Raw genomic sequence first — 63,858 nt, forward strand, 5'->3', positions numbered from 1 at the left:
GGGTTTTATGGCGACAATCAAACACTAACCGTGGCTTACGTTTCTTGCAAAATGCAACTGTCAACGTATTTTTCACAAAAAAAAATTCGCTAACCTCAGATATACAACATTTTTTGAGTAGTGTTTTGATTTCACTGGTCACGAACGATGCATTGTCTAATGCGGATTTGTTATTATTTAAAAAGACAGATTTAGGAATCTCTCGAAAAGGTAATTAGTCAACAGCATATTACAACATCTAAAATATACTCGTTTGCATCCGCTTCTTTCCAATGTGTATAGCAAAAATGTAACCTACCAACCGGTGAATCAACTGAATTTACTTTTTTCAATTCTCTGAAATTTTCTACAACAGAATTCAACAAAGATCTACTTGTCTTATTTTCCTTTTGTAATGGTGCACCCACGTCAGGCACCACAACCTTACATTCCGCTCGCCAATGTCCCGAACGCCCGCACTGGAAGAAGAGGCCCGGACGCCTCGCCTGTGTACCACCGCCACCGACCACGGCACAGGTATCGTAGAAGTTGTCCTGCTTCTTACGTCGACGTTGTCCGATGAAGGAACTCCGTGATACGGCGCGAAACGCCGACAACGTGACATCCGCTCTTGACGTAACTTCCGGTCCGCTTTCATCTGGGCCTTGAAGATTTTCTTCTCGTCATCCGAGTCTTTTGCAGGAGGGTGAGCCTCATACTCTTGGACAACTTTCCATCCACTATCAGAGGAATCTGCAAGCTTAATCATTTTTGTCTGTGAGATAAAATGTCCATACCCTCTGAAATATTCCTGTGCGCCTCGGCCACGAGTTCCGCGGAGTGATTACTCAATGAGTCCTGGAGATAGCCGTCAGCTTCTTTCAATTTGCCAAGAATTTTCGCGTTGACCTTATGCTGTTCTTCATTTCCCTTCCGCCAGAAAGAAAAAGACTCGTGCTGGGCTAGATTCTCTTGTATCGAAGAAAGCTGAGCTTGAGAAACGTGTTGCCTGTCCGAAATACGCTTTTCAAAAGCATCCAATTAATTTGTAATAATGTTTTCTAAATAAGATAAAATGTTATTTTCTTCCATGGCTGCACGACCTTCAAAACTAGAAATTTAGGTTACGAAGTGAACTGAGTGAATTCGACTGGTAGAATGACTCTACACGCTAATATACCATTAGACAACAGCTACCTCCAGCCGGCCAATCATAGGCCTGCAAAAGTGTTTGATAAATCTCACACACAACTGTTTTTTCTGTCGGATATTTCAACTTGTAAATCTCGTGCAAATCGTGCCACCTACTTACATGACGTTACAAGGACGTTCTTAATACTACAGAAATGTTTGTTTCCTGTGCTTTCCTGACATTTTTCTCATACAAATGTATGGTATTCGACTGAGAAACAAGCAATACACTTTCTGTTGTCTAAGTCGGATAGATCACGAGTAGCTGTTTGATATGGAATTATCAACTCGCTACGCTCCCTGATAAATTCCATATCTAACGGCTACTCGTGATCTATCAGGCTACTATATCCTATACATATAGCACGAAATCCTCGTGCAAGACTGACCACTATTGTATTAAAATACTATCATTTCGCCAAGACACATACTAACGAAACGCGTGAAATGAATATTATATGTCTTTGCAATAACGTCATCACAGAATATGTGTCAATACGTGCTTAATAAATAAATATGGCTATAAATCTGTCAAGGTCAAATCAGGGGCATTAATGTTTGCGAAAGCTCTTGTTAATCGCCATTTGTTTATTACATGGAATATTTTAAACATTTTAGATCATTGGCCAAAATGTACGACATTCTTGCATTTAACCTTGAATTGTGACTAGTTGTATTCATTACGTCTCCTAAAAGATATGATTGTATACGTGTCTGCCCCTGCCAAAGTTGTACGTTCGAGCACCAATATGGTACATTTTACTGGCCCCTAAAAATGGACACAGTACTAACTTCTTATCAAGGACATGTGGACTCAAGGGTGTTTTATTTCAGCTTATAAAATGAACTTAAAAGTTATGACCCCTAGGCCAAAAACGCCACCTGGACAGGAATAGTTAAGTTTCATAATTGAGATTCAACAACATGAGCATGTGCATTTTAAAAAAAACAACACCATTCAGCCAGTTTAAGTTATGTCAGCCTAAAGATTTTTCAGTGCATTTTTAACATGACTTTTGTAAGAACAAGTGAAATGTCAAACAAATCTGCGATGCACAATTTCCCATGTTAACCAACATTCCTATTAAAATTCATAAGTATAGTTACAACACTCTTAGAGCCACATGTGACACAATATTTTTACTTTTGAGCGACAAAGTGAAATGTCAGACTCATTGCAGGAACACAATTGCCCATACTGACCAACATTCCTATGTTTCATGTGTGGAGGTACAATACCTTTGGAGCTACATGCATCACAATAATTTGTGATGTAACCTTCCGAAATGTGACGTTCGCAACTCCTATAAATATGTAGATCTCTCTCTGGTGGTACAGTTAGCACAAGTTAACAACAAAGAGTGTTTATATAATGTACAATGATTTATTTTATGATTTTCTTTATGGAAATAAAATTGTCTATTACAGCAAAATACAGGTACATATGCTTCATGGAACATCCAACTAAAGTTTGTAACTGATTGGAACATACAAATTAAACTAGTTTAATATAGAAATGGTTTTGAGGTAATCCATCCATCATTGATGTAAAAAATAATCTACTGGTAAAGTTTTATTTTAAAGTGATAAAATGTTAAGTTTGAAATTTGTTTTTAAGTTTACACTAAGAGTTTTTTTATATAGATCTGTCATTTAAGGAACAACTAAATAAAACTGCTATCTAATCATAGTTAAATGTTGTTTAATTACCTTTCAATAATATATAAAATCATAATAAAAAAGTCATTATGGTGTTATTCAAAAAATGTAATCCACGCAAAAATAATATATGGTTCATCAATATAAATTAAAAATAAAAATAATCTAAAATGCACTAACATATATTTGCATCCTAATGATGGATGGTTTACCTTTAAGATAATCACATGTATCAGACTAACTTGAAAAACTTGTTGCATAATAGTTCTGGTTACAGTACATTTCACACCTAAAAAGTTACTCTATATATGCATAATATTTTATATAAAAAACAATGAAACATAATGAAAAAAACATGAAAAAAACATGACTAACAATTACAATGTCAAAGATGTAAAATGAATGAACTGATAAATCAATGAATTCTTTTCTAACATTATAAGAAGCTTGCCGTAAGAACTATTGCATTCCAACATAAACTAAAAACTATGAAACATACAAACACAGGAATGTTATGTAGGTCATGGATGGCACATCAATAGACTGCATTTAATAATAATATATAAAAAAACAAGGCTTTGCCTTTCATTGGAAGCGTTGTATGATCCTCAAAAACCTAGGTTACAAAATTGGAAAAAGAAAAAAAATTGGAATTTTTACTCTTCAATTATTATTATTTTTAATAACGAGTTGGTTATGTCAGAAGCACGATCATCAACACTTGAGTTCAATGTTGGCAGGATTTGTGCCATGTGATTTTGAATCATTAATAGAAAAACATAAAAAAACATGACCACCAATTACAATAAATGAATAAAATGATATATTATACCTCACGTGACCTGCCCATGTTGATTTCTCATATACCCATCATGGGCAATTTCGTACTGTCACACACTGACAGTACCGTTTTGACCGGTTGACATGATACTGTCACATAGCATGCGCGTCTAAAAATAGGCATTTTTTGGTTTCCCAAGTCTGAGCGCTTATTAAAATGTGTTGTAAATCTGGTTACAACCGGTGTTTGCATTATTTCTGAACGACATTTGCAACAAAATGACAGCTAATGTAAACAAACAATAATTTCAGAATAAATTGATTAAACTTGTGTAATGGTAAAAAATAGTTATATATGAATATGTAACTGTGTTCAGTATAATAAAATAAATATTGCATGGCTTCCAGTGTGACAGTACAAATTGTCAACATTTGGGTAAATACTGTTACCATCGGCTTCGCCTCGGATAACAGTATTTCCCCCATGTTGACAATATTTATATAATATCAACGCACACTTTCAAACACGCTTGCAATCATTACTATCCAATTCAAACATAAATAACAATGAAACTTACAAACACGAAAATTTAGGTCATTAATATTCAATAGTCAATACATAATTGATAATAATAACAATGCTATCATTCGAAATGATGTTCCCCACTGCCATGGTACAGATTTGGAAAAGAAAGCACAAATGGAAAATATTACTTTGACTTTATTTTTTAATCTTCTTCTGTTCGATCGCATAAATCGCAGACACGAGATGAGATTGCAGATCTGGAAACTTGCTTTTTATGAATTTCATAAAATCTACATTATTGGCAATATCGCGCTTGTTTAATTCGTCAATGAACATTTTATTGCCTTCCTTCCAATAGATTGCTATTTTCTCCAGTAAATGACTAAAGACGTTTTTGCAGAAGCTAAAAAAACCAGACGCATCATCAGAATACGGTTCCCTATTCCCTGACCTCTGAAAAGCATTAACCAGGTCCTTACCAACAATATCCTTCCAGTTTGATGTTAGTGCTGAGTATGATGCTAAATATTTATTTATTTCTGCACCATGGACATGTTGTTGGAAGTCCATCAGTATGCATCGCATTTGGTAGTTATCAATTTCCTTTGCTTTAGCCGGGTCCAGGTCATAGCCCATGGAACAAAATGCACAGTTCTGCCGAAGGCCAACTGAAAAAGATTATTTATTTTTTGTGCAATACCTTAGAAACTAGCATAACTTGTCATTCAGCTGCTTCAAAATGAATCATTCACTTAAAACACTTTCACACCTTGTTGGAAGATTTTCTATTCCAGGTGTAGCACAAACAAGAAGGCCATGATGGCCCTGTAAAGCTCACCTAAGCAAAGGGCCACAACTCTGTAATAAAGCATTAATAACAAGAGGCCCATGAGGGTCTATGCTCTACTGGCTGGATTTGTGTGGTCAACATCACTTACTAATTGTGCGAGGTCATCATTGTAATATTATGTTTTGAAAGAAGACATAAAAAAAACTTGCATATAATTATTCAATATATAAGGTGACTTTAATGTGGCCTTCCAACCAGCCTGCACGAACAATGTCATTCTAATAACTTGTGTCTCCTTTGTGAAAACCTGGTTAAGAATATAAAAATGTGCCTCTCAAAAGCAATATAAAGAAAATTTAAAAAACAAAATGCAATCAAGGGCCATAACTTGTATTTAGGGTTAAAAGGAAGTTATTTCAGCTTATTGTCATATGGTTGTCATTATTTGTGTGAATTATTAGGTCAATTGAATGAAGGGTATAGAAGTTATTGATATATATCCAAACCTGCCCTATAACTTCAGTTCCATATTCATTCAGCAGCCATTATTTGTATAAATGATGATATGGAAATAACTAACCTCATTATGTGATTGCCCTGAACAACTGTGTGAAAAAAATAAGGTTGGCCAAAGTCAAGGTCATCCGAGGACAACATTGATGCTCATTTTCAAAACTGTTCACATGGTCCAATTTTCATTGCTGTAGCTTTAAAAATAAAAAAAGAGGTCAAAAGAAGGGGTGGGGGCCAGCTTTGGCGCTAGCTGCCAAATGTCAACTGTTTTGCTAGATGGTCATCATATGATGCTCCAAAACAAAAATCAAAGGTATGAGCCTGGTGGATTGAAACAAATAGATTTTGAAAAGATTTCTTAAATAAGTCTATAGGAAACTTCTGACCCCCGGGGCAGTGCCAGTTTTGAACCCAGGGGCATAATTTGAACAACCATGGTAGCAGACCACTAAATTATGCCTTATTCAAATAGCAAGGGTCTTCATAGCTGTTTCAGACAAAAAGATTTTCAAACTTTTCCAAATTTAAGTATACCAAACCTGTGAAACCAGGGGTCTGGCCAGTAATGACCCCAGGGGCATAATTTGAACAAACATTCACAATCAATTGTGTTAAGAGAGCTGCACACACACACACACTAAGATTTTCAAACATTTCTCAATTTGAGTATACCAAACCTGTGAACCTGGGGGCGTGGCCAGTTATGACCCAAGGGGCATAATTTGAACAAACATTCACAAGCAATTGTGTTTAGATGGTTGCGTGAATGACAGACACTTCTGGTCTTTGGCCAATAAAGCTAAATATGGCCTTTGGCCAATAGAGCTAAATATCAAACAACACCTTTAAACTGTAATTTTGATATCTCTAGGAAACTTGTGGCCCCCGGGGCTGGGCCAGTTTTGACCCCAGGGGCATAATTTGAACAACCATGGTAGCGGACCACTTAATTATACCTTATTCAAAATAGCAATGGTCTGCATAGCTGTTTCAGACATTTCCCAATTTAAGTATACCAAACCTGTGAATCCAGGGGCATGGCCAGTTATGACACCAGGGGCATAATTTGAACAAACATTCACAAACAATTGTGTTTAGATGGATGCATGATCACACAAAAAGATTTGAAAACATTTCCCAATTTAAGTATACAAAACCTGTGAACCTGGGGGCGTGGCCAGGAATGACCCCAGGGGCATAATTAAATTAATTTGTACAAACATTCACAAGCAATTATGTTTAGATGGATGCGTGAACGACAGACACTTCTATCTTTGGCCAATAGAGCTAAAAATGGCCTTTGGCCTTTCAACAAGAATAAGGCAGAGTAATTCACAAAATCAACTGCAGACCCAAAAAGCAAGTTGTCTCTTTAATCCTAGACTTGTCTTTACTTGTAAACTTGGCTAAAAATAGACTTCGCTCATGTAGATTTGGCTAAAAATAGACTTAGCTTAATTTTTTTTTAAACTTTCAAGGCCCATAATCTGGGCATGCATGGGCGGATCTGGCTGGTTTTCGAAAGGAACCAAGCTCTGAAGAATATTTAAATACTGTACAAGTTTCATCAAGATACAATCAAAAAGACTGTATCGTGTCCAAAAGCAATTGTTTACAGACGCACTGACGCACAGATGCACATACGACATACACATTACCATCCCATAAGCTCTACTGACCTTTGGCCAGTAGAGCTAAAAATGTTGCAATTTAATCATATCTTTACTAATGACGATGCCTTGTTTTATATTTGTAAAGGGTCATGCAATGAAGCTACCTGTAAAGTTTCATTGAATTTGGCCTGGTAGTTTCAAAGATTTTTTTTTAAAGCAAAACTGTCTGTCATTTTGTTGTTGTTGTTGTTGATAAATCTCAATGCCTTGTTGTATTTTTGTAGAGGGTCATGCAATGAGGCTTCCTGTAAAGTGAATTTGACCCGATAGTTTCAGAGAAGAAGTTTTTAAAGCAAAACAGGAAGTTGGCAAGATTGTTGTTGTTGTTGTTAATCAGGACACCTTGTTGTAGTTTTGTAAGAGGTTACCCAATGAAGCTTCCTGTAAAGTTTCATTGAATTTGAACTGGTAGATTTAGAGGAGATGTTTTTAAAAGCAAAACAGAAGATGCCATTTTGTTGTTGTTGATGATTAATCGTGACCCCTTGTTGTATTCTTGTAGAGAGACACACAAGGAAGCTTCCTGTGAAGTTTCATTGAATTCGACCAGGTAGTACATATTATGTACACATCAACTGTAACCAGGTAAATTGACCGTGGTGGTTTTGTCATAGCGCCAAATTTAGCAGAGATTTGGCCTTATATAGATTCTCTGGGGTGCGGGGGCATTTGGCCTGGGTTTAACTATCAGTTTGTCCCCAACAGGGCGGGGATTTTACCCGGGGTTTGCTGGACAGAAAGTCAAAGTCCCGGCTATTCCCCTGACCGGGGGGCGAGGTTACAATTGACTGGTGCATTATTTCCATTCTTTTTAATAACAAGAGGCCCAAAAGGGCCTATGCTCTACTGGCATGGCTTTTGTGGTCATATCAATCCAGAGCATGTATGTATGGGTAAAAGGCAACAGACATATGGTGTATGTTTTGTGTTTGGCTTACCTGAAAACGTAGCACGTTCAACATCTGAGCCCAGAAAGTATTGTAAGGAGATTAGTTCCATGAACTATTTTAATATGTGCCAAGTAAAAGTCATCTGACAAAAAAAAAAATGCTTTCAAAACTGTACTCATAGTAAAAATTTCTGTAGTTTTAAAAGTTAAAAAAAGTTGGTCAAAAGGTCAAAGTCAAGGGCATCCTAGGACAACATTGATCAATTTGAACAAACATTCACAATCAATTGTGCTGAGATGGATGCACGAACACACAAAAAGATTTTCAAACCTTTCCAGATTTATGTTTACCAAACCTGTGAACCCTGGGTGTGGCCAGTAATGACACCAGGTGCATAACTTAAACATTCACAACCAATTTTGTTAAGATGAATGCACAAACTACAGAACTTAAAGCTAAAAAATGGCCTTTTGGGCTTTCAACAAGAACAAGGCAGAGTAATTCACAAAATCAGCTGCAGAAGCAAAAAGCAAATTGTCTCTCAAAATCCTAGACTTGCAAATTGTCTCCCTTAACTCTAGACTTGAATTTACATGTACATGTAAACTTGGCTAAAAATAGAATTCGCTCATGCAGACCTGGCTAAAAATAGAGAGCATTTCTTTAAAACTTTCATGGCCCATAATCTAGGCATTCCTGGGCGGATCTGGCTGGTTTTCGAAAGGAACCCAGCTCTAATGGATATCTAAATACTGTACAAGTTTCATCGAGATACAATCAAAACTGAAGACTGCATCGTGTTCACAAGCAATTGTTTACAGACGCACGAACGCACGACTGCACGGATGCACATACTACGTACACATTACCATCGCATAAGCTCTTCTGGCCTTTGGCCAGTAGAGCTAAAAATTTAATCTTAAATAATTATAATCTTTTATTAAATTATTAATTTTAATGCTAAATTGAATTGATGTAATCTATTTGATGCTATACGCATCAATGATTTTGGGGGAATTTCCATTATTAGCCTCGTGCTATTTACGTCACAGTGGAAACTACACTTGTGATTGGCATTACAAATAAACATCCTTGTTTTTTGCAAGTTCTAAGTTTAACATGGGCCATCATAACTCCATAAAAAATAAAGCCATTATAATTGTGATCCCAACTTATATAAACTTTAGTTTTTGACATACCGGGCCATTTAGATCTCTCGAGTTAATTGTGAAATTTAGCTGTTAATAAGAGATGGCAACGAGTACCTGAATACTCACTCTTCGGAGTACACGATAAATAAATCGCTACTCTAGTACTCATTTTTTTTTTTTAAATTATGAATTTCACCAGATACACGATTTACATACTAAGTATCAGATCTGGCGCGTTTCGAAGAAGAAAATTTACGATCCCTCTTATTTTTACGCTGAACACTCTACAGCCTATCTGTTAATTAGCAGACCCTTGCAATCGGTCCAATCACATGTATTAGTAGGTCGCAGAAGACACAAACTATGTGTTAATAATGTGCTTGCAAGTATCTTGATTGAGTGTTAAAATCGGTCCATATTTTCGCATGGCAATATGCTATGTCTCCGTTGATCATTACATGATATATCCGTTTGCTGATTACCAAACTGTTCATTTTAAATTGTAATAAAGAAGCATTGCTGGTTAAAAACGGTTTTAAAGATAAATGCAATTGTCATTGTAAATCCGCAAAAGCATTAAAATTCCAAATTAATTAGCCTAGTCATATAGCAGATATCAACAGGGACACACTTGATAAACTAAAGAGTCTGAGAGCTGAGTGCGCCGCTTACGTCATTTTAATTCTCAGTAATGAAATATTCGTAGTCTATATCAACTTTATAGTCCTGATTATAAATCTTGATATATTTTACTAATTAAGATAGTCAGTTGAATATTGACCCACTGTAGAAGCCTTAAGCAAATAAGTCATTATACTGTTTCACTTTTTGTCGTCTGAACGCTTCACACCGGCCGCAGTTATTAATTACGATTTGTTAAAAATGCCGCAGAACTCAATGAGAATCTCATTTGAATTAAGCTTGTATCAATGAACATCTAAATCAGCTATGATGGCTCTAGAGCCCTCTTATGAATTGCCACCCATCGCGAAAAATATAAACAGAGTACACAGTGTTGTAGCCGCAATGATTCCTGAATGGGCATATTCTTTGCAATGATTATCACAATTGATTGGTTGATATCTTAATTCAGGAATTATGTATATTAATGAGGTAAACAACAATATTTCCCTATGGAAAACGGTCAGTTTAAATATTATTTCATAGAGTAAACAACAAAACAAATTTATAAATAATTTATCTTCATTGCATTTCTGAATTTTGTTCATTATTGAGTGTAGTCTCGCTCATCTAGACCTTTGAATATGATCCTATTTTTACTTTCCATTTTTATTTTAGTAAATATTTATGTATAAACTGAAATGAAAAGGCATCTTAAAAGCATAAAACAACACATGTTTGTCTTTCCCCAAAACCAATATAAGTTATCCGAGTAATTGAGTACCCAGGTACTCAATCGAAAGATTGTCAGAGTACTTGAGTAGCAATTTTACAACTCGTTGCCATCCCTACTATTAATACAAATCAGTCAAAAAAATATGAAAACTAGAGCTGTCACAGGAGTGACGAATACCCCCAAATGCCGCCTGGACACAGGAATGGCAAACCATTCCTTTGAAAAGAGGCCATAACTCCAAGGTTACTGCACACTGCATCTTCTTTTATCATGCATGTATTGTTTTATTTAAATCTGTTGAGTAATTTAGAAGTTACACTGCTGACAAGAAAAACTAGCTGATGCTCTAGCTGATCTCTTCTGGAATAAGACATCTAGAGCATTCACGAGCTTTTCTTCCAACACGATCATCATCAAATTTTACAAGTACATACTTGGGCTTCAATTTTTTTCAAATCTGTCAAGCCTTTCATGAGTTATCGTCCGGAAACCGTTTTTCTATTTTTAGTAACAGTGACCTTGACCTTGGCCCCACCAGCCCCAATATCGAACTTGACCTGTATCTTCTGATGTTACCCCTGTGTACCAAAAAATTTTCAAATCTGTCAAGCCTTTCATGAGTTATCGTCCGGAAACCGTTTTTCTATTTTTAGTAACAGTGACCTTGACCTTGGCCCAACCAGCCCCAATATCGAACTTGACCTGTATCTTCTGATGTTACACCTGTGTACCAAATTTTTTTCAAATCTGTCAAGCCTTTCATGAGTTATTGTCCGGAAACCGTTTTTCTATTTTTAGTAACAGTGACCTTGACCTTGGCCCCACCAGCCCCAATATCGAACTTGACCTGTATCTTCTGATGTTACACCTGTGTACCAAAAAATTTTCAAATCTGTCAAGCCTTTCATGAGTTATCGTCCGGAAACCGTTTTTCTATTTTTAGTAACAGTGACCTTGACCTTGGCCCAACCAGCCCCAATATCGAACTTGACCTGTATCTTCTGATGTTACACCTGTGTACCAAAAATTGTTCAAATCTGTCTAGCCTTTCATGAGTTATCGTCCGGAAACCATGAAACCGACAGACCGACAGACCGACAAGCTCACTCCTATATACCCCCTCAAACTTTGTTTGTGGGGGTATAATTAAGTATGAAACTTAATCTGGTAAAGATTGAATAAGAAATGCAATTTAGAGAGTGGACAAAGTAAATCATTTCTAATTCAAGGGCTATAGCTTTAGAGTAAATTATAGGATCAAGCTGGCTATCCATTTACATTCTTACCCAGTTTGGTGAAGACTGGATACCAAAAATATATGTCAAAGAGCAGAATGAAAGTGTGACGACGATGGACAACATGATCACTATTATTTTGTACAAAATATTACCTACCATTTATAGTATCTGCACGGTCTGAACCTAAACGTTCTCCACGAGAGTGTACTAAATTTGCGTCACCACGCGCTGAAGCTCCATTCCAATTCGCACCAGAAGTGGACAGATAATCAGTGGCGCCCTAAAAACAAGTGCAGTGTAACAATAATTCCATATACACTTACTTTTAGATATTGGCTTTCTTGTGGTGTATAGAATTTCGTTTGAGAACTTCAAACAGTAAAAATATGAAATTAACATTTTTCCGTTTTGAATAATTTAGCACTTTAAATTTGCATTCTTTTATGGATTCTTTCAAATTGCATGTTTTCACAGTTTTGGTCTATATTAAGTCTGTCACATTTATGGCATAAATTTGTACTCTGAATAATGTATACTTTGTATATATGCATGCATGCTTCTGTTATTTTGTTTTCCAAAGGTAAAAGGTCAGCACATGCAGAGTTGGAACAGAAGATCATCCACATATCCACTAAACGACACATTTATAGAGAAACCAGCAACACACTTTCAACAACAACAAAATATATTTTACTAACAGTTTTACAATTATTTTTTTTAAATATAAATAAATGTGAATATTTTAACAAACTAAAGAATAATGTCCATAAAAAGTTGAATTAGTTCACAAAATATCTTCACTGAGCCTGGTGTTTCTGAATATCCATTAAACTAGAGCCATCACAGGAGTCAAAAGCGCCCAGAATTGTAGCATGTTTGATAAGGGGTGCAATTTCAAGCCATTATTCAGTAATAAAGTACATAACCATGAATCTATCTGTCGATCGTCATAAACATGACTTAAAAAAAGATATTCATGTTACCAGTACATCAATTCATGTTGAGGTGACACATATTTAAATGATGTATAAGAGTGTATCATTACTGTGAGCAAGTTTAGAAAGTTTGAACATAATAACTAGAAGGGTTTTTAAAGGGGCTATACACTGTATGATGAAATAGGGATAAAAAAAATAAAATTGTCGACATAAACTTGGTATCGAAGTGTTCAATGCATTAAAACTAACTGAAGTACCACAGTTTACAATTAATTTATTTTTCGCAGTTATTTCGTATTTTTCCATTAAACAAGAGGGCCCTGAAGGCCCTGTATCGCTCACCTGATCCAATTCAAGTTTTTCTATGATTTGACCTAGTGGCCTGGTTTTTGACCTCTGATTATCCAGTTTCAAACTCTACCTAAACATCATCAAGAATAACATTCTGATCAAGATCCATGATCATATGGTCATAAATGTGTCTTTTGGTGTGTTAACTTGCTTTTCCTATGATTTAACCTAATTACCTAGTTTTAGACCACACATAACCCGGATTCAAACTTGACGTATAGATTATTAATTTAAACATTCTGACCAACTTTCATGAAGATACCGTTATAAATGTGACCTCTAGGGTGTTAACAACCTTTCCTTAAATTTGACCTGGTGACCTTGTTTTTGAGCGCACATGACCCAGATTCGAATTTATCCTAGAGCTAATAAATATAAACATTCTGACTAAGTTTCATGAACATACATTCATAAATGTGACCTCTACAGTGCTAACAAGCTTTTCCTATGATTAGACCTAGTGACCTAGTTTCTAACCGCACATGACCCAGATTTAAACTTGACATAAAGTTATTATTAATATAAACATTCTGACCAATTTTCATGAAGATACAGTCATAAATGTGACCTCTAGAGTGTTAACAAGCTTTTCCTTAGATTTGACCTGGTTACCTAGTTTTTGACCGCACATGACCCAGATTCGAACTTGGCCTAGAGATAATCAATAAATACATTCTGACTAAGTTTCATGAACATACAGTCATAAATGTGACCTCTAGAGTGCTAACAAACTTTCCCTATGATTTGACCTAGTGACCTAGTTTCTAACCGCACATGACCCAGATTCGAACTTGACCTAAAGATTATTAATATTAACATTCTGACCTGGTTACCTAGTTTTTGACCGCACATGACCCAGATTCATACTTGGCCTAGAGATAATCAATAAATACATTCTGACTAAGTTTCATGAAGATACAGTCATAAATGAGATCCCTTAAAGTGTTAACAAGCTTTTCCTTTAATTTGACCTGGTGACCTAGTTTTTAAACCCAGATGACCCAATATCGAACTTGTCCAAGATTTTATCAAATTGTTGGCGACGGACGACGGACATAGGGCACTTTGTGCTCAGGTGAGCTAAAATTGTGGATGGACAGACATAAGGACAGAGTGATTACTATAGGACAGACAATTTTATGCAGGGCTCTAGTTTTTACTCTTTTAATATACTGTGTTAGAGCTGGTTTTGTAAGGATCTCATTTGTTTTCAAGAAATACATTGTTTTTGTACATATTCACAGAAATGGTGTTAAAAACATTGGGAAATTGGACACTTTCTTGCTGGGGAAAACAGCTTTCAAAGGCAGTCAATTTCAAGAAAAAAATAACTGCATTAAACCTTACTGAAACACTTTTTCATGCTTATAATTACCTTGGTGTGAACATTTGTGTTGGGCAAATGTTTCTGCTCTGAGTTCTTGGACTCTAAAACAGAAAAAAACTTAGTCTTAGATACAGAGTTTCTGAAAAAGAAACACACAAAACACAACAAATCATCTGGCCATATAAATATAATTTATTACATGTTTTTGTAAATGTTTTTGTAATTAAATCAACATTCATGGACTTTTGGTTATATGATGTTAAATTTGCAAGAAAAAAAGAAAATTGTCGAAAACTGTCATAAACTTGCTATTAATGTTTACAATTCATTGAAACTTACTAACTGTACTACTTAGTTTACAATTTATTTAAGTTGAGCAATTATTTCGTATTTTTCCATTAAAAAAGATTACATGGTGTATCTACCTAGTGGAATTAATTCCTTATGCGTGATTGGCTGGTTCATGTTAACACGTGATATTACAGTTAGGTATATAGCTTAAATATGTCACTCGAACGGAGTAAGCCTTCGTAGCTCAGTGGATAGGACGCTGGACTACAATTTTGGCGACACGGGTTCGAACCCGTTTTTTTTTACATTTTGGTACCTTTATTACAATTATGATATGAAAGTGTAACACATTTTATTACAGAAAAAAACTTTTTTTGGTGCCAATCTGGTGTACAGTCCCTATAAACCAAATGTATACTGTCCTCACTCTTCCCCAAAAAACACTATATTGAGTTATTTTTTAAGTACATTTTGTGCTTTAGTAACAATAATCTTTAATGTGGTTAAATCAGCTATGATAAAGTTTTGAGAAATGACTTGAGTTTTTTTTTGGTGATATTGGGGCCAAGTGTTGCACAAAAAAGCTAAAATTAATTTCCTTTATAATCATTCCATTTTCTTTATATAATTACAAACAGTGAAATACTTGAAATAATGAATGAATATCATTAATCAAATTAATATGTAGAATTGTGTATTATGTAAAAAGCAAATGTCGAGTTTTTTTAAATCCCTCTCAGGGGACTCCTTAACATATCATATGGTCAAACATTGAACAAATTATTTTCATGTGAACAAAATGTTTATAATGACAAAATAATGACAAAACATCCGCCATAATTTAAAGAAGGCTCTGTCAGCCTTAAAATTGGCATTTGTATCAAGTATTCAATAAGGAACATATACTGTATAAAATCAATGATCTATAAAATCTTGACTAGTCATGACCAACTGGCATACCAAGTATGAATTAAGTTCCTGGGTATAAGTGTTCTTTAGTTATTGAGCAGAAACCATTTTTCAGCTTAAGAGCACATCTAACATCATTTTTCAAATGAAGATCATGGCAACCCTGACCTTCTGATCTTAAAATAAATACTAGTCATCTACCAGTCAATGCGAATGTCCGTCGGACAGTTGGTCATGTCCCGTAATTTTCGGTGATGACCAGCTGAAATTTCTGTTTTTCCAGTGAAAAAACATGCAGTAAAAAAAAATCAAAATCGGACATTTATTGTCAGGAAATTTTATAAGTCCTGATGAAATAAGCCACTTTTATTTCAGTGAGATTTGCATTTTACCTATTTTTTTTCATTTGGACACATGTTTACGTTTGCGATAAAGCTATGTTTTGTTCACATTCGGTTACAACTTGCTCAGCATGAAAGCGAGAGCGCCGCTGTATTTCATTAGGTAACGGACATTTTCTTAGCCAATCGTTAGTTTTATTACATATGCGTTCCGCTCTGTTTGTCCTTGTCAAAAACACCGAGGTCACGTCAATCGAAGTAAAAGGTTGTATTTTTCGAGCTATTATTAGTCATTTTATAGTGTGTTTGTTTTAATTTGTATTAATATCAAATGATGCCTAAATATAACATACACATTTCTCAGAATGTGGAAATAGCACCATATTTGTTAGTTTATGACATTTTATTGAAATCTGCTAAAACAGGGTGCACAGGGGACATTGCTTTAAACCATGCAGATGCTTCGAATCTCTGTATGTGAGAGGCTGAAAACTGTTTTTGCATCTGTTGTAACTTTCTTTTCTGGGAAATACAGCAGAATAACATTTTATTGAAGAAATTATAGAAATCTGACAACTAACAACCTAAAAGGTGCACAGAGGACATTTTGGGGTAAAAAGTCATGCATCTGAGTTACGGACAAAATAATGTATGAAATAATAAAACTATGTTATTTATATAAAGCTGGCAGGTTAAAGTTATTAAAATAACATAGTAATTTAATATAAATAGTGCTTAAATGGAGTGGTAGTGTTCTCAATGTGAATCGAATATTCTATCTTCTTTTTTAAATGAATGGGGGTCCGTCATATGACATTAAAATTTGGTTAAGATAATACATATTTTATATTTGAAGTATGTTTTTTAAAATGAGAAAGGGTTAAGTTACATAAAAAACAATAAAAAAATACTATATCATTCATTTAAAAAAAATAAAACACATTTGAATAAAGGTCTTCATGTAAAATGTCACACTTTTTGGTATGCACAGGGGACAAATTTAGCAACATATTCTTACATAACTTTTTTGCTGATTGAGCCATTCATTTGAAACTCAACAATTTTCTTAACAAGATTGATTGGCCCATAATGTGCCTGCTAACACTTTCCAAAAGTGAAAGGAATAAAAGTTAGGAGAGATAAAAGAAAAAGCCTCATTATTTTGAAAACCACCCATATAGCAGGACTTGCTTAAGATTATTCAGTAACAAAATGAAATAAACAATCAAAGTGGCAAACATTTCATCAGGAAAAGGTTCTAAATATTTAATGTATTTATCAACACAAATTGTCTCACCAGCTAATGATGGCCATTCGTCGTCGGTAGTCAGATTTTCTGCAGCCCTATGGTGACCTGCAATACAAGTTTTTTGTAGGCCTAAATTGTATTGTATAAAATAATGATGAATACATAGATTTACAACATAAACGACATTGTAATCATGATTTCTAAAAGATCTAAGGGAATGCGTGCTTGAAATGTACCCTTATCACTTTAACAACAATAAACTAGTTATTTCCTACATAAATTCATCAACTGAAAAATAAGGCCTAGAGGAAACAAAACGTACCTGTAACAGCTTTACTGTACAACTTATTTTGTTCATAATTGTTTGAAGGTCTTGATCCTGAGTTAGGACCTGCATTGTGATAATGGCGATCGCCAGCGGGAACCTTGCCTGCAAAACATGTCCCAATCATAAACAACATTGTTATCATGATTTCTAACATATCTAAGGGAGTTTGTGCTATCAATGTACAGTTTAAGGGGTGAGAGTGGTATATTGGCATAGGTGGCTGCCTCTCACCCAAGAGGTGGATTTGATTTCAACTTGGTATATCATCTCATAATCCTTTAAAGGTACTCTTCATGGTTTGTAAAATGTACTTTTGTTTTTAATTACAAAGTGTGGCAAATCATAAGGACCATTAATACTAAAATACCAAAGGCTGGAACCCTTTAGCAAAGATGAGCCTGATTCTATAAGCTATCAGCTTGCCTCACAATGGTGCTAAAAGTAATAAACATACACTTGATACACTGCAATACGATTAAAACCAGGTTTTTAATTTGAGCCATCAGAGGGTCCAGGTTTTTAATTTGAGCCATCAGAGGGTTTGGAAAAAATAAACAAGTGATGGTTAGGCATTCAGATGGTCAAGAGTAAGTCCATCTGCTCTATATATGCTAGGGTTTTGTTGGCAAATGGCAACAATGTCAAGCCTGCTGCTGAATAGAAATGATGAAACTTTGAAAGGATGTTGAATTATGAATCAATGTTGTTTTTTTATAAATGTGGAATAATTCTGTTTTACTGAGATTTTTCAGTTGGCAACCTACTCATGGTGAATATAAAACAAACGCTTCCATGGGTGAAAGTTTGAATTTTTCAAAATACTGAAAATAGGGTGTTTACATAGGGAAATGTCATTTTTACAATACATTATATATCATAAATATTTTCCAAAATACTGAATTCAGTATCAATACTGAAAACTTTCACCCATGCGCTTCTCATAATAAACATTTGTGCCAAGTAATGTTAAAATCTCCAAATGCATGCTACAGTCTGTACTAGGCAAAATACTAGAACATTTTTTCAGCATGAGACACACTGCCATGTCATATCGAACATTTGTGCCGACCCGCTCAGGACTTGATCAATTTCTTAATTGTATATAGCAGGACTTGCTTAAGATTTGGAGATCAAGCATTAAGGTAAACATAAGGGTTTGTCCACTCAAAAGTATAATGTCAATTACTGGATTAAGATATGTTTAAATCATCAACTTCAAAAATAAGTATGTTGACAATGCCAGTTACAACTAGACAGTTTTCATTCATACAATTATACAATTACGTCTCCCTTTTAACAGGAGTATGTTTAAAGAAATGTTATGTTGAAGTAAACGATGAAACAAGGACAATACATCTGCTGGGCACAGTCACGAACAAAACCCCAAATCAACTTCACATTAGCAATTTAAGTTTGTATGATTCTGGCTCATGTGTTTATTGACACAAGATTAATTGCCGTATATGCACTTTTTAACTCAGACAAGAGACATAACTCTACTTTTACTGGAGGCAGCCTCACCCTATACACCCAGTGCACAACTTTACATGTTGGTAAACATTTCTGCAAAGTTTCATGACTGTGGTTCATACCTTAAGAGATATGTGCTGCACAAGATGTCATGCTCTATATGCCATAATTTCAAATAATCAAGAGCAAGCAGACTGCTGTTTTTGGGCAAAACACACATAACTCAACATGAACAACTGTATAATTTTATGCCGCCTAACATTCCTATTCCAAGTTTCACTCCTGTGGCTAATACACCTTTGGAGATATGCTTGACACAATACTTTTTAATGTACAGCCGGACCAACAGGCAGACAACCATGTCACCATTCAGTAGAAAGAGAAACATAATAATACCAGACTCTTTACATCGGTCTTTCCAGTTATTAGGTACGTTTCGCCTTGACTTTCCTCTACATGCTTAAATTCATCATATATCGTGTTTATATTAGGAACATGAATATTTGGTTTATGTTTTATCAAATGTTCAGTGTTCACACGTTTAGAATTTGTTGCATCGCAGCATTTATCGAATGCCCTTTCAAATTTCGTATGGGTGCTAATAATTATTTAATATCCTATGCATACAGCATTGTTTGTATTGTCTGATATGCGGGCATTTATAATGTTTTGAAGGTGTAGTTAGGAAGTGGTGAATAAAACTAATTTACATTAAGATAAACATTCTTCGCGTCTCAAGACAGAGATAACACCCACTCAAAAAAAACCTGTTCACCTAATATAGGGCAAACATACCTATAAGGACAGTTACAATATATTTAATCATATAAAGTTTATGATACCTTTAGGTTCCTTATATTTTTGAACTGTACTACTGTTAGTACTTTGGACGCTGTTTCGGCTTTTTGAGTCTGAAAAAATAATCATAATCACCGTAAAATAGGGACAATTTCTAGCAATTATTTAAACAGTGTGTGTATATACCACGTGATTAATTACGTCATATATGCTACGTTGGAAAGCAACATTTTGCTTAAAATGAAGTATTAAATCAAAGATAACTTTTCTTTTACACCACCATTTTAAATGAAACAAAGGGCAGAATATGCCGCTTTACGAGCCCCGCATTTGTTTTACTACCGAATTTGATAAAGTCATTAGTTTCATCAAGAAACTAAACTCTCAGTCAAAATCTGGTAAAAGACCGAAGGCAGGGCTCCGTAAGCTGCGTAGACTGCGCTATGTTTCAATTAAAATGGTAAAGAAATAGTAAAGATATCTTTGTTTAAAGTCTTTTTTCAAAGCAAAATATTGCTTTCCGACGTAGCATATACGACCCAATTTATCACATGGTATACACACACTGTTAAAGTAGAATTTGGAAATGCACAATGTAGTTAAGTGGAGACTAATTTCACTTTTAGTGACATAAGCATAATTTAACAAAGCTAATTTATGTATAATCACACATACTTTTAGATACAATTTAAATCCATTGTAAGCTCCATAACATCAGTACTTAAATTGAAATCTCGAAAATTATGATTTTGATAAAAAAAACTAATTATGACATACCATAATTATGACCTTCTCCAGTCTTCAAAACAGAAATGGGATCTCTCGGGGTCTCAGATCTATTGTTTGCCCCCACTTGTTTACAAGTCTCCACTTGTTTTGGTCCTTGGGACATGTCAGTAGCCTCACATTTTTGAGCAGGAATGCCAAAGTCTGTTGGACTACCCTCTCCACCCAAAGGGGTAACTGCAGCACTGAACATGAGGCCCACTTCTTTATCTGTATGCGGTGAAGCACTCGCACCCGCATCCTTGCCCTTAAAAACAAACAAGCCTCATCAGAATAAGCAAAAATTAAGTCGGCAACTGGTTTTAGATGTTTATCAACAAAATATAACAGGGGTACAATTTTTACATTTTAATCAGGGAGGCTTTATTTGACTGGGTAGATTTTTGTGGATTTGGATTTTATAAAGCACTGCACTAACTTAGAGCTATCAGAATCTTCAAATCGAACTGTCAGATGAATACCGCTGTTCAGGGGCATTAATAATAAGTTTTATTATTTACTTATTGGTTAAAATCGTTATTGAGACTTCGCTCATTTAATGTTTATAAATACCTTAGAAATTTTTCTGAGAGTTTTATTCTGATCTTGTAACCTTTCTTTGTCTGAAATTGAAATAAAAATGAATTTAACTTAAGATAAACAGTTTCTGAAACAGAAGTTTAAAAAGCACATAAAAAATAAGAGCCATTTTAAGACGCTGTAAGATGTTGCAAGGATTTTTCAATTAAACAAACATTTGGCTGTACTTTCTTAAAAATATTCTTGGAGTATATATATATATATAAATATACACACATATATTTACATTTCAAGTTAAAATTTGTAATTATTTTCAATTTATGGCCAGACTCAAGTTTTGACATGTTAACAGTACCAACAATATTTACGCCTAAGACTATGACAACTTCTTGGAATAACAGACAAAGAGACAAGCCAATAACAATACCATCTTTAGTCTTCTCTAGCTCCTTTGTAATCTTCTCTATCTCCTTTGAATGTTCCTTTTTAATCTCCTCTAGCTCATTTGAGTGTTCCTTTTTAATCTTCTTTAGCTCCTTTGAGTGTTCCTTTTTAATCTTCTTTAGCTCATTTGAGTGTTCCTTTTTAATCTCCTCTAGCTCCTTTGAGTGTTTCTTTTTAATCTCTTTAATCTTCTCCATCTCCTTTGGGTGTTCCTTTTTAATCTTCTCTAGCTCCTTTGAGTGTTGCTCTTCAATCTCCTCTAGCTTCTTTGAGTGTTCCTTTTTAATCTTCTCCAGCTCCTTCGGGTGATCATTTTTAATATCCTCTAGCTCCTTTGAGTGTTCCTTTTCCCTCTTCTCAAGCTCCTCTTTTAGCTTTTCAATTTCCTTTTCTCTCTTCCCAAGCTTCTCTTGTGTCTCGTCAAGCTCTTTCCTGAAGAAAAGGAAAATCTAGTCAAGTCAACACATTTTTTTCACTCAAATTAATGCACAACGTGAAAAAAATAAGGTAATTGATAAAGACAATAAAATTCAGGGGCTCAAATTGAGTACTCAAAAAACATAAGATACATTCAAGTGTATCAAATATTTAAAGACCAGATAGTCTTGTTTAACAGAAGTAAGAATAAATATTGCACATGGATCATTGGATTCAAACAGTGTCATTGTTTACGAATTATAAAATGGGTAAAGATCAATGGGAGAGTCACAATTTTTAAGTAATATATGCAAAAAATGTCTTAAACAAGAGATGTTCGTCAACCATTATATTCCCCCCCCCCCGTTGTCAGGATTATATGGGCAATCGAATAAAATATGGACCGAAATGATAGCTGATTTGTCACTGACATTGGATGCCGTTGAGGCATTTTTAAGATTATGACCATTCAAAGTGTGAGGAAAGAGTGTGTTATGACCTTGACATTTGACTCTATGACCTCAAAATCAAAAGGAGTCATCAGCTGGTCACAGAAATCTAAATGTCAAGTTTTAGGGCCATGGGTACAAGCATTTACAAGTTATCAAGAGACAAGCGTTCAAGGTCACAGTGACCTTTGACCCGATGACCCCTAATATCATAAAGGGTCAAGTTTGAGGGTCATGGGTGGAACCATTGTCGAGTTGTTACTCAAAACATTATCGCATTCAAGGTCATTGCGAACTTGACCTTTAACATTATGACTCCAAAATCAATAAGGGTCATCTTCAACCTTCATGTCAGGTTTGATGACCATTGGTCCAGAAATTGTCGAGTTTGCTTTCAAGGTCACTGTGACCATTACCTTTTACCCCTAAAATCAATAGGGGTCATCTACTGGTCAGGCCCAACCTATAAGTCAAGTTTGAGGGCAATGGGTGAAGGCATTGTCGAGTTATCACTCGGACAACCTTTTACCAGACAAGGTCTCTGGGACCTTGACCTTGGCCGGATAACCCCCCAAAACAGTAGGGGTCATCTAATGGTCAGGTCCAATGTCCAAGTCAAGTTTGAGTGCCATGGGTTCAGGCATTATCGAGTTATCACACGGACAACCTTTTACCATTCAAGGTCACTGTGACCTTGACCTTTGGGCCGATGACCCTCCAAAACAATAGGTGTCATCTATTGGTCAGGCCCAACCTCCAAGTCAGGTATAAGGGCCATGGGTGCAGGCATTGTCGAGTTATCACTCGGAAAACCTTTTCAAATTCAAGGTCACTATGACTTATACTTTTGGCCCGATGACCCCCAAAATCAATAGGGGTCATCTACTGGTCAGGCCTAACCTCCAAGTCAGGTTTGAGGGCCATGGGTGCAGGCATTGTTGAGTTATCTCTCAGACAACCTTTTATCATTCAAGGTCACTGTGACCTTGACCTTTGACCCGATGAGCCCTAAAATCAATTGGGGTCATCTACTGGTCAGGCCCAACCTCCTAGTCAAGCTTGAGGGCCATGGGTGCAGGCATTGTCGAGTTATCACATGGACAACCTTTTACCAGTCAATGTCACTGTGACCTTGACCTTTGACCTGATGACCCCCAAAACAATAGGTGTCATCTATTGGTCAGGCCCAACCTCCAAGTCAAGTATGAGGGCAATGGGTGCAGGCATTGTCGATTTATCACTCTGACCTTTTATAATTCAAGTTTACTGTGACCTTGACCTTTGGCATGATGCCCCAAAAAACATAGGGGTCATCTGCTGGCAGGCCCAATGCATCTCAAGTTTGATGACCATAGGTCTAGGCATGGTTGAGTTATCACTTGGAAAAGCTTTAAAATTATTTTACCATTAAAGGTCACTGTGACCTTGACTTTTGACCCGATGAACCCTAAAATCAATAGGTGTCATCCACTGGTCAGGCCTAACTTCAATCTCTAGTTTGATGACCATAGGTCTAGGCATGGTTGAGTTATCTCTTGGAAAAGCTTTAAAATTATTTTACCATTAAAGGTCACTGTGACCTTGACCTTTGACCCGATGAGCCCTAAAATCAATAGGGGTCATCTACTGGTCAGGCCCAACCTGCATGTCAAGTTTGATGACAATACGTCAAGGAATTGTTGAGTTATCATTCGGACAAGCTTTGGTATACCGACCGACCTACCGACATGTGCAAAGCTATATACCCCTCTTCTCTGAAGGGGGGGCATAATAAATAAGAATAGTAATGTTTTAACGAAATTGTTTAAGTATAGCGGATACCATTTTACACAGATTCAAAAATTCGTTTTTATTAGTTGTGTTTACCAGCTGTTCAAGTTTATATATGTTTAGGTGTCAGTTAAAATATGATTTTATATACTGCTGACGTTCGTTATCAAAATAAGCAAAGGAAAATCTACTTTGCAGCCATAACATCATATTTTTGGAAAGAAACTAAAAAGGCAGTCAGAATTACAAGCTCTGTAACCATGCGGTGTTCCTTTTTAACCACGAGTGATGGTCAACTACATACTTTCATAAAGGTTCAGCACAGTGTATGTACTTTCAAAATCTTACAGAAGTGGCACTTAATGACACCAAGGCTTTTATCATCTAGGACAAGAACATGTTTTATCAATTTCAGGACTTTTCTTATGCATATTGCTCATCTTTTTTTGGTCCATGACATAGAAATATCACAAAGGCACACTTTAATCGAATATATCCTTACGGACAAATAGCATTAGATTCATTTGAGGACCCCTAGACATTTAAAATGAAACAAAAATATCTTTATGATATAAGTGTTTTGAAACCTACCACAGTATAGTACAATAACAATAAGGGATGGCAAGGAGTAATGAAATATTGGTACTCGAGTTCTCAGAAAACTTCAATTGGTTTTTGGCAAAGACAAGTTCATGTTTGTTTAATTATATTGGACATTTTCATCTTCTAATAAGACTGTTATTGTGTTGTTTACTTTAACTGAAAAAAAAGATATTAAATTAATGCTTAATGGCGATGTTTTGGTAATTGGATGACACGGTTAAATAATCGGATTAGGAGATTACCAAATTTTATGAATGGCTAATTGCAATGTTTTGACTAATGGGACAGTGGCCAAAATACTTGCTATTCGACATATTTACAATATGCTAAAATTTTCGGCGATGTGAATGTCGCTTTGATGATACAAATGGGCGAAGTCTGGGATTTTAGGCGACCACTTCGCCCAAGTCGCCCCCTTGCGAGAGCCCTGTTAATTCTTTTAACGTGTCCTTTATATTTTATTTTATATATGAATATGTGACACTACAATATAGCAAGAAAGGAAACAATATATATGTAAAATATTATCACATCATAAAGGTAGCATATGAGCTACACTAAAGGATGAACCAAAATCAAAATAAGATTGAAAGAAATTTAAAAGCATGCATTAAACTTCAAAATACAAGTTAAATGTATCCAAATAATAATAGATAGCACATACGAAGAACTAGCACTATGTTATATTGAACAATATTCTGCTTATATAAAAGTGCCACCATTATATGCTCACTCGAGCCAAACAGCGTAATTCTACACGACTTGATGCTCGTGGACTTTGCGAGCTGCATAATTGACACTACAATCTACTGCGATACATAATTATGTTCCCTACAAAATATTATTTCCAAGGGACAATTTGCAAATCTGTAATATTGTTGTTGACATCATTAATATTCATAACTCCAAATTAAAGATATCCACCAATCAATTGTGATGCATTGTAATTGATTGCAAAAATACACCCATTATTAAATCAATGTTGTTCCTAGTTCACAGGTCAACGTGCATTGTTTGGTGAAAACTTATTTAAATTGGAAAACAATGTAATTGTGTAGGAGATGAACCACTATCAAATCTAATTGATATCAGGGCCCTTTGTTGACAGTTTGTATACTCTCACAACAACTGTCATTTATTTTCTAGAGTCAATTGTGTACATAGAGGGGATTAGAGGGATCGTACAATGTCTTGTTGGCAATGCGCCAGTACTATTATATACTGTTAATCGTGAATTTTAAACATTTTTTCGAGCACTCGAGTAGTGAATTAGTATTCGGGTACTCGGACGATTGATCAAGTACTCAGGTACTCGTTGCCATCCCTATATGTCTAATAATAATAACATAGGCAGGGCGCTCGCTATTTGATAGTACCACATCAGAGCCTCACTACCTGAATTTTAAAAAGTTCTGTTGGTTACAACTAGAAGTAGTTCGTAAATAGAAAAGAGCTGGAAATTTTAAGACCCGTAACAAGAAAGTCCATATGGTTTAACTGAGAGGCAGCACAATTCAAGCCATGGAGATCCGCATGGCCCTATCTGCATATTATACGCTGTTTGAATCAGAATTTGCAACATAATTCATGATAGCTAACAGCTTAAGCAATGAACCCTAGCTGTCTTGTGTGCTGTAAACAAAATGGCAGCCAAAATGTTGTATACAGATCTATAAATTCAGGGCTCCACATTAACGGTATTCTGACTGTCCAGGACTACTAAATATTTGGTCAAGAAAAGTTAATTCCAAAACTAGAAGCCTGACGGGACAAGTTGATTTCAAATAAAAAAGATCTCTGTAATCATCTGTAAACGCTTTAAATTAAGAACAATAATCGCAAAAAAAAACACCATTTGGAATAGGGACTCTTCCTGATTTGGGAAAATGTGTCATTTTGACTAAAATTGGGAATTCCTATTTTGCCTAAAATTTGAACAAGAATGCTTAAACAAATAGACACAGAAAAAAATAAAACAATTAGTGAATACACCAATTCTTCCATACAAGCCATGGGTTGGAGATGCAAACTTGTATGATTATTTTTCCCCAACAAAAATTGAGAATTTACCTTTCTCTTTTGGGAAAAGATGATAAGTTTAACATTCGGAATAGGGCCAGAATTGGTCTGAAAACATAAACACTGTCTTACCTGAGAGTATTTTTTTCTGTCTCCTGGTCTGTTTTTCTCTTTCTGCAGCTCATGATGGACCCACTGAAAAAGTACATAACAAAAAGTTAAGAATGTTGTTAGAATTATTACTAGATCTTTGTGTAATTTTCTTTTTTCAATACACCAGTAACTGTTGCAAGAGGGAACTAGATTGGGATGTGCGATATTATCGATAAGTTGATATATCAGGTTAATAAACCTCACTTATGCTTACAATGGTAAAATCCCTTTACCCGAAAAGGAGATATTTTAACTGTCAGTAACATTTGCAACATTTTTGACACGTGACCAAACGAAAATTCACTGACAGGTCATGTGACCGCAGTGAAATTTTGAATGTCATATATAAAGGGCAAATAACTGCTTTAATATTTTAGTTAAATCATAACATGATTGCCTCCCATATACACATATAGTAATGACGTCACTATTCATTGTGTACACAAAAACATAAGACGACAAGAAATTAACGATGGAATTTTGTTCTAGATATAATTATTTTATTATGTTATATTTTGTTTACCTTGCTAATCTGTTTTTATTAAATGAATTAAAAACATTTAAAATTTGTTTATGTACATGTATTTAATTTTGTTCGGTATGATAAAATAAATATCATATGGCAGCTTGTACAACATTGACAATATCAATGTCACACATGCTGCCATATGATATTTACATAATATACAGGTTGAGTTTGTAAATCCAAACAGTTTTGACAGTTTTTTTAATAATATCATTGCGAGTTTTGGTTCTAGTAACGTCAAACTTGAAATACATCGGCAGAATATCAATATTTATTATGTTCTATTCATATGCTACTGTAAAGGCATTTTAAGAACTTGCCAACCAAATTCAGCGGTGTGTGAACAGAAATTCCACTGGTATATAATAAAAGTGTGTGACGATTGTACTTGTTGCTTGTCAAAGCTAGAGAAAAAGTTGGAGGCAAGTAATTATCATTTAAATCATTATCATCTGTAACCCGACATGAGTTAAGATGTCCAAGAGAGAAATCAAGATAAAAATAGGCATTCATTTTCTTCATTTGTATTAATTCAAACGATATAGCGTGATGTATTTGCTTCGATAACTGGACTTGCTGGATACTATTCCGAGTCCCTAATTTGGTTCAAAATGTCACAGGCTCAGAAAAGTATGCAGCCAGTCCGGTGATTGAAACAAATACACCATTTTCATGTAAGCAATGGTCTGAGCTAACCAGCCCAGGGGTCTACCTTGGCTTGTGGTAGGGGTGGATTGGATGGTCAGTAGAAATAAAGGGGTGTCCACCTTGGTCGACGATGGGAGTGGATGGTCACCTTGGTTGGCAGTGGAAGTTGTGGGAACTCCTCTGTAAAATAAATTTTATTGGTGATGAATTTCATTTCTTTTTGAGTGTGTTAAGTTGTCATGATCTAAAAGGACTAATAATTTGCATACGTAAACAAAGGAAAATAGCATTTGAATTTGAAAACAGTCGGTGTCACCATGCTGCCCGATCAACTGCTTTAAATATGCCATACTGCCCTTTAATCCTCCTATGCGCCTTGTCTGTGTCATATTAGAGCTTATTGTGTATTTGTGTAATGTGCATACAACCCGTGTATTCATAATCGGTCATCTTCTACTAGTAAAAGAAAATTAGTGAAACATTGCCAGGAGGCGGAGCTATTTAATGTCAGCCAATCAGATTATACATTGAGAACTCATTCATTAAAGCTGCACTTACACAGATATACAATTTTTTTAATACTTTTTTTTTTATTTTTTTGTCTTGGAAAGAGATTTTATTGTGTAAATATCTGCAAACAAATGATATAAGATTGCTGACAAAAAATAAGATTGTAGATTTTCATATTTCCATTCGTAAATTAATGTTTATATGGCTCAAACCGTTACTAACGGTTAACACGGTGCGTATCAATATCGGTAACCTCTTTGCGAAATCTTCTAAAACGGTACCCTCTTTGCACATGCACCGGTCATTCTCTGCTGAAATCAAATCGACAATGGATAACAAGCCAGTAAATGTTCATTTAACTGATGAAAGGAGTTATGTCATGTGCAAAAGAAGTATACCACGGAACACTAGAATGTTATAGCTATGTCTTTTTTAGTTATGTGGCCATTTTTCAATTACTGCAATTATAAGCTACACAATATCGATATGTCTTGCCTCGCCCACCGCCTCTGCATGTTCTGCGGGCTTAAATGAACCACTGGTTTGATAATGTACACCCCATACATATTACATGTATTAATTAATATATCATATTCATACGAATGGCAATTAATAGTCTAAAATATGTGGTAAATTCATAAAAACACCCTACTTTCAGTTTTGCAGTGGCACGGGATACCTCTTTGCTATTGATTTTTTATATCACAGGTACCCTCTCTCTCATTTTTTAAAGCCCGGGTACCCTCGTAGCACTGTATCGAGTTAATTAATATGTTTTTACTTTTTTATCGTATAAAAAATCAATAGCAAAGAGGTATCCCGTACATACCCTTATATGCAGCAGTCCATTGTGAATATACACCTAATTGTGACCTTGACCTGAGAGGTAGCGACATGGGTCTTCCACGCGACACGTCGTCTTGGTATGTGGAACACATGTGGAAAGTTATTTTAAAATCTGTCCGTACAAGGGAGAGTTACAGCCCGGACACAACATGTCCTTATATGCAGCACTCCATTGTGAATAAACACCTAAGTGTGACCTTGACATTAGAGGTAGGGACACGGGTCTTACACGCGAAACGTCGTCTTGGTATGTGGAACACATGCGGCAAGTTTTTCTAAAATTTGTCCATACAAGGGAAAGTTACAGCCCGGACACGACAACCTCTATGTCCTTCTATGCAGCTGTCCATTGTGAATAAAGACTAAGTGTGACCTTGACCTTAGGGACACGGGTCTTGCACGTGACACGTTGTTTTGGAGTGTGGAAAACATGTGGCAAGTTATTTGAAAATCTGTCCATACAAGGGAAAGTTAAAGCCCGGACAAGACAACCTATACTCTATGTCCTCATATGCAGCACACCATTATGAATAAACACTACGTGTGACCTTGACCTTAGAGGTAGGAGCACGAGTCTTGCACGCAACACGTCGTCTTGGTATATGGAACGCATGTTGCAAGTTATTTTAAACTAGAAATGTGTCCATAGGACACGGATGCCCCCACTTCGATTTTTTGTCACAGAAAATAAGCCATAATGATTATTCAGGATAATCTCAAGTCTTTTTTTGCAAATAAAGGGCCGTAACTCCTAAATGACAAAAGCGATTTCCATGGCTATCGAACTTGATCAAGATATTATGGTCACAATCATGTATGTAAAGTTTGGTGAGGATTGGACACATACTTTTCAAGAATTAGATTGGAAACATATATTTTTGAAGTATTTTTGGCAAAAAAGGGCCGTAACTCCTAAATGACTAAAGCGATTTCCATGACTATCGAACTTGATCAAGATATTATGGTCACAAACATGTGTTTAAAGTTTGGTGAGGATTGGACAAACAGTTTTCAAGAATTAGATCGGAAACAATCTTCGGGACGTACGTACGTACAGACAGACAGACAGACAGACGTACGTACGGACAAGGGCAACCCTATATGCCGCCACTTTGTGGGGGCATAAATATGTCCATACAAGGGAAAGATACAGCCCGGACACGACAACCTATACTCTATGTCCTTATATTCAGCATTCCATTGTATATAAACACTAAGTGTGACCTTGACCTTAGAGGTAGGGACACGGGTCTTGCACGCGACACGTTGTCTTGGTATCTGGAACATATGTGGCAAGTTATTTTAAAATATGTCCATACAAGGGAAAGTTACAGCCCGGACACGACAACCTATGCTCTATGTCCTTATGTGCAGCATTCCATTTTGAATAAACACTAATTGTGAGCTTAACCTTAGAGGTAGGAGCACGGGTCTTGTACGCGACATGTCGTCTTGCTATGTGGAACACACGTAGCAAGTTATTTTAAAATCCGTCCATACAAGGGAAAGTTACAGCCCGGACACGACAACCTATGCTCTATGTCCTTATATTCAGCATTCCATTGTGAATAAACACCTAAGTGTGAGCTTGACCTTAGAGGTAGGAGCACGGGTCTTGCACGCGACACGTCATCTTGCTATGTCGAACACATGTGGTAAGTAATTTTAAAATCTTTCCATACAAGGGAAAGTTACAGCCCGGACACGAGTTATTGAGCCGGACACACGGACGGACGGACGGTGCGATTTAGATATGCCCACCTTCGGGGGCATAGAAAAGACATAGCTATAACATTCTAGTGTTCCGTGGTATACTTTTTTGCACATGACAAACCTCCTTTCATCAGTTGAATGAACATTTACTGGCTTGTTGTCCATCGCCGATTTGTTTTCAGCAGAGAATGACCGGTGCATGTGCAAAGAGGGTACCGTTTCAGAAGATTTCGCAAAGAGGTTACCGATATGGATACGCACCGTGGTTAAAGAAAAAATACATAAAACAATTTTTGAACTTAGATATAAAAATCTGCGTTATTTTTTTGTCAGCAGTCTTATATAACTGGTTTCCATGAAATTTCGTAACAAATGCAAAGGGATGGTAAAAAATGTCAAGCACTATTAAACCTTTTAATTTATTGTTAATTGTACTGTACAAACCAGAATCGCAATTTTAAGGCCAAAAAAAAGAAGTTCTTGTTTCTTTTACCCCGATTTTTGTACACCTGAGTTCCGGGAGAACGTCACTGGATACGAAAAATAAACCATGAAATCCGACAAGGATATTTAAACAGGGCTTCCAATGAACCCTACCTCTTGTGAGATATCGTCAATGACCTGAAGTTCGCAAGTAAGTGTCACCTTTGACCCAAGATAATTTCAGTGCAAGAGCCGTTAGTCCTAAAACTGAAGATGTGGGGCCGCAAACCGTGTGCTGAATGTTTGTTTATTCAATTAAAGTCTCTTTAAAGTAAACACTTGTCAATAGCAATTAACGTCCAAAGTGACAAGTGAACAACTCTGATTGTCTCTCTAATTAACAGCAGTCAAACCCAATGTCATGAATAACTCCGCCATAAATGTAAATCGATACTTTGGCAATTTTAGCTTACTACGAACAAGAATGTTAAAAATTAGGTTCATCAAACCCGTAAAATTTGGAAAATCATTAATAAAAGCAACGATAATAAAAAGGGAATAAAATCAGACTCATTGACTATAGAGGACTTATTTAATAATTTTAAAGACAATTTTGATTTAGACGAAATTGATGCCGAAGAAAATTTCGACCTAAATAATTATTCTAACAATTCTAATAATCATATCTTAGATGCCGAAATCTCTGAAATTGAAATAAAAAAGCCATATTGTCTCAAAATAATAATAAAGCCCTGGGTATCGATAAACTTCCAGCTTAAATTTTTAAATGCTCGGTTGATATAATACTCCCTTTCTTAAAAGCCATGTACAATCGTATATTTCATACTCATGAATACCCCCAGTCATGGGGAAAGGGAATCATTACCCCCATATTTAAAAAGGTGATGTAAACGATGCTAAAAATTATAGGGGAATCACACTGACAAACATCCTAGCAAAAATATATTCTCAAATACTTTTAAATAGATTAATGTTATGGTCTAAGGAGCACGACGAATTAACAGAAAATCAGTTTGGATTGCAAAGAGGGAAATCAATATCAGATTTTATTAATCAACTATTACGTATTTGACGCGATACAGAGACTATTGCCATATCAATTCAAGACAATTGAAAACAATATATGCCAGAACTCGCTCTATATCGACCAAACTCGGCCAATATCGACAAAACTCGCCTAATATGAGTTTACTCCGCTTTGATTGCCTACAAAACTCGCCTAATATAGTATTTGAGAAATGAGCCTTTTTCATTGGCTGTCGGAACTCGCCTAATATGAGAATACGCTGGAAATTAATTTTAAAGGTAGCCATTTCGTTTTCCGTTTCCGACTGTTTTGAAAATTTTGTGTTTGTATAAACCTATATATTTGTCATAATTGAACCTACTGAACAATTGAAGCACTTCAGTACGGTTTGATAAAACAGTTGTATTTACCCGTTGGTGGATTTTACGACTATTATGATTTTGTACGCCGACAAAATGGACGACGAAGGTGTAACATTTGACGTGTTGGCAAACGATTTAGAAAATTAAGACGAAAAGACATGCTTCCTTACAATTTACAGTGCTTTATTCATAAGTATGTGCAATGTCACTATAAGGATGCATGTCAAAATCAGCAAAGTCAAGTCTAGAAAAGCAGACACCATGAATTAATAAGGGATACATTCGGCTTCAATGTGAACTAAAGGTAAGTTAAGTTATAAGAATGTTTTTAATAAAAATGGTAATAGTTAATTAATAAAATACTTATTAATTAGGTGATTTCATATTGGCCAAGTTATTTGTCCTCGGTCAGCTGTATTTGGCCTCGACCTTTCGGGCTCAGGCAAATACAGCTAACCTCGGACAAATAACTAGGCCAATATGAAATCACCTAATTAATAACATTAAAGTATATTTATCTTACACTCGGTTATATCGAAAACGCTCAGTGAAAAAGAAAAACTTTATTGTGTTTTTAAAAATAATCAGCAATTTTTTGACCGCATTGATCACTCTCTTCTTTGGCAAAAACTGCTAAATTAAGACATCAGTACTCATTTTGTTTTAGCGCTGAAAGCAATGTATAACTCTGTGAAATCGTGCGTTAAGTTCAAGTCCGAGTTTTCTCCCTTTTTCAAATATTCATCTGGCGTCAAACAGGGCGATCCTAGTTCTCCATTATTAGTAATGTTTTTTTATAAACGATCTTATAGAAAATATAAACTCTGACCTGCCTGGTATATTTCCTTGGAAGATATCAAACTGTTTCGTTTATTTTATGCTGACGACATGGTACTATTCGCAGAACCGAATGAAAGTTTAAAAGTAATGTTGTAAAATGTTGAAACATACTGTCACACATGGGGATTGAAGATAAAGTAGGCAAAACGAAAGCAATGATATTTGGAAACGGAAGATCAACGCACGTAGATTTATCAATTTATAATGCACCAATTGAAGTTGTTCAATCATTTAATTATCTGGGTATACATCTATTGAAAAATGGAAATTTCCTAAGATCTCAAAAACTAATCGCACAACTTGTCTCTTTCTCGTTACATAAACTGTTCCAAATTTTTTACACAACTGAATTACCTATATCACAAAAAATTAAATTATTTGATATATCAGTGGGATCGATATGAATTTTTTGCTCTGAGATATGGGGATTACATCCAGCCACGGATTGCGAATTAATACACACTAGATTTCTACGAAGCATGTTAAGTGTAAAAAAGTTTACTAATCTAATTGCCCTTTATGGAGAATTGGGCAGAGCCCCATTATATGTATATCGAAAATTTAACATGATAAAATACTGGACAAAAGTGTTATCTTTAAAAGAATCTTCGATAGAAAAAAAGGTGTACAATACACTTAAAAACGATGACATCAACAATAAAACTTATACAAAATAAAAATTGGGTCTCTCAAGTTAAGCTCACTCACGAACATGGTTTTAGTTACGTATGGCTAGAGGAAGAAATTGTCAACTATCGTATTGAGTGGATCCAGACCAGCCAAAACATGATATGGACCGCTGACGTCATAAAACTGGATTTTTATTAAAATACATTGATATACGGACCGATGAACTTTATATACACAAAGGAAGGACATACTTATGTAAGGTATAATATATTATAATAGAGGAATCCCAGGATCCGAAAAAGAAATTTGATAATTATTACCAACAAGAGGCCCAAAAGGGCCTATGCTCTACTGGCATGGCTTTTGTGGTCATATCAATCCAGAGCATGTATGTATGGGTAAAAGGCAACAGACATATAGTTTATGTTTTGTGTTTGGGTTACCTGAAAACGTAGCACGTTCAACATCTGAGCCCAGAAAGTATTGTAAGCAGATTAGTTGCATGAACTATTTTAATATGTGCCAAGTAAAAGTCATCTGACAAAAAAAATGCTTTCAAAACTGTACTCATAGTAAAATTTTCTGTAGTTTTAAAAGTTAAAAAAAGTTGGTCAAAAGGTCAAAGTCAAGGGCATCCTAGGACAACATTGATCAATTTGAACAAACATTCACAATCAATTGTGCTGAGATGGATGCACGAACACACAAAAAGATTTTCAAACCTTTCCAGATTTATGTTTACCAAACCTGTGAACCCTGGGTGTGGCCAGTAATGACACCAGGTGCATAACTTAAACATTCACAACCAATTTTGTTAAGATGAATGCGCAAACTACAGAACTTAAAGCTAAAAAATGGCCTTTGGGCTTTCAACAAGAACAAGGCAGAGTAATTCACAAAATCAACTGCAGAAGCAAAAAGCAAATTGTCTCTCAAAATCCTAGACTTGCAAATTGTCTCCCTTAACTCTAGACTTGAATTAACATATACATGTAAACTTGGCTAAAAATAGAATTCGCTCATGCAGACCTGGCTAAAAATAGAAAGCATTTCTTTAAAACTTTCATGGCCCATAATCTAGGCATTCATGGGCGGATCTTGCTGGTTTTCGAAAGGAACCAAGCTCTAATGGATATCTAGATACTGTACAAGTTTCATCGAGATATAATCAAAACTGAAGACTGTATCGTGTTCACAACCAATTGTTTACACAATAGCATTTTTTTATACTATCAAGGGCCATAATCAAGGCATGCATGGGCGGATCTGGCTGGTTTTCGAAAGGAACCGAGCTCTAATGGATATCTAGATACTGTACAAGTTTCATCGAGATACAATCAAAACTGAAGACTGTATCGTGTTCACAAGCAATTGTTTACAGACGCACGGACGCACGGATGCACATACTACGTACACATTACCATCGCATAAGCTCTTCTGGCCTTTGGCCAGTAGAGCTAAAAATGGTACTCCGAAGTAATCAACACCTCAAAATTAACCAGTTATGCTCTATACAAACATACATTCGAAAAAGAAATTTATCTTGACTTAATAACTGAAAAACATTTAAAATATACTTTAGCGAAATTTCGAACATCATCACACCAATTGGCAATTGAAACTGGAAGATATAAAAAAAACCTCAAAGAGAAAGATTTTGTAAATCCTGCAACACGAACTTAATCGAATCGGAATATCACTTTCTTCTAGTGTGCCCAAATTACAAAGAACTAAGGAATAAATTGTTTAAAAAATATTTTTGCCACAAATTTAACATTCGAATGAGCTCAAAATCAAAGAAAATTATTTATAATATTTCAAAATTCCTATTCTTTGCAAATAAAATTAGAATATCATAAAAAAATATTTTCAATAACTAAACCTAGAAACACTTTTGTATAACATCGTTAACATTGTATGCTCTTGAAAATGTCTTGATACTGTTCTATTCTACCCATTTGATTGTATCATTTTGTTCATGCTATAAACATTGTATTGTTTTATACAATAAACTATGGAACTGAACTGAACTGTTTCTATATCAAGAATCGAAATGTTATTTTATTACATTTCACATATTAGCTAAAAATAAAACATAAATGTTGGAAGTTTGTAAATGCGTAAAAAACAACAATTTTCGTCTAGCTCTTCAGCGCATGCAGATGGTCCAAAAAGGGCAGGAAACAGGTGCTTTTACATTTACTTCCTGTCAATTTTAATGAAAGTGAAAGGAGAACTATTTGAGGTAAATCTTGGTCTATCTACAGTGAAGTTCTATTACAAAACATGTTGATAGCTCTGTCATTTTTATAAAGGAACAATAAAAGGATATTGGCAATAGGAACGCTGAATGTTTTTGTTTACTTCCGGAAGAATCCTAAGGTGAAAATGAAACTGAAAGTAAAAGCGTGAAAAATGTCATCGCATATTGGATTTTAACAATGATGCATCTGATTACATAAACAAGAGCACCGCGAAACGGAGCATTATACGCCCGAAGAAGATTCGGCTTGAGGTCTTTAATAAACATTTAGGTTATGCTAGTATACTGCTTACTAGGTGTGAAGTGTTTACAACAAAGGCTTAAACTTCCAATATTGAAACTTTAATGATACTTAAGTTAGCAGTGCTAATAAAAACCTTTGTTCAACAGTATTTTTTTACGTTTTCTAAAAATTCCTTTATTAGTAGTAACACAAAGTTGTTGCCTGGACACGGAATTGCTAACGGAATTGCTAACGCCCCCCAGAGAAATTAGCCTTTGAGGTACGGACCTGGAAAGCATGCTTGACAAATCCTTTTAATGTAGAGATGATTTGTATAAAGTTATTTGAAAATTGCTAGTAACCCAGTTATGGCCTGGACATGGAATTGCTAACGTCCACCCCCCATGGTGATTCTAGTGTTTGAGGTATGGAACTGGAAATTGCGCGCGACACATCCTTTTAATGTAATGATGCTTTGTATAAAGTTATTTGAAAATGACTTTATTAGTGACCAAGTTGTGGCCCGGACACGGATTTGCTAACGCACCCCCATGGTGATTCTAGTCTTTGAGGTATGGACCTGGAAATTGCGCGCGACACATCCTTTTAATGTAGTGATGATTTGTATAAAGTTATTTGAAAATCGCTTTATTAGTTACCAAGTTATGGCCCGGACACGGAATTGCTAACGCCCCCCAGTGAAATTAGCCTTTGAGGTGCCGACCTGGAAAGCATGCTTGACAAATCCTTTTAATGTAGAGATGATTTGTATAAAGTTATTTGAAAATTGCTTTAATAGTAACCCAGTTATGGCCTGGACATGGAATTGCTAACGTCCCCCCATGGTGATTCTAGTGTTTGAGGTATGGACCTGGAAATTGCGCGCGACACATCCTTTTAATGTAGTGATGATTTGTATAAAGTTATTTGAAAATCGCTTTATTAGTTACCAAGTTATGGCCCGGACACGGAATTGCTAACGCCCCCCAGTGAAATTAGCCTTTGAGGTGCCGACCTGGAAAGCATGCTTGACAAATCCTTTTAATGTAGAGATGATTTGTATAAAGTTATTTGAAAATTGCTTTAATAGTAACCCAGTTATGGCCTGGACATGGAATTGCTAACGTCCCCCCATGGTGATTCTAGTGTTTGAGGTATGGACCTGGAAATTGCGCGCGACACATCCTTTTAATGTAATGATGCTTTGTATAAAGTTATTTGAAAATGACTTTATTAGTGACCAAGTTGACTGGCCCGGACACGGATTTGCTAACGCACCCCCATGGTGATTCTAGTCTTTGAGGTATGGACCTGGAAATTGCGCGCGACACATCCTTTTAATGTAGTGATGATTTGTATAAAGTTATCTGAAAATCGCTTTATTAGTTACCAAGTTATGGCCCGGACACGGAATTGCTAACGGACGGACAGACGGACATAGAGACGGACAGACGATGGAGGCCATAACATAATACGACCCTTCGGGCGTATAAAAATAATACATGCATCCTTTTTAACTGAACACTTACAGGTACAACTTCGATAACATTAAAATATAATATCGCCAGTCTTCGTAACAGATCGCTACCAGGTTTTTTTTTGGCAATATTTATAGCCGGTATTTGGTCATGTTCCCAATCGCAAAAAGTATCTTTTTTCCCAATTTCCAAATAAAATTTCCGAATCTAGAGTTCAAAAACTTCAAAAGAAAATAAGAAAAAAAAGACAATGAAAATATAAACAAAACAGTTACTTCCCCTACATGCAAGCGTCTATTCACAGAGACATTTTTTATCCAATCAGCATGTTACAAATTAAAAGTTAAAACATTGTGTTAAAAACAAGTATCGTTGTCAACAAAAGGATTAATGATTCAAAGTTGACATTAAATTATTCGGTGCATAAGGGGATTAAAATAGCTAATAGACAATGCTGTTCTTTGTCATGCCTCACCTACATGTTTACATACATGACATTGACCTTTATTGCCACAATCGAAAAATGACAGAACTGAGAAGTGAAACTGAAAGTAGACAACTGGGTGAAACGACCAAGTTTTTTTTAATATAATGATGGTGTATTTACTTTTTAATGAATGCCGAAGAAATCATGTTGATGAAATTTTACAAAATTCATTCATTTGTTTTTTAACAATTGCAAACAAGTCTATGTGCAAATTGGAATAAATTAAAAATATTGATATATTCATTCCATTATCTCTATGTCGTATGAGTCTGAAAGTCATCTTTTTAATAGACTGCAGATTTTGCAAGTCCATTAAATTGTCTTTGATTTTTTTAATAACTTGTTAATCAAACAATTGACTATTTAAAAGAGTTTAAACAATGGATTAAACAATGTAAGGTGTTAACGGGGTCAGTGCATATTATTTTGAAAATACCAATGTTATTATATTATAGTATTATATAAATCAGATCCTTTGTAATTATTTATGAAGAATTTCCCAATTTTGCCAAAATTGACGCGAAATTTCTAATATCACAGGTAAAGGTCATATTCCCAAAATACCAAAACAACCTGCTTTTATCAATATATATAACAACAGATAAGTCTTATTATTATAGTCTAACATCTAATTTAAGACTAAAGTTCTGCCCAAAATTGGTTGGAATAAACTTAACTGCAAAAATACATTTGCATTTACATAATTATTCAGGACGTCTGATGTATTTATAATGAAACTATACCAAGAAGTGGGAAATTCTCCAAGCCACGAACCCGGTGATGAACGTTCAGAGATACTTTTTTATCATTATGACATTATCATTCATGTATCCCTGTAACAAAACTAACCAAAATATTCTAGGCCGAAAAAGGTCTTGTTTCTGGTCACGGGCCTTAAAATCATAAGGGACGGTACGTAGGGATTTTTTTAAATTTACCTTTCAATCGGTACATTGAATGTATTGTATTATCTGAGTTGTGTCGGTAAGTGTTGAGGAATTCTGCATGTATTATTTGTTCTGTAACCCAACGTATCCTTGTCAAAATCCACGCGTTCTTGCGTTCTGCTTTCAGTTTAACTTTCACCTTTGGATTCTTCCGGAAGTAAATAAAAACGTTCCTAATTGCCAATATCCCTACACTGTGCTTTTATAAAAATGGCATAGCAATCAAAATGTTCTGTAATAGAACTTAACTGTAGATACACAATGATTTACGTAAAACAGTTATCTTTTCACTTTCATTTACCTGTTTCCCGCGCTTTTTCGACCAATTGCATGCTACAAAAAAATGTTAAATGTTTATCTGTTAAGGCATTAAAAACTTCCAATAATTATCTTTTATGTCAAGCTAATAAATCAAATAGAATTGAATTACATAACATTTCATTTTTTGATATTGAAGTATTGTTGTTCGTAATAAGCTAATACTGACAAAGCTGTACGTTATTATCTACATAATGGTCGAAGATACTCACGACATTTGAGTTTGACTGCTGTTAATGGACGCGGTTGATTGTTAATCACTTGTCACTTTGGCATTAATTGCTCTTGACATGTTTTATATATATACTTAAATTGAATAAACAACCATTCAGCGCATGGTTTACGGCCCATGTCTTTGATCTTCAGATTCCAGACTACCGACTTCTGCACTGAATTTTTCCAGGGTCAAAGTTGGTCCAGGGCTTTTTCTTTAGTACCCAAGGGTCCGACTAATCACTCTCGGACCATTCCCAAAGCAAAATATAAGATATTGTTCCCAATCTTCAGGAAAAAATCCCACTCAAAAATAAAAAAGATAAAAAAAAAAATCTTTTTTTTTAGAAATTCTTTTTACCTACTGGTTCATTTTCAACATCTTAATAAATTCTGTGATGTAAACATTTATTTTGGTAGTTGAACACGGAAATCATTGATGTTCATCACATTCAGAGATACGAAATATGAAATATGATCTGTCATGATTTATTGCAATAGATATTTACACCCCAACGATTGATAGAGCCATTTTGGGTCTTTTAAAGGGAAAATAAACTTAAATAATTTCCTAATACACAGGAGACTAGACAGATTTTTCTTTTAACTGTAAAGTTTCCCAATTTCGGCATTTTCACGACGCAAGATTTCCCAAAATGTCTAGGGACTTTTTCCCAAAATGGGCAGAAAAAGCCCTGCGCTCATAAACGATTTCTCACGGGAGCTCGGGCTTGTTTAAATATATTTGTCCAATAGCACTATTTTCGTCTGCAGTACCGTATGTCTCATATGCAGCATTCCATATTATTCAAACTCTACGTGTGACCTTGACCTTACATGAAAGGACACAGGGCTTGCACTCGACACGTTGTTTTGGTATGTCAAACACATGTGGCAATTATTTCAAAATCTGCCCATACTGATAAAAGAGCAATTTACAGCCCGGACACGACTTCCTATACTATATGGCCTTATATGCAGCATTCCTTAGTATTCAACAACTAAGTGACCTTGACCGTAAAGGTAGGAACACAGGTATTGTAGTGTACACGACACACCGTCTAAATATGCTGAACACATGCGACAAGTTATTTTTGAATAGTCCATACAAGAGAACACGAGAAGTTGAGCCGGAGACACAGATTTGCGGACAGATAGACCGACTGTGCGATATAATATAACCACTTTCAGGAGCTAAAAACAGCAATCAAAATTCACAATATCTAAGATTTGGACCTGAAAAACTCAGATTTTTAAAAAATATCAAATAAGGGGACATAACTGACGCAAACGCAGAACAGGATTAGGAACTTTGGGTAATGCACTTCCTCTTTTAGACATCTATCTACATTTCAAGCTCTATTTCAATCAATTTTTGTACTTTTCAAAATATGGCCTGAACATGTATGTATTTTTGAAAAATATCAGGTAAAGGGAGCCAACTTAAAATATAGTTTCATTTCAATCCTCTAGGTAATTTCCATGATATGGCCCAAACTAGCACCAGTCAAGAAGAAATGCTTAAGAGGAAATAACTTAATTAATTATAGTAAAAGGACTCTTATGGGCATCATTTCAAACTATGATCAGCTTGATAATTTTTAATATGATTATTTTACGGGATTTAAAACCAAATTTAAAGAACTTTACCATATAATTACAATCTTTTTTCGATATACTTCAATTACCCTTCACCCATTTCAGATTTTTTTTTATGAAAAATGACATCGACCGAGAGACAAGAAATATCCTTTATTTCTTTATTTTTTAATATTTAATTGGTATCATAATAACAAAATCATTAGTTTACTACTCACTACCATGTGCACTTGTTTAGTAAAAACTCTCGACGAATACAAACAAAATATGAAAAAAACACTTTATAGTTAGACTATATAGCAGATTAGTTAAAGCTGCACTCTCACAGATTTATTTTTTATTTTTTTGTTCTTGGGAAGATCAATTTTTTGTGTAAATATCTGCAAATCAGTGATATTAAATTAAAGATTGCTGACAAAGATCAGATCGCTGAGTTTCATATTTCCGTTGGAAAATTAATGTTTTATGGCTTAAACCGTTACTAACGGTTTAAGAAAAATGCATAATAACATCAATTCTTGAACTTAAATATAACAATCTGCGATCTAAATTTTGGTCAGCAGTCTTATGTAACTGGTTTGCATGGAGTTTCGCAAAAATTGGTACGTTCCAAGACAAAAAATTAAAAAGTTGTCAAAACGTTCAATCTGTGAGAGTGCAGCTTTATTAAGCTAAAATTGCATGAAATCGCACTATTTGCATTACAATTATAAAAATATCTTTAAACATACTGTTATGATTGTCCAAAAATGGAAACAGCAAAGTTTGAAACAAAAATCAACCTGTTCAAAAACATTCATGAGAAATTTGATTTTGAAATTCCCAACCACCTATTTCAGCCAGGCCTGCTAGTAATGAAATATTCAAAGAACCTAATATTATGTGTCGGCCTACTGAAACAAAGAGAGAAAAAAATAAATGCTTCCGGGTGGATTGATACTGCTACTTTGAACCCCTCAAAAGATTTGTAGTCCTGCGCTTAACAGTATAGGCTACAGCATTAAAATTGAAGAGTTTCAAATGGAGGTTTTCCTGAAGGGTGTGCTACCTTAATATACATGATACAGACAACGCGAAAACTTTTCTTCTCAGGACATTGAGACAGGTAAACACTCCAGCTTACCTGTAGCAACAAAATTTTACATGCCGCAATGTTTCAAACAAACTTCAATAACATCAGCCTAAATCTTGATTTAAAGCCTCTCATTTAAATAAGTTTTGTGATTTCCCACTATGACATGTTTAGATTTTCGTTGTTAGATGTAACCTTAACTGTTATAAATTAAAACAAAGAAGTAAAACATTAAGACAAAGAAATCAATATTTCGGATCTATAAGTCTTCATTTTTACATCTCATTTTCATATTACAGTATACAAATCTCATTTTATGTTTATGGCAATGTATAATATTGATAATTTAAATGTTCAAGTATGTATAAAATTTAATTTTGGCTAGTTGAAATTATTTATTGTGACTTTAATGAGCCTTTGTCATCAAGCCACTTTGGTAGCACACATCTAATAAAAACCTCCACTTGAAACTCTTCAATTTTAATGCTTTAGCCTGTGTTGTTAAATGCACAGGACTACAAATCTTTTGAGGGTTTCAAGGCAGTGGTTCGAATCCAGCCAGAAGCACAAATATATTTTTATTTTTTTTCTTCTTTGTTTTCATTAGCTAACATTTTTTTACAAAAAGTTAATATTGTATTTTCATTAAAAAGTAATTAAAAACATTTTTACACATAAATATTAGCTCCTGTGAAGATTTTATAACTTGCAGGCACGGCTGAAATAGGTGGATGGGAATTACAAACTTTATTAATTTTTTTTAATGAGACGGTAAAACATTTTGATTTTTTGGCATAATGTTCCCAAAAGATTAAAGAAAAGTATTAATAAAGAATAGGCCATGAGTATTCCCAATCCTAACTTGCCCTAAAACTTTGACCAGACGCCGATGCTGGGACGAGTAGAAAAGCCCTCCTTTTTCTTCAAATAGTCAAGCTAAAACGTTAATATATAAAAAAAAAAAGATTTCTAAGAAATAATCTTAAAAGAAAAAGAAAATTGGTTGAAATAAACCATATAGTCATGATCAACTGGCATATCAATTATCATAAGTTTCTTGGTGCAAGCGTTGTTGAGTCATTTAAGGGAAAACTGTTAGTTTTACCTCAAGTTACTTGTTCCTTGGTGCAAGTTTTCTTAAGTTATTGAGTGGAAACCGTTTTTTTTTCGCCTCAAGTTCATCGTTACATTGACCATTGAACAATGATCTCAAAATCAATAGGGGTCATCAACAAGTCATGATCAACAGGTAAACCAAGTATAAAGTTTCTGGATGCAAGCGTTGTTTAGTTATACAGCGGAACGGTTTTCACCTCAAGGTCATCGTGACATTGACCTTTGACATACTGATCTCAAAATCAATAGGGGGTTATTGCCCTTCCCTAAATTTGCCACCAACTTCCACCAAATGCCATGGATTTAGTAGGCATTATATTGGAGAAAATGGGTGGCACTTGGTGGAATATCCAGAATTTCACGAACTGCCACGATATTTCCACCCAATCGGATCTTGCATATGGTGAAAAAAATATTTTAATTTGGTATTTGGTGAAAAGTTGGACTTTTGATATGGCAGTTAGTGAAAATATAGTTCGTTGAGTGTTTTTGGTAGCATTTTGTGAAAAAGACTTAAAAACATCTCAAGAGTTTTTAAAGCTGGAACTCATCATTAATTATCATCATGGAATTAAAATAGCATTCAGTTGCTGTTTATGCTGCTGCTTTAGCATCATTACATATGCTACTATTTAAATTTAACTGGTAATACGGACTTTTAGAATTTCTTTCACTTTCTTTTTACTATCTTTCACTACTACTTTAACTACATTCTCTTCTACTATTACTCATGTTGCTGTTGCAATTAACTTAAAGTAAAACTTGACTCTTGCTACCTTATGACTCCTTTAAACAACATAATCTTTATTGAGGCATTGTATAACAACAAAGTAAGCTATAGCCCTGTAGTTGTTTCCGCTACTGCTGATGATGTTGGTGGTTCTATTGATGATGATTATGATGCTGGTGATTCTATTGATGATGATTATGATGTTGGTGGTTCTATTGATGATGGTGGTGGTGATCATGATAATTATGTGGTGGTGATTATGATGAATGTGGTGGGGGTGGTGGTGGTGGTGATTATGATAATTGTGTTGATGGTGATTATGATGACTGTGGTGGTGATGATTGAGGTGGTGGTGGTGGATATTATGATAGTTGTGATAGAAGTGGTTGAGTGTGGTGGTGGTAAGTATGATGATTGTAGTGGTGGTAGTGATTATGATGATTGTGGTGGTAGTGATTGTGATCTTTGTGGTGTGGTGATTATGATGATTGTAGCGCAGGTGATTGTGACAGAAACAACAACAACAACTACGACAACGACGACGAAGACGACGATGATAATGGTGATGGTGATGATGCTCCTGCTGCTGCTGCCGCTGCTGCTGCTGATGATGATGATGACGACGAAGACGATGATGATGATGATGATGATGATGATGATGATGATGATGACGACGACGACGACGACGACGACGATGATGATGATGATGATGATGACGACGACGACGACGATGAATTAAACAAGTTTTCTGTGTGCAGGCTCTATTGTTTTTCCCCCAAGGTGAAGGGATCCTATTTATGTTTGATTTACACTCGGAATGACCTCTACTGGAAAATTTGCTCAAAATATTTGAATCTTCTGACAGTAACATTCGCCTTTGTGGAACTATGAACATTGGGAAAATAGAGATTTCTTTGCAGTTTTGATAAATAAAACCGATTGATTAAAAGGTTGGAGATTAGCTTTATGCATGTGCTGTCAAAAAGGTTTCACCTTTTTCCAAAATAATTTTCATCTATTCAGTATAGGAATGTACTAAAGTTAAAAAGTATCATTCAATTTGTACAATGAAGTTGGAAGATGTATAAGAGGAATATTATACACTACAGTTTTTCAGACACAACCTACCCAAAAGATTACCATGCACTCATATCCATTAATGAGATTGTAAGACGTTTTTGGTAACTATATGAATATCACAATAACTTTAAATGATAACTGGACAGCATAGTTTTATAATATTTCATTAGCTAAAACATATTTAAAGGGTACTAAGACTAGAGTTTTTATATTTTTTAGGTTTACGGCAACGCAGTACCTAAATATTGCAAAACCCAAATAAAAAAATATAAAAATTCGTAGTTTTAAGGTTTGAGCTTTAGCTCAAGTCTTTTGTAATAGACCACAAAATATCAACTGATTCCATGTGGAATTCAACATCATACTCGAAAGTACCAGATTTCAATGAAAATTAGACAGGTCAATTTGTTGGCAATGTGCATTTTTCGGTCCGTATCGGTTTCGTAATCGAATATCATGTTCCAAAGGATAAGATTCTTGGTTCGAACATTTGAAACTATCATTTCAAACAGTTATGTTTTTAAAACTTTATGGTGATTTCTCACCATTACTTAGTACAGCATTTTAACTGATTGACACAAGTCAGGAGTGTTTTGTCTTCATGATATAAGAAAATTTGAAAATAAAAACATCGAGGAATAATTTGTTTTATTTTTATTTTATTCTCCTCCAAAACATTTCATTCCTTTTATTTTTATTTCCTCCTCCTTACCAATTTCTTTTTAAAAATCTCCCTTAAATCTAAAGATAAAAAACCCTCTAGCCTAAGTATTAAAAAGGAGAGATAAACAATGTTAAATGACAGACAGGAAAAACAAAGATGTATATGATATAGAGGATGTGTATTTTTTGAAGAAAAACAGTTGAGGTATTGAAAAAGACTTTGGTCGCATATCATTTGAAAAAAATAAAGATATTCAAATGAATCTTGGTGAACACATGTCCGCAAAGACATGAATACACAATGTATATCCAAGCCATTATTTCTGGCTTTAATTATAGAACAAATAACATTTTTTCTGTGAGGCAAATCCTGTTACCTTGAACAGATTTACTTATGTTCCCTTTTTCAGAAAGAAATATGAATAGAGGACTTTTATGGCAGAAGAAGTAAAGCACCTGAACAACAACCAAACTTGCAAAGAAAAAAAATCCGATGTGTATCACTTAAGAAAAGAAAAAGGTAATTTATTTCAATATTCAAAATGCCATGTAGTTTAATTAACTTTTTAGCTCGTCTGTTTTCAGAATCGCCATAGCTAATACAACAGATGAGGGTTTTATTCTGCCGTGCTCTTGTTAAAAATATTTGCTATGAATCACTGTGTATAAATTTATAAGGCTGGATTCTTATACATTTTGTTTTCTTATATCATTTTGTTGTAAGATTTGGTATTAATCCGGCGAGGCCCAAAGCTGGAGATACATAAATAAGAGTAAGTTTATAATGTTGTCAATTTGTTTATACATCTAATTTGACAAATAAATTTTGAATAATGCTATGCTGATGAAACCTCCAAATGTAATAATACATAAACTGTTTTCGGAATGTCTCCAATGTAGAAATGCAGACAGCTCTTCACCATCAACTAGAATCCTAGGATGTAATTTTGTGTACATTTAAAACTAAATGACTGCAAAGAATGATATTTTTTGTTCAAGGTTGTTGTATGCATAATTCAGTGCCACGTAGTATTTGGTGAAAAACAGGTCAAAGAAACTGATAATTGGATTTGATGTTAAATGTTTGGAAAACGTTCCAATACTCCATAAGCTGCCACGTTGGGTGGCATCTGGTGAAAAAAAATGTGAAAAATGGTGAAAATTAGATCAATGTCCCATTTTCTTTAGTTTTTCATAATTTATCACCAAATGCCACCTGTTCAGATCCTCCACCAACTGCCACCCATTTTCCACGTCCAATTCGTGGCAAATTTAGGGAAGGGTGAGCGGAGACCAATTTTCAGCTAACGGTCACCGCCAACTGAAGGTCATAGCGACCTTGACCTTTGACCCACTGATTTCAAATCAATAAGGGTTATGTACTGATCAAAGCCAACTTGCAAACCAAGTATGAAGTTCCTTGACCCAAAGGAATTTCAGTTATTCAGCGGAAACCGTATTTTCACATCAAAGTCACCGCGATCTTAGACCTACTAATTTAATAATCAATAGAGGTCATCTAATGGTCATGACTAACCAGCCTACCAAGTATGGCGTTCCTGGTTCCAATAGTTCTGTAGTGATTGAACATAAACCAATTTTTAGCTTTAGGTCACCGCCAACATATTGCTTCTTACCTGAAAGTCACAGCGACCTTGACGTTTGACCCACTGAGTTCAATATCAACAATGATTATGAACTGGTCATAGCCAACTTGCAAGTATAAAATTCCTGTACCCAAAGAAGCTTCAGCTATTTAGCGGAAATCGTATTACACCTCATGGTCATCGCGACCTTTGACCTTCTGATCTCAAATTCACTAGGGGTCATCTACTGGTAATGACCAACCTGCATACTATGTATCAAGTTCCTGGGCCCAAGCGTTCTTTAGTTATTGAGCTGAAATGAAGTGTGACTGACTGACGGACGGACAGGGTAAAAGTAATTATGTATATCCAAGTCATTTGGGAAGACAAAATGATCCATTCATGTTTTAGTTATGTTATTATGTATCTGCTATCGAAAGCGCATCTGAATATCAACCCGGTCATCAGCCATTTCTACGTTTCACATTTCGGCACTCTTACCATGATGAAGTTATTTGGACCAATCAGAGAGAAGAAATTACCCAGCATCAAAAAGTGACGGTCCTATACACCGAAACTTCTACCCAAATAGTGCACAAATAAACAAGAACTAGAAAATGTGTTCAATGTTGAAAACCATATGCGGAATACACATTTGAAAGAAAAAAGGACACGTAAGAGGTGAATTTTGCGGTTATTAACCTGGAACCCCCCCCCCCCCCCCCCCCCGAAAATACCCAGAGCATATAAATGATATTGAAGATGCATTTAAATGCAAATTTGGTATAAACATCGAAACTTATAATTTTAGACGAACATATAGTCTTTCATATTTCACATAACCAGGTTTTTGTTATATTGATACATTCGTCTAGTTTCTTTGTTTAAATGACTCTTACTTGACATCCTCAGAAATGCCTACCAGTCGGGGTGGATGAGTGGCAACTTAGGACGTTAATAGAGATGGACGGTTGTCAACCTTGGTGGGGATGGACGCATGGTCATATTTATGTCCAGTCGGGATGGGCGGGTGTCAACCCCGACTCGCATGTAGGGGTCGATGGGTGTCTGCCTTGGTGGACAATGGAAATGGACGGGTGTCCACCTTATTCGCCGATGTGAGTGGATGGGTGTCCACCTTGGTCTACGATTGGACTGGATTGGTCACATCCTTGGTGGACAGTGGAAGTGGTGGGATATCAGTTGTAAAATAAATAATATTGGTGATTAATTTCATTTCTTGAATAGTTGTGATTGTTTTGTTGAGATAAAAAGTATTTAAGAATACAATTATGACCATCCTTATTCTTACACACTTGAAACTGAAACTGCAAAAATTAAGATAAACTAGAGATTTCTTTTTGGACAAAGCGCTTGCTCCCTCCATTTTGTTGTCATAGGTGAGAAATAATAAATGATGGATATGAAACTGCAGAACATAGGGGTCATTTCATGGTCATGACCAACCTGCATACCAAGTTTGATGCTCCAAAGCGTTATTTAGCTATTGAGCAGAATCGAAACGTGAAGTACTAAACTTGTGATCAACAAATTGTTTGTCACCTAAAGTTCACTGTGACATTGACCTCAAAAGCAATAAGGGTCATATCCTTATCATGACCAACTAGCTAATCAAGTATGAAGTTCCTGGGCCAAAACCTTTTTTCACTTCGAAGTCACTGTGGCCTTGACATTTGACCAACTGACCTCAAAAGCAATTGGGGCCATCTATTAGTCATGACCAACTAGCATATACCAAGTATGGTGTTCCTGTGTGCAACTGTTCTTTAGTTATTAAGCGGAAACCACTTTTTCACCTCAATGTCACTACGACCTTTACCTTTGATCTACTGATCCCAAAATCAAATGGGTCATCTAGTATTCATGACCAGTCTGTATACCAAGTATGAAGTACCTGGGTCCAATCACTATACAGTTATTGAGCGGAAATGAAGTATGACGTACAAACTGACTGACAGATGGACGAACAAAATTATTGAACTGACATGGGAAGAAGGGAGACAAAACTAAAGCTTACCTAATTTTGTAAAACTATTTCATCAAAATCCAAATAACAGTCATTCTCAAAATACTATTACTAGTTTAGTACATTTTGTGTTTATTTTAATTTTACACTCAACACTTTATGAGAAAAGAGTTATACATGTAATACATTTATAATGCAGATATCATTGTAGTCATGCGACCTATTGTTTAATGTTATCACGGTTTCAAACTTTGAACCTGTTATTATATCATGCATTTTATGCGTCTTGAATAAAAATTCAAAGCTAAATGTAATTAACAATACATTGTTTAATTTTGTTTTCACACATAGTTCATAACTATTGTTCTTAGAATCACTGGTTTCATTAACTCCGTATCACAAAATTATTTAATACCGCATTTAAACCATCAAACCATGTCAGATTTCGAAGCATTATATAAAAAAAATATTGTGCTCTGACTAAACTTGGGTTATATGTCGCATAGAAGAACAATTCTTGAAGTAACAAGGACATCTCTGTAATTCACTAAACTATACAATTTTAAACAAGAATATAACTGGAAGCGACGGATGCTCCCCATACACCCATTTTGCATAAAAAGGCAGAATTTGTGCTAGTATGAGATGAATTAATGTAGCATTATTAGACACATTTGGAAGAATTCATTACATGGATAGATAGGGGCAGGTTTGAGAATTAAATTTTAAAGTATTTTTCAAGAAATGATATAAAGTTGAGCAACGGAAATTCACAAATAACCAAGATATGCACCGGACTAACTCAGATTTTCAAAAACTATCAGATAAGGCGAGATAACTGAAAAAGTCCAGGGAGGAGTATAGTTCATTGGTTATGCATTAATTTCCTCTTATATCCATCTACATTTCAGGTTTCATTTAAATTAATTATGTAATTTCCAAGATTTGGCATGGACAAACACCTATTAGGCCACAACAAATTGATTATTTGTTCTACGGATTTTGCCCCAAAAAAGTAGGAGCGAGCGAGCGAAAAAAAAAACAAAAAAACTCTTTTTTTTTAATTTCAGGCAATTCAGAGGCGAGCGCAAGGCGAAAAATTAAAAAAAAATATAAAAAAGTTTATTTCTTACCAAATATATCATGCAATATGTCAAGAAATGCTTTTTAATTGCAAACATAGGTTCTTAGTTTAAATATAAATTAAAAGGTTTTGATTGTATCACATGAAAATCTGTCTCAATATATAAAAATGGCAATACGATCCAGTGCTTTACTATTAACTTTAATTTAAGCATGGATATATGAAACCAAAAAGAAAACTATTGTATTCATCCCGTAACTTAATACTATCACAAAAGAATTTTATTTAGACTAGTAAGAGTAATTCATCATTTGAGCATTTCCAAAAATTGGGTCAGGTCTATATTTGAACCTCTTGAAGCAAATGATAAGGTTGTAGTGCCTTTGACATTGAGAGTTAAAAACTGAGAAATGCATTTTAGAATTTAAAAAAAAACTCACGGAAACATGTTCATTTGTTGTAAGTCGAGTGTCCGTGTATTTTAATATAAGTTTTGCCCTCAAAATCTGATTTAGTTATTATTTAACACTAAATTTTGAGTACAAAACAATGAATTACTTAAAACACACATAAATAATTATTGCCTTCGACGCTGTGAAACTGTTGTTGTTTACTGAAGACTATAACCCATTGACTGTGACACTGATTTTCAATTAAAAATGTGTATTTTACATTAACGAAAACTGAAAGTATCCTGCAAGGTGCAAATTAATACCGGAAATAAATAACAACGGTGCGTCCTGCAAAATATTCCCGACAAAAAAGACTGTCAACAAATATCGGCTGTTTTGCGGTTACCCGGACCTGATTTTGTCCTGACACGAGGAAAGTTTGCTCGCGGGGAATGAAAGCATGGAAATACCTTCAAAAAGGCCGAAGTCGACGTTGCAGGTTTAAATTTTAAGTAAAAGAACTTCAGAAAATAGAGGAAATTCAGAAGTATAAAAATAATAATATGCGCGGCTAAATAGTATGTGCGGGCGCAAAAAAAGAGTTTTTGTTTTTTTTTCGTTTTTCGAATTTTAGGTGCGGCAAATCCGACGAACAAATGATCAATTTGTTGTGGCCTTATTAAAATAAAAATATCAGGTGAAGGGTGGTAACTATATGCAGGGCAGGATTATTGTTCTCGTGCGCTGCACTTTCTCTCATTGCCATCTATCTATATTTGAAGTTTCATTTTAAGTAATTTCCGAGATATGGCCCTAACAAGCATCAAACATGATCAGCTTGATACGTTCTTAATGTGTATCATTTACGGGATTCAAAAGCATAGTTTAAAAGAACATAACCGTCAAATAACAATTTTAGTTAAAATGGAAATTCTGTTCTGAGATATTTTGTATGAAAATGACATAACCCGAGAGACAAGAACAATCCTTCATTTCATTTATTTTTTAACAGTTTGGTTATAATTTGGTGTCATGGTGACAAGAAGCATATTTTCTTTCAGAAATAATATTCTATTTATCACACTATTAACAAATATTATGAAATTGTACTGAAATAGCCATACCACATATTACATATTGTTTTGACCATCTAAAAAGAACTAATTCTAGAAATATTCGTGAAAAGAAATAGAGTTTGTAATTCCCAACCACCCATTTCAGCCATGCTTGCAAGTAATGAACTCTTCAAAGAAGCTAATATTTATGTGTAGAAATGTATTTTTTACTGTTTAATGAGAATACAATATAAAACTCTGAAAGAAATGTCAGTTACTGAAAAAAGAAGAAGTAATGCTTCTGGATGAATTCGAACCGCTACTTTGAAACTTTCAAAAATATTATAGTCCTATGCTTAACAACATGTGCAAAAAATTATATTGAATAGTTTCAAGTGGAGGTTTCATTAGGTGTGTGCTACGTCAATATACATGATAGGATTATAAAGTACCTGTGCACTGCACTTTATCTAATTGCCATCTATCTAAAAGGCAAAATTGGTTTTAATTTCATCAAAAGTCAAACACCATTCATGAAAAGAAGGGTTTAGGGTAGATAACATAATAAATATGCATGACAGGATGATAGAAATGTATTTTATTACTATTTAATGAAAATACACATGCACAATATAAACTGCTGTAAAAATGTTAGCTAGTACATAAAAATAGAATACAATCAAGTTTTATCTCAATACCATCAGTAGATAACAACGTCGAACAATTGATATCGAGCAGTGTAATAATACTATGTTACTTATCCCCGATAATGACATCAACCCCGCAATTCATTCCTTATATTTACACCAATAGTTCATTATTTCATTCAAGAATTGTTTAAAAATACTTCATTTCATTTCAAAAAACAACTTTTCACTAACCCTTTCTTACCCATTCTGTAAATAGAACGACCCGACTGTAACCGGAAACATTTCCGCCGGACGTGGGAAAAGATCAACCACTTAAAATCACTTTTAAACGTAAAATTGAAACACTTTTGGCAACAATACATTTAACATGTAATAAATTTACACTTTCTAAAATGTTGATTTATATTTTACGGGACCTGCTGACACAATACAAAAAATAACAAGATCAATAGTTTTCATGTATATTGTTATGCGATGAATTGCGATCCGATCATATCCGAAGATGTTGCGTTCATCGATTGATAAACCGTTACGACGCTGTTTGACATGTAGTTACTGGATATTTTCAGTTTATTAAAAATAATCTCCAGACCTAAGAAAACTGCAAATAATTGATGAGTTACAATCTTCTAGAACTTACGTTCCTAGCCTTCTCGGTGAAAAAGTATCATTAACAATCATACTGATTCTATGTTCAATTTTAAGTTGTGTCGAATAATGATCTTAAAAACATTCCAACAATACACTGGACTTAATCTCTATTGGTCCATTAACAATCCTTTAGACGTAGTTAATAATAGTGAAAGAAGACGATATGAGCTTAAATTTTATGACGTTTCAACTTTTTATACATATTTTTGACAGTATTTAGTAACAATCAAATTAACTCCTCTTATCGAAAAAACATATGCTAGAGAGAAAACTACTTATATGGCTGTTAATGTTCAAATAAGGCAATAAGAAGATAAGATTTAATGGAATAGGATAATAACGTTTATTTACCAGATCACACAAATATTATCCTAGATTATTCACTTCCGAGTATCAAATCATGAAAGGCAATGTCTGTCAAAACATGTACACTTTAATAGTCCAGGAAAACACCACAACCACTTTAGATTTTATACAGAATATAAACACAATACACCCGGCAGTAAAGATTAAACACATGATCATGACACACACTCTAAATTTAAACAACGCAGTGATGACCTATGATTTATTTTAATTCAATGACGTATGACTTATTTTAATAATTGTGAACTAGCTTTGGGCTCTCTTTTTATTCAAACATTATTATTTATATATAAGCCACCTTGTCTTAGAAATAAAAACAATTATGATGTAATATGTCCCTGTCAAAAGCGAAAAAGAAGGCAAATTAAACACCATTCAAAAAAGGCCGCAATGCGATCAAACCAGGTTTTCAATGATTGGCAGAAGAGCTTCAACCTTCGTTGTGAGATACAGTTTCAACTGTTGTTTTTCTAATTTAGTTACAGTACAATAGACCTCGAATCTAGCGTCCCAAAATGCAATCCCATGGGTGCCCTCCGAACTCTCCTAAATACCAAGTTTGATCACAATATGTCAACCATAACTAGACTTATTCAGAACCAAACGGTTATCTATTTTTAGTAATAGTGATCTTGACCATGACCGTATAAGCCCCAAATGCTATCCCATGAAATGTCTCCATTAACCCTTCCTATACACCAGGTTGGTCGGCAGATGTCAACCGTAACTAAAATTATTCAGTCCCATCTGCTATTCTATTTCTAGTGACAGTGGCATTGACCCAAGAGGCTCTTGCGCAATCCCATGAAAGGTGTCCATAAACTTTTGCGACAATATGTCAACCAGTACCAACCATTTTTCTAATTTTAGTAACAGTGACCTTGATTTTTAACATAGGGGCTCCAAATACAAGCCTATGAAAGGTCTCTATTAATTCTTCCTAAGTACAAATTTTGGTCATAATTTATTTAAAGCCTTATAACGGTAAACAACCCAACCGAACGAGTTTACTTTAGTGGCAAAACTGGAAACTTCATTCAATGGTACATTTCCATCTGGATGAGTATTTGTGAAGAAATTTGCTGAATTTTATTAATATTTGAAATAACGTTTTGTAAAACAAATAGAATAAAGATAATTATCTGTGATTTAATAAAAGGTACTTGTCTAGACTCGGACTTGAGACTTAAAAATGGGCCCTGGAGGGGTATCAATTATGCTTCCTCAAAGGTATTAGTGTATATGTAACTGCTTCGCACCAAAAAGGTCTTCGAGCACCATTAAGTTATAGTTTCTTTGATTTGCAAGAAGGACACAGTACCATCAACTATAATGGAAATAGAGTCAAGAGTTATTTATATCAGCTTATTGCTGTCTTCGCAATCCAGTTAAAATAAACTGGTATAATAAAAGTGATGAATACTTGGCCTCAAACGCCACCTGAACACATGAATAGTAAGGTTTTGTGTTTAAGATATACGAACATGAGCATTTAAACAGTTTTTTATACAATTTTTATCTAACTTTTTTCTTTTTACTATTTTGTGTCTTAAACTCCTTCAAAATGATGTTAATTGGTATTTAATGGCAAAAGCGCGCTGAAGTTTTGATAATGTCAAGCCAATTTTGAAAATAAGGAATTAATCATTTTTCCAAGCTTTGTGAGCGCTGATATTGAAATTTAGACAGCAGAATGGGCCATAGTCTTTACCCAGTGAGTAATGTCAATTAAAATAACTGATAAAATAAATATAACAACCATCAGAAAGAATAAAACAAAATATAACTATTATGATAAAGTTTTTTTTCTTTCTGAAATATGATAAAGGGGATTGCATGTTGTTAAGGTTATGTGGACATTGCTAGTATTGGCGTTGCTGGTGGGTGGGGTACTTAGATATACATGTACATTGTAAAAGGATACTAATGCTATTATACTATAATTTTGCCTTTCAAACTGGGAAGCAAGAAAATGAAATAATCTGGCATAGTTTCAAAATCATGTTTGAAGCAAAGCGTGAAGTTTAGACCATGGGTTCTAAAGTTCAGGATGAATCCAATAATTCAGGATTGAGAACTTTCAACATCAGTTTACTATACAGTTAGTTGTAAAGATCGTTGTTTTTTCCGACATTTGCATCAAAACAGTAAAAAGTACCTTGGAATGAATATAAATGACTTTGAAAACAATTTCCAGACCCTTTATTCCACTTCTGGCATAAATCCCTCGTACCCAAACAGACCCCGAAGATATCATTCAGAATTGAAAACTATCAGCAGTTGAAATCCCTGTTAATCGAACCCCTGTCACAATATGAAGGACAATGATTGTAGTTTTGTCGATAAAAATCCATTACTTTTGATCAACTTTTATTTGTTTTTTTCTCTCGCTAGAAAAAACTTTAGAAATTTCTTGCTGAGCATTTTGCTTTCATAGATTTATGAAACTTAACATTTGTAAACATCTAAACTACTAAAAAGAACATGTATTTCAATAGATGCTAATATTTTTGTACCAAATAGACTACTGGTATATGTGTATGTAAAGATACCATTCAACCTTTGTCATCTACAGACCTCTTTTATGTAAGGTAATCTATAAATTTGTGCAGTAAATATCGTTTACAAAGAGTACTGGTACATATGTCTACCCGCTATGAGCCTTTCATGTATACACACTATTAAAACTTGACAAATATATTGATTGAGTTATGTTTATGATACCTGGGAGGCATTGCAGATACAAAGTGATGACATTGAGCCGATTGTTCAGAACTTTGTTAAAGTTAACAACGCTGTTTACATCATCGTTGTTAACTTTTAAATATGTATTGTTCTCAAAGTTTCACGGATACGCTTATGATCTGCAGTATTACTAATAATATTTTAGCTAAGTGTAACAGTTATAGATGAGCTTATTGTAAAATAGTTCCCTCTAACGGTTAACAATGATGTCGAGAACCGTGCTGTAAGCTTTAACACAGTTCTGAGCAATCGGTCCATTGTCAATGGTTGTTGTCTGCGGCGGCGTCAGCGTTTATTGTCTTTAAGCTTGGTATGCACATTGGTTATGGTCAGAAGATGGCCTGTTTTGATTTTGGGGTCAGGAAGTCATAGTGACTTACTAGACAAAATGGGTGCTCGCGACAGGCAACACATTCGAATTCATAGGAATATTTGTGTCACTACTGCAACCTTGTCACTTTAAGCTCTTACCTTAAAGGTCAAGGTAATTTTCAAACTTTAATTCAACCCTATAGGGTAAACATAGTAATGATTCATGTCCCCCTGTAACATTGTCACTATCAATTGGATTTTGATCACCCATCTCAGAATTGTGGAGTAGAGTGGGCAATATGTTGCGCATGACATTGTCATGCTTTCACTTTACATAAATCGTGCCCTTAGTACCACATTTCATTCATGCCCTCACATCAAAGGTCAAGATCATACGTAGATGGTCACTTTCCATGGATTTTATACTTATAATTTAAACTTCACAGATTTGCACAGCAGCTGAGTGAGATGTGTCATGCATAGCATTATTGCTCTCACTGCGATAGACAAGGTCACACCTAATGGTCAATGGAGCCTGTTGAGGATTCCCTAGTAATAGTCTTTGCTATACTTCGTTTTTACCATAAAAACAACAACACAAATGTACAATACCAGACGAGTTGTTTATGAGATGATGACGTGCAGCCAGGTTAAGTAAGTATAAAACGAGCACATGTATTTATGTAGAGCACAACACAATGAAATTCACTGGCTAATAAAGTCCTCTGCAGTGCAACCGACCGACCAGGCAAAACCAGAGACGGTTAACTCTGGAAACGTGTGTTCGTTTGCCAAGTGTCGATCCACAAAGTATGAATGTCGAACCTCATTGATTTGTTTGGTTTCAAATATGGATATAAAACAGTGAAACAAAATCACTAAAAATATTGAAGTGAAAATTTAGGTTACGAAGTGATCTGAGTGAAGTCGACTGGTAGAATGACTCTACACGCTAATATACCAATACAACACTAAATCCTCGCGCAAGACTGACCACTACTGTATTAAAATACTATCGTTTCGCCAAGACAAATATTTCACGCTATAATAACGAAACGCGTGAAATGAATAGTCTTTGCTATACTTCGTTTTTACCATGAAAACAACAACACAAATGTGCAATACCAGAAGAGTTGTTTAGAATACAAAAAGAGCGGGCTTGAAAAATGAGATGAAAAGAATAGCTTATCAAAAAGATAATATGTTTTGCAAAAACAAATGATGAATTTCGAATCATTACTCTTAAAGTAATCTTTAAAAAAACTACAAAGCTAAATATTTAGACACTTGCAACCTCCTCTCCAAGGAGTCACAGACATATTTGTCCTTACTATTTTCGCTCTTCCAGCGATCATGACGTTTCCAACAACGATCATTAACACCGGCATTCGCCGCGCACGTGGCGCCACCTGCAAGCAAAGATCTCAAACCTATGTTCGAATCCCCAACCACTTCTCTCAATCTAGCCAAAAGACACTCACGAGTTCTCGTGTAACTCAGTGGCTTATTCTTTGAAATGAGTTTGCACTTATCTTTCGATCTATTGATAGGCCGAAAAAGAAAACTATTTTACAGACTAGACAAATTTGCTGCGCTAAAATACCCTTGTAACAAAGTGTATGGACAAGCCGCTGTAGAACCCATAGCAATATCTACTTTATCACCCCTGCGATACTGGTCAGTCTTTCTTCCCCTTATAGCTATCATGAAAGAATTATCGTTAAACTTTATAGTTACAATGCAAATGAATCAATTCATCAAAACGCAAAAATCCATTAAACGCTAAAATAATCATACATAAATCACGTAGTTTGTAAACATCTGTAATGCTAGAATAATTGTTACACAAATTTATTAACGTGTCAGTTAAAATGGGATCCTAGCGTTGTGTCGGTTTTGAAAGGGTTCTTTTTGCAGTTTCGAGCAGGTTTGTCACAAATGCATTAGCAGTAGGATCCGGTAAACTTCTGAGTGAATGTGCCCATTTAATGCTGTACACAGTCACAGAACAAGAAATGCGTTTGTCGATTTATTCAGTCAAATATAAGGCAACGTGAAGTGGTGAAGCTGGAATTGCGTTACCTCCCTTTGATGTAATGAAATGCTTCAACTTATTAAAATAACTCATATACTTGATGTTCGTTCTGTCACTCCTTGAACCCGCCAAAAAGTTCGCCATCTTGTCCAACAGATCACCGAATACGTCACTATCCAATCCACTGGTGCTTAACTCAGTGGTGGATCCAGGACTTCCTAAATGGGGGGGCACAACTAATTATAATTATATAAAACTTTTTAAATGCATTATTTTAATCATATAATGACATGAAATTAACATTTGTCTTCACTATCAAAGATGTTTGGCAGATCAATTGAATTAAAAAGATAGCATTTACTGATCTAAGATAAACCTTTCAAAAAAACAACAACGATATCTTGCCGGTTTGGGGAATCGAACCAGGGTCTACGGATAAACCGGCTAAGTCCTTAACCACTAGTCCACCTTAGACACTGATATACAAGCCGTAGAATAAATGCTATATGAACCTACCAGGTACAGTATATTGATTGCACACAACGATACAGTAGGTACTTTGAATGTCATTGTCATTTAAGTTAACTGAAGTAAAAACAACTTGACAACAAATCACAAAAAGGGTTTCAAATAAATTATTATATATTAATTTACAAAGGCTCTAGCATAATTCCGAGAACTAGACGATAATTAAGGCCGAAATGGAAAGTTTTAAGGCGGCAACGTTTTGAATTTAAACTTTTGTTAAATGCACGTCATGCACACACGTATATTGTTGTCACACAATGACATTATTAAAAGCAATGACGAACATGTAATGTGCACATGTTAACAGTTTAAAACAAATTATATTTCTGGCATATGGTATATTCTGAAAACAGTAAACTTACGTGTATAACTGCAGCCATATTTGTCTACTTTTGATCAGCTGTCTGTGTAAAATGCGGCGCCGATTTTTTATTATCAAATGTTCGGGCCCCGATGTCATTATCAAGAGACTTTTTTTGTGTCGTATACTATTTTATACTCGATAATCAGGTTCAATTGTTTATTTGCTTAAATTCTTATATAAAATATAATTTATTATATATTTAATATATATTATCACAATTTAATTGTGACAAAACAATTTATTTATACAGTCAAATGTGCCCCAAAAACATAACTTGCCGGCCCGCTGGGGGGGGGGGGCACGGGCCCTCTGTGACCCCCCCGGTAGAGACGCCACTGTAACTCGTTCTGGATACCCTCTCTCAGGTTTAGGCCTGCGAAACATAAACATACATGAGTTACGTAAATCTCAAAGCCACAAATCCAAATTTAAGCGGCCTGTCGTCAAAAATCCCGTTTCTTCCGCGTCTCCGCCTTGTGAGACAACCAGGTTGAAAAACAATACAATCATGTACAAAAACGGCCTTTTCGCCGTCACTCTGAAAACAAATTGACCAAAACGGAGCCGATTTCCACATAGGAACTAACAATGTTGCTTTACACTGTTCTTTCTTTATCTTAATTATCTTAATAATGCAGTCATTGATCAATCTCGGTGGAGGAACTAGCCAATTGTTCTCTCCCGACCATTGTACACTGAAAGCGTCAACAGACGTAGTACCCGGACACCAGTATTTTGAATTAAAATTGGCACATTTAGCATTGTAGCTGCATGCAAAACGACCACATGTATGCGGTCCCCATACACGTTATAAGTCATTAAAACAAATTGCTTAATAGACCAGTCATCACTATCCGTACACCTTCTCAGAAAAACAGCTTCAGTATTGTTTTCCCGAGGTACCCACTTTGGGACGAGTGTAATATTGTGCGTGTTACATACATTGTCAACATTCAAGGCAATATAATGCAAATAAGGCATTTTACTGCCAACCCTCTAAATGCTAGGCACATTTTTATTTTCTGAATTGGCAATGATCTCACGCCCTTCCAGGCAGCCAACTGAGCTATGTAAAACTCTATATACAGCCTCAAGCTCTCTAAAAGTCGAGCTTAAACCACTCTCAGTTTCAGACCAACAACCTACTACGACGCTGTCTTCAATACCTTCAATATAACCACCAAACCCAGCTCCACTGGCGTCACAAAAGACGACTGCTTGATCGCTTACAACAGGCACCTCGATCGTGTTATCGGGCTCTTACTTGCCACAATTTAATCTCTTTATATTTGACTGCCAAAACAACATTTCGTCAAAAGCCACACTACTCACCATGACACGAGCGTTCCAAATAGCACGACATAGTACACATTGATACAGTGACCTTGACCTTAGACGCACATGAGGCCCAACAGCACTTTGCATTGATATCAACTGACCAATAAGACGTGCGATTAAACGTACTGGAAAAGTTGTCTTGCCACTTGCGATTTTTGCAATCAAATCACTCAAAAGATCCAGCATGCTCTTAACACCACTCAATGCTAACAACAAACGTACCTTCTAACGTGTTCCAAACGTAACCAAGCCACGTAATAGACTGACACGGCTCCCAATGACATTCGTCCTCCGCAATCAAAAACCCAAAACTTACTAGATCTCTCTGAAAGAAGTTTGATGCAGAAACTGCATTCTCGTAAGTTGTTGCACAACCTAGACCGTCATCAAGAAATAAAACAGTTTTATGGCCTAAACTTCTCCATTTTGTAATCAGAACTAGTACCTTAGGAAATATGAATCCTGCAGGTGATATTCCGTAAGCAAGCACGTTATAGTCGAAGTATTTTCCGTTCCAACAGAATCCTAGAAAAGTTCTATATTCATGAAAAATCATGATATGGTGATATGCTCTGCGAATATCAAATGCAAACAAGTAATGCAACATCTCCCTTAAAGAACATTCCTTTAGCAACTGACTGATCTTCAAAACAACATTTATACATGAAAAGCTCTGGGTTTATATGGCGACAATCAAGCACTAACCGTGGCTTACCTTTCTTGCAAAATGCAACTGTCAACGTATTTTTCACAAAAGGAAATTCGCTAACCTCAGATATACAACCTTTTTTCCAGTAGTGTTTTGATTTCACTGGTCACGAACGATGCATCGTCTAATGCAGATTTGTTATTATTTAAAAAGACAGATTTAGGAATCTCTCGAAAAGGTAATTAGTCAACAACATATTACAACATCTAAAATATACTCGTTTGCATCCGCTTCTTTCCAATGTGTATAGCAAAAATGTAACCTACCAACCGGTGAATCAACTGAATTTACTTTTTTCAATTCTCTGAAATTTTCTACAACAGAATTCAACAAAGATCTACTTGTCTTATTTTCCTTTTGTAATGGTGCACCCACGTCAGGCACCACAACCTTACATTCCGCTCGCCAATGTCCCGAACGCCCGCACTGGAAGAAGAGGCCCGGACGCCTCGCCTGTGTACCACCGCCACCGACCACGGCACAGGTATCGTAGAAGTTGTCCTGCTTCTTACGTCGACGTTGTCCGATGAAGGAACTCCGTGATACGGCGCGAAACGCCGACAACGTGACATCCGCTCTTGACGTAACTTCCGGTCCGCTTTCATCTGGGCCTTGAAGATTTTCTTCTCGTCATCCGAGTCTTTTGCAGGAGGGTGAGCCTCATACTCTTGGACAACTTTCCATCCACTATCAGAGGAATCTGCAAGCTTAATCATTTTTGTCTGTGAGATAAAATGTCCATACCCTCTGAAATATTCCTGTGCGCCTCGGCCACGAGTTCCGCGGAGTGATTACTCAATGAGTCCTGGAGATAGCCGTCAGCTTCTTTCAATTTGCCAAGAATTTTCGCGTTGACCTTATGCTGTTCTTCATTTCCCTTCCGCCAGAAAGAAAAAGACTCGTGCTGGGCTAGATTCTCTTGTATCGAAGAAAGCTGAGCTTGAGAAACGTGTTGCCTGTCCGAAATACGCTTTTCAAAAGCATCCAATTAATTTGTAATAATGTTTTCTAAATAAGATAAAATGTTATTTTCTTCCATGGCTGCACGACCTTCAAAACTAGAAATTTAGGTTACGAAGTGAACTGAGTGAATTCGACTGGTAGAATGACTCTACACGCTAATATACCATTAGACAACAGCTACCTCCAGCCGGCCAATCATAGGCCTGCAAAAGTGTTTGATAAATCTCACACACAACTGTTTTTCTGTCGGATATTTCAACTTGTAAATCTCGTGCAAATCGTGCCACCTACTTACATGACGTTACAAGGACGTTCTTAATACTACAGAAATGTTTGTTTCCTGTGCTTTCCTGACATTTTTCTCATACAAATGTATGGTATTCGACTGAGAAACAAGCAATACACTTTCTGTTGTCTAAGTCGGATAGATCACGAGTAGCTGTTTGATA

The 63,858-nt window shown here is 35.2% G+C and overlaps 1 protein-coding gene across 1 annotated transcript; it reads right to left on the bottom strand.

Annotated features, from left to right (window-relative positions):
• Positions 1–2,560: 2,560 nt before the first annotated feature.
• LOC128233828 (J domain-containing protein DDB_G0295729-like) lies at positions 2,561–54,538 on the bottom strand. The gene is made up of 12 exons (XM_052947684.1): positions 54,401–54,538; positions 28,148–28,263; positions 26,889–26,951; positions 21,482–21,930; positions 21,088–21,137; positions 20,527–20,782; positions 19,794–19,862; positions 17,476–17,583; positions 17,202–17,258; positions 14,412–14,464; positions 11,904–12,027; positions 2,561–4,803 (listed from the first exon to the last, which is right to left on the bottom strand). The coding sequence occupies exons 3-12, from the start codon at positions 26,939–26,941 to the stop codon at positions 4,331–4,333; spliced, it is 1,692 nt and encodes a 563-aa protein (XP_052803644.1). The 5' UTR covers positions 26,942–26,951; positions 28,148–28,263; positions 54,401–54,538; the 3' UTR covers positions 2,561–4,330.
• Positions 54,539–63,858: the final 9,320 nt, after the last annotated feature.

The sequence above is a fragment of the Mya arenaria genome, chromosome 5 (genome assembly GCF_026914265.1).
Source record: "Mya arenaria isolate MELC-2E11 chromosome 5, ASM2691426v1".
NCBI classification, from domain to species: Eukaryota; Metazoa; Mollusca; class Bivalvia; order Myida; family Myidae; genus Mya; species Mya arenaria.

Coding starts and splice junctions, on each gene's coding strand:
- LOC128233828 (XM_052947684.1), bottom strand. CDS start 26,941: ATGAGCTGCAGAAAGAGAAAAACAGACCAGGAGACAGAAAAAAATACT. Junction 21,138..21,481: donor GCTAGAGAAGACTAAAGATG/GTATTGTTATTG, acceptor TTTCAATTTCAG/ACAAAGAAAGGTTACAAGAT. Junction 14,465..17,201: donor CGAATGGCCATCATTAGCTG/GTGAGACAATTT, acceptor TTTCTGTTTTAG/AGTCCAAGAACTCAGAGCAG.